This window comes from Lissotriton helveticus, chromosome 1_1 (assembly GCF_964261635.1).
Source record: "Lissotriton helveticus chromosome 1_1, aLisHel1.1, whole genome shotgun sequence".
Classification (NCBI taxonomy): domain Eukaryota; kingdom Metazoa; phylum Chordata; class Amphibia; order Caudata; family Salamandridae; genus Lissotriton; species Lissotriton helveticus.
Window position 1 is genome coordinate 395,135,692 of NC_136057.1, and position 72,089 is coordinate 395,207,780.

General features: G+C 47.1%; 1 long non-coding RNA gene across 1 annotated transcript; it reads left to right on the plus strand.

Annotated features, from left to right (window-relative positions):
* The first annotated feature begins 4,378 nt into the window (after positions 1-4,378).
* Positions 4,379-32,391, plus strand: LOC144769659 (uncharacterized). The gene is made up of 7 exons (XR_013598737.1): positions 4,379-4,538; positions 4,772-4,851; positions 4,941-4,983; positions 5,069-5,169; positions 8,991-9,082; positions 27,038-27,136; positions 32,055-32,391. It is a non-coding gene; the product is annotated as an uncharacterized LOC144769659 (long non-coding RNA).
* Positions 32,392-72,089: the final 39,698 nt, after the last annotated feature.

The window sequence follows — 72,089 nt, forward strand, 5'->3', positions numbered from 1 at the left end:
AGAGAACTGCTTAAACCAAATCTCCAGAACAAGCATCCAATATTAAATAACGAGAGAACTATTAAAAGTAAAGTAAACAACACAAAGGCAGAAGACACTCTATACCATGGGTACTCACAAACTTTCTCTCGGGGGCCACATTTACAGTGTGGTTTGTGGCAGAGGGCCGCACTGGTGGGGGCGGGGTCAGAGGGGGAGGGGGCGGGGCTAAAGCAAACAAACATTGTGACCATGAGGTTAAACACAGGTCCCTGCAGCAGACACCTTCGTCCACTGAGCCACCAGACCCAGCATACACACATCTTTCTCTCTCTCCCTCCTTCTCTCCCTCCTTCTCTCTCCCTTCCTTTCCCTCTGTGTCTCTCTCCCTCTCCCTCCCTCCCTCTCCCTCCCTCTGTGTCTCCCTCCCTCCCTCTGTGTCTCCCTCCCTCTGTGTCTCCCTCCCTCCCTCTTTGTCTCCCTCCCTCCCGGTGTGTCTCCCTCCCTGTCTCCCACTCTCCCTCTGTGTCTCCCTCCCTGTCTCCCACTCTCCCTCTGTGTCTCCCTCCCTGTCTCCCACTCTCCCTCTGTGTCTCCCTCCCAGTCTCCCACTCCCCCTCTGTGTCTCCCACTCTCCCTCTGTGTCTCCCTCCCAGTCTCCCACTCTCCCTCAGTGTCTCCCTGCCTGTCTCCCACTCTCTGTTTCCCTCCCTCTGTGCCTCCCTCCCTCCCTCTGTGTCTCCCTCCCTCCGTGTCTCCCTCCCTCTGTGTCTCCCTCCCTCCCTCTGTGTCTCCCTTCTCCCTCCCTCTGTGTCTACCTCCCTGCCTCCCACTCTCTGTTTCCCCTCCCTCTGTGTCTCCCTCCCTCCCTGTCTCCGTCTCCCTCCCTCCCTCTGTGTCTCCCTCCCTCCCTCTGTCTCCCTCCGTCTCCCACTCTCTGTTTCCCACCCTCCCTCTGTGTCTCCCTCCCTCCTCCCTCTGTGTCTCCCTCCCTCCCTGTCTCCCTCCCTCTCTGTGTCTCCCTCCCTCATGCTGTGTTTCCCTCCCTCCCTGTCTCCCTCCCTCTCTGTGTCTCCCTCCCTCCTTCTGTGTCTCCCTCCCTCCCTCTGTGTCTCCCTCCGTCTCCCACTCTCTGTTTCCCTCCCTCCCTCCCTCTGTGTCTCCCTCCCTCCCTGTCTCCCTCCCTCTCTGTGTCTCCCTTCCTCCTTCTGTGTCTCCCTACCTCCCTCTGTGTCTCCCTCCGTCTCCCAATCTCTGTTTCCCTCTGTGTCTCCCTCCCTCTGTGTCTCCCTCCCTCCCTCTGTGTCTCCCTCCCTCCCTGTCTCCCACTCTCTGTTTCCCTCCCTCCCTCTGTGTCTCCCTTCTCCCTCCCTCTGTGTCTCCCTCCCTCCCTCTGAGTCTCCCTCCCTCCCTGTCTCCCTCTCTGTGTCTCCCTCCCTCCTTCTGTGTCTCCCTCCCTCCCTATGTGTCTCCCTCCGTCTCCCACTCTCTGTTTCCCTCCCTCCCTCTGAGTCTCCCTCCCTCCCTCTGTGTCTCCCTCCCTCCCTGTCTCCCACTCTCTGTTTCCCTCCCTCCCTCTGTGTCTCCCTTCCTCTGTGTCTCCCTCCCTCCCTCTGTTTCCCTCCCTCCCTCTCTGTGTCTCCCTCCCTCCCTCTGGGGCTCCCTCCCTCCCTATGTGTCTCCCTCCATCCCTGTCTCCCACTCTCTGTTTTCCTCCCTCCCTCTGAGTCTCCCTTCTCCCTCCCTCTGTGTCTCCTTCCCTCCCTCTCTGTCCTCTCACCTGTGCGTGTGTGTCAGACCTCAGCCTGGGCTATGACAGCTTCCCCGGCCGCGCGCACACAGCCCCACCAAGTACTTCATGGGTCTTTAAAAGACCATTTACATGTTAATTAGGCTTTGCTGAATTTCACCTCTTAGGCCCCTGCAGCTCCCCTCTGACAATCACTGGAATCCCCCGGGCCCCCACAGAGCAGAGTCTGAGTCCGCGCTGCTGCGGCTGTATTTGCGAACACTATTTAATTTATTTGTTTTTAAACACAGGTGTCTGCAATGTCCGCGGGCCGCCCAGGAAGGCTTGCCGGGCCACCACTGGCCCGAGGGCCGTACTATCAGTACCCCTGCTCTATACATTGTTTGCCCACCAGCAAATGGTAATGAATTTGCAGAGGAACCACCAGTAGGCATACCAATAAAGTAACACAGTAGGCAGGTAGTGCAGCAAAAGGAGTTACATATGCACTACTGAAATGTGTATTGAAATGCTAGCCAGAAGGCGTATTCACGTGTATATTCACCCAAAGTGGATAAATTGAGATTGGGTCTTGAGCGCAGTATCAGGTACCTGAGAAGGCAGACCTGCAGGGCTATACAATTGGTTGACGGGCACCACTTCAATAAACAAGAAGACCTTTTGGTAACAATGGATATAACATCCCTTTATACCAACATTCCCCAGGCGGCTGCCCTTGATACAATCAAGAAAGTGCTGGATGAACGACCAAGACCTTGCCAGGTCTCCACCAGCTTCATAATAGACCTCCTAGAGATCGCAATGAAAAATAACTTTTTTCTATTTTGAGAGGGATTACTAAGTGCAGACAAAGGGTGTGGCCATGGGGTCAAGCTTTGCACCAGATTTGCCCATAATCTTCATGGACACATATGAACATGAATTTGTCTTAAACCAGAATAACCCACACAGAGATTGCATCAAACTATGGCGCCGATATAGTGACGATGTGTTGATAATATGGAATGGGAATGAACAACGTCTCAACAATTTCCATACGCGGTTAAACACCAGATCAGAAGACATTCGATTCTCCCTTGATTTTAGTAGCAATAAAATCAACGTTATTGACATTACTATAAAGTAGAGGAAGGTAGGCTACATACTACACTTTACAGACAGCCTAGTGAAAAGAACCTATTGCGGTATTCCAGCCATCATCCACACTCTCTCAGGGACATCCTCCCCTACGGGCAGTTCCTGAGGTTGCGTAGGAATTGCAGTCGCAAGGTGTACTTTTTTGAGGAATCAGCTTTGTTGAGGGAATGCCTCATTGATAGGGGTACCCCCGGAGCCTCCTTATAAGAAAGCACACAAGAGAGCATGGTTCTACCACAGGAAGTTCCTGCTAGAACCTAAACCTGAGAAAGTTAATGAAAAAGAAAGAATGACATGTGTATCTAACTTTAGTACCAGGAGTAGTAACATTAAAAAGATCATTAACCGCCATTGGCATTTAGTGGCTGATGAGATTGGCATTGCTGAACCACCTATGCATGTGTTCAGAAAAGGAAGGAGTGTCAGGGACTATGTAATCCAATCGTTACTCCTGAGGAGGTCCAGGGATAGCCAGACCACCCTTTGGAATATCCCGCCTGTGCTAGGTCACTTTAAGTGTGGCTCATGTAAGGTATGTCCTATGACCTTAGAACAAAAACAATGTACATACAATAACCATACACATACTATGCAGCAACATAAGAACTGTAACTCGGTGGGCGTCATTTACGCCATTTTGTGCCCATGTGGGTTTATGTACGTGGGTCAAACTGTTCCAAAAATAAAAGCTTGTATCCTACAGCACTGCAGTAGGACATGATGTAAAGTCCAGGGGGCACCCCTAATGGAACATTTTGAGAGATTTGGTCATCCTCCAGAAAGCCTGAGATGGTGGGTAATTGAAAAGGTAACCATGAACCCACGGGGAGGCGATTTCTCGAGCATCCTCAGCGCCAGGGAGTGCAAATGGATGCATATTTTTGATACTGTGAATAAGGGTTTGAACGAGTATGAAGAAATTACCAGACAAATGGCCACATTAAACAATGGTTAGCACAGGATGCTTCTCCATTTCTGTGTTTCCGTGTTTTTTCTGCATGCAATTTTGACCTGTGACCATTTCATAACCTTGTATAGTCTGGTGATACACTGAAAACAATGTATAGATGATGTACAGGTGTATATTAATCACAACTTCACACGTATACTACATGTATTACTTTTGGATTTCACTGGTCTGCCAACTAGATTTGACATGCATTCTAATTCATAATTGCACAATGTAAATATGTTTAATACACTTTATTTACTTATCTCTCTGACACGAATTGCATATTCTGTGATGCAATATTGTCGATGCTTTGGTAAAATAAATGACAGTTCAACCGATGATGGCATGTACTGCGCGCCACGCTTGGAGCTCTATGTAAAATACTATACTCTTTGCTCCATTCACCTTTCTTTATTTTTTTTAATTCTTTGTACTTCGGTAATTTATTGCCGTTTCAGGCTGGTCGGATCGGCTGCCCGTTGAGTCTGTTTTCTTTTTATGAATAGAATTGTAATGGTGACTTGCCACGTCAGCACCATAACCTAGACTGGGAGCTGGGTGCACGCCGCGCTCCGTTTAGCTCTGGGCTATTTAGAGCCAAGTCCTTCCACATGCAGGCTGTCTATACGACGGAGCCCACTGGAGGATTATGCGCTTAGTTCGAAGAAGGAATGTTGATGTGAGGGTGCGTGGTTTAGGAACATTCTTTCAATTTTGGCGGTAAGTGTTCAGTGTCTGACGCCATATTTGGTTATCTTTCCCCCCAGAAAAAAGTGAAATCGTGGAACTTTGTGGTGAACCTTGAACTTGTTATAGTCTCTCGCCGCTACAAGTACAGCTGGTGAGTTAACTCTGGGGTTTTTATGGCTATGTGTGTGCTTTTTGTATGTTTAAATGGTCGTCATGATTGGATCTTTGATCTAATGTTGTGTCACTATGTGTTTCTTTTATAGTTGGCAAGGAATTCATCCCTCCTTATGGACGTTTTCAATACGGCCTGTTTGATTTTGGCGATATGGTACACCATTAACGGGTGAGTGCTATACCTGAGGGACTATAGATGTTTATTTTCCCTAGTCTGACCCATGCAGACTCTAAGCCCTATATATTCTTCCCTTATAGGTTGCCCACCTTTTCGCTGGGGGCGCTACATCCTTCAACTTAGGTCAGTACCCTTACCTCCTTGGTAATTTTTGTTGACACCTTTTGTACATCTAGAATCAGATTATGATTTTATGGTTATTCTCCAGGTTCCCTTCCCCATCCTGAGGAAGACCCGTAGCTGAGGAGTTCACTCTTCTCTTCACACTACTTGACTGTAACCCCCTCTCTCTTCAATTTATGTTCAATTGTATGTTCTGAATTAAATACGAATAATTGCCAAAAAAGATTATTAAATGTGCTTTCGGCGTGATTATATCAGTGGGTACTGATTCATTGCGAATGTATTTGGCTTTTGTTTCTCTTTTCCTATTTCAGGATTTAATCACATAGGAATACGTTTATCATTAATTGTAGCATTCAATAATATTGTCTAGGACCATTTTGTTTTCTGTACCAATTGATACCCAGGTCCTTTGACTTTTTCTGGGTCACCCCATTTATATTAATGGTTCTGTAACCTCTAAGCAGCAAGATATGGAGTACAGCCACTAACAGTGAGATCGAGGGAAGTAAGAATGAGGGAGGAAACCAGAGCTGTATTTAATCTAAATGAACTCATCTTGGTACTGTGAGCTAGCCCCCCTTCTCAGGATTTCTCATGTGGCAAGAGGAATAGGGAAGTAAATTTAAGGAAGAGGAGAACAATAATGGGAAAGTGTGATAGAATCAGAAGACAAGTTAAATATACTTGTGAGTAGGTAAAGAAAGGCTTTCCTGTTCCTATGGTAGATGGTGCAATGATGTGCTTAGACAGACCGGGTACAATGCAAAGAGCCCTGGACACCAGAACAAACAAAAGTAACTGCTGAGAAGGGTATCACAATCAGAGGGACAACAAACATAAGAACCAAGGGCAGAGAGAACTCAAGGCCTAAACCAGATGGACCCTAAAGGAAGGCAAACAGCAACGGTGTGGGAACGAACACGGGTGCAAACTCAATTGAAAGTTGGAGAATCTCAACAAAGCAGCTCATTGCCAGGCATGTACTTTCTATAGAATAGGTCTTGAATACTGGCACTGTGGCTTATACCCTGGAAATGCTCACCATAAACAGGAAGTGGAGAGCTAAACTTAAACAAAGTATGCAGACCAGTTGTGCCTGACATGCAATTTTCAACTCCCTATCCTCTAATCTTTCTAGGCTTTTCCTAACTTAGAGTGCACCCGCTGTCTTCAGATCTTCCTAATGCTGACAAGGAGCGGCAAACTGCTGCCTTCACCACACAATAAACTGCAAAGCAGTAACAAAGAGCCACACAGAGACTGTTGTTCACATATTCCAACAGTAGCTGGACTGCCTCAGCCATTCTTCCTCTCTAAGTCAGACAACCGAATATCTTTGAAAAGAAGAATAGGAGATGGGATCTTCAGTGGGGAAAGCAAGCACAAGAGTTACAAATAACAGCACAGGGAAGTTCAAGAAGCTGTACAGGTCATCCTGTCTCTAGCTCGAGTGAATAAACCTGCCAGCTATCTTTGAGCGGCTTAGGACAATGAAACCACACAAAACAAAGAGCTAGTGTTTGGGAGATTGTCATCAGTGGTACCAGCAAACTAAAGACTTGCTGCTGTGAACAATTCAAGCATCTGTGTGTCACCACATTGCACTAACATGGCGGGAAAGAGAAAACAACTTCTTGCTGAACCTGGGCGGAGTTTGCGTAGCCGTGCTACACGGAACGTCATGAAGCGGCAAAAAAACTCTGCCGTGCTACACCAAGGTCCGCAAGCGGGCGGAGTTGCTTGTCCTTCCCCTTCGCATGACGTTTCTGCTGTACGTCCATGCGGATTGCATGTCTGGGTGGAAATATCCAGCGAACTGCACCTACGGTGGTGCATGGGTGTTACCATCTTCTTTCTTACTCTGTTTATGGTGCTGTGGCCTACTTTTTGATCCTTATGCAATATTTGCAATCCTTGCTTTCTGAAACTTTTTTCCAATCTTTTTTATTTATTATCTTACCCTTTGTCTTTCTAAGTGTGTATTCTTCTTTTTTTCTACTATTTTGTGAGTTTTGTACTTTTTTTATTTTTTTAGCTTTACTTCTTCCTTATTACCCTCCTCCCTTCATTTTTCTCCTTTTCTTTTTATTCTCTCTTTCCCCTCAGCCACATTGTAGATTAGGGCACACCAAGGCATGCAAGTAGCAGCCGCCTTCCGCGCGGAAGGTGGCGCCAGGCAGTGGTGCAGCCCTGTGCCCTGTTTTCCTAGGTGGAGATGACAGTGCTGTTTTTTTTTTATATCCACCGCCACCTCCGCGCCACCCTTACAGCAGGCGGCAGGCCTGGGTCCAGATTCGGGATGTGTGAGTACCAGCAGTGCTGGGCGAGGGTGTGCCGGGCAGTTTATTGCTTCTCTTGGGTCTGGTGCACCCATCAGCAGTCAACATACCACCAGTCCGACATCCTGGACCGAGAGCAAGACCGGCTGGACTTGCTAGGGGTTGAGGTTCAAGGGAGTAGGTGAGCAGCCAAGTAATTATTCAAATTATTAATTTTTATTATTACTTGTGTGTTCTATGCTATAGCTAATATTTTCCCCCAAATAATAGCATGCATGCTATTCACATGCAGGTAACCTAAGTTTTCAAATATTTTTTGATAATCTCTTATTCTAGATAGGTGCTTAGCTGACTTGGCGCTACCTAACCTAGTTATCGTACTTGTATGGCGCTCGCTTGGGCTGATGTGATCAGTGATGATTATGTAAGTTCTGTAATTAGTTATTTGTAATTTCGTAGCCGCATAGTGCATGTCACAAGGATGGTGCAGGGAAGTTTGTGAACAACAACATCCATTTTTCAATGGAAGCTTGTGCTGCCGGTCTTTTCTGCCTGCCACACGAGCTTCCATTGACAAATGGAGGTCTATGACTGCACTATGGCTTACGGGAAATTGCATCAATTCGTAATAGTGTGGTTGTGACTGCAGCCCTAAGGATTTGCCAGTTCCAGAATCTGCAGCGGCATCCGCCCGACATCATTGTAATAATTAATAAGGTCCTTAGGACCAGATCTACGACCCTATCAATTTGCAAGTTGCAAATTACGACGTTTTAAGACTCACAATTTGCGGCTTGCAAATAGGAATTTACAACAGTGTCTCAGACATTGCGATTCTTAATGGGGTAGCAAATTGCCTGCCTTATTAATATTCATGAGGCAGGTGCAATTTGCACCCCCATTAGGAATGGCTAGCACTCCCAGGGATGGTGGCCTGCTGGGGTCAGCAGACCACCATGTTTGTGACTGCTTTTTAAATAAAGCATTTTTTTTAAATGCAGCCCATTTTCCTCAAAGGAAAACAGGCTGCAGTTAAAAAAGAAAAATTAGTAGACAGTGGTTGGAGGGACCAGTGCCTGCTCTTAAAAAATATTTTCGCACTCACTCACCAAGGGAAAGGGTTCCTTTGGGGACCTCTTCCCATTGGCGATTGGCTTACTACCTACTTGTAGTAGGTGGTAAACTGTGAGTGTTTTGCTAATACAATTGGGGTCACAAAGCAATCATACATTTAAATGGGACTCGCTATTAGGAAGGGACACCCTTGGCTTGCCCCTTCCTAATAGCGAGTAGCAAATTCAATTTTGCGAGTCGATAATAGGTTACGGACTCGCAAAATAGGGTTTGTACATGGGGCAGGCCCATTTTGCAGTCGCAAACCTATTTGATTTCCCATTTGTGACCGCAAAATGTTGTTGCACATCTGGCCCTTAGTGATTAGTGAATTGGCCCATCAAAGGGGGTTGAGATTGAGAAGAAGCAAACATCATTTGTTGCAATTTATTATTAATAATTCCAAAATGTAGTTTAGAAAATTTGGAATAGAGCTAGGTAGGTAGGTTTTGGATATTTGGAATATGAAAGGACGGTCCACGATATACTACGACCAGTTGATCTGATTTAGAAAAGTTCAATGTTATTGCGATTGCCTTTTCCTGTCAAAACATATTTTGTGGAGATATTTATTTACCACCAATCTGTTTTTGTCTTTATGTTTAACATCAGCATCCAGGGGCAACAAGAGGGCAGAGGCGGGTGAGGGTCCAGGAGGTGGCGGTGCCTCCCAGAGTACTAGGCAGTTGGCTCTGCTGGCCCCAGTAAGTCCTCCTGATGTTAACATTAATATATTTATTCCTCTAATGTTTCAGCTCCTTTTTGAATAATGTCTACCCCTTCAATATTTTTCTTTCCAAATCCTCTTCCATCTATCTGTTTCTCAATTCTTGTTATCCCTTCATTACCCTATTTACTTATTTTCTATATTTCAAGTTTCTGTACTTTACTTCAAACTGTCTCTAGTCTGTAGTTACTAGTCTGTCTGTAGCTTCCTTTCTTCTGCTTCGTCAGTCAGCTTTCCCTCCCCCCTTACGTTGTGGACTGCCTAGTGGTGGTACGCTAAGACTCAGAGAACCCATTGGTTACATACTACTACTACTACTCCTCTGCCATGCAGATTGCATGCCCATTGCCCAAGTAAGGTATTCTATGCATGTTAGTTGAGATGAGAAGACTCCATCAGTAAAATAAGAAAGTGACTTTGGTCACGTTGGACATCCCACAGTTGTGTCTCCTTAGCTAGGTCTAGTATTATTAGCAGCAGTTGGTGGACTGATGACTGTGCACCATGTCTGGGAGGAAGTATAAGGAGGACAGATCCATTGCATTTGCCAACCAAGGCCATATGCTGTTTTTTTCTCAAAACATCAAATTCATCAATCAGTTGCTCCAGCCACTCCTTAACAGCTTGTCTTGAGGCTTTTCTTTTAAAAAATTGCCATCAACAAAATGCCCAACCTGATATTTTTGAAAGAAGATACTTTCCATAATGCATTCAAATTATAGTGAATGTTGTATGTGGTATATTTTGCTATAAAACAATTAACAGAGGGAGGCATATCTGGCATATAAGAAACATGTAATGCACCGTAAGCGTTTGGTTGAGGGCAGTGATGCAATGTGGGAATCGTAGTACACACGTAGAATAGTGTCAATCAGGTGACCAATTAGCCATATACCAATTAAAGGAGACAATCTAGTTGTTTGACGGTTTGAATTTGAAATGGTCATGGAGGGTGGGAAACATCGTTGAGTGAACTTGAAGAAAGGATGTAACTGGAAATGCAGCGTTGTACAGGTACACGCTTAAGTTAGTTGACCACAATGCAAGAAAGAGAGATTCGAATGTCTTTAGTGCAAGAAGGGATCGGTGAAGTAAAAGGGTGGCTTAGGGAACATTTTCACAATTGTTATTCGGAATTATTGTTTTGGGGGTAGAAGAGCGTTTTTAGGGTGGCCCTTTAGTGATTTTGGTAGTAAAAAATGTTGCTTGTTTGAGTTCATGAACATAGGAAAACAAAGGGGGTTGGTTGCTTTTAACCTGTTGTCATATAATGAAGATGAAATTATTATAAATGCTTTTGTATATACATGAGGTAATGGCGATTCTTTTAATATTGTCAGTGACCCTGAAGAAGGGCTTGTGTCAAGCCCGAAATGCATTGGGTAAAAATAAAGAACTGCTGCTTTGACCGTATCGTGCGTTGGATCGTGTTTTGGATAGAGGCTTGGATGGGCACATCTTTAACATGTGAAGCATTCGAACAGCAGAATTCGAGTACTTGTGGATTCAAAAGACAAACTTTAAAATGGACTAAAGCTGGTTAAACAAATGGAATACATTCAGCTGATTGTGACAAAGATAATTTCTAGGTAGTTGGTATATTAACTTACTGCTGTGCGGCTGGGTGTGGAACGAATCTTCGCTTCCCACAGTATGAATCATATCGGTATGCCGCTAGGGTAAGGCATGACCCAGCAACGCACGCACTTTCACGTTCATTATGATAAATAATTGAGTATAGGCCTGGGCGTAGTTTGCGTAGCGGCACTACACATAGCTTCACGTAGTATACTTTGAACTTCACGTAATCTGCGTAGCGTAGCTAATGACACTGTGTACTTGTCTGCAATGTGAAAAAATTGCAAAATAATTGCAAATAGCATCCTGCACAGTGTCAGTTATGATAAAATAAGTATCTCTATCTTTATATGCTAAAGTGCATATAGTACTTTCAAAAAAGTGAAACTGAAAAATTAGCAAGCAGTGAGAGAGGTGATGATTTTGGGATCCTCCCTAACCTAGGGGGAGTACCAAACAGATGCCTTCAAAACAAAAAAGCACATCTTATTGAACGATTTGGTGGTAGTCCCATCCTCTTAGGACCACCCAAGCACAGCTATTGGCAAAAACACATTCCCAACCAAAGGCCCTGCAAAGCTTTATGGGATGAAATTAGCAGTGGGCAGTGAATATTATATAGTATCCAATATCAAAATAATTCTACAAAGAGCTGCTGTTTAACTGGTGGTTACTAGATGTCCCTCACGAGTCAAATGCAAGTGCTTGATGAAAGGATTTCATTGGTTTTGCATTTCACTCGTGAGGGACATCTAGTAACAACTAGTGGAACTGCAGCTTGATGTAAGAATAATTTCAATGCTTTGCATTTGACTTGCGAGGGACATCTAGCAACGACTAGGTGAACTGCAGCTCGTTGTAGAATTATTTTGATATTGGATACTATAATATTCACTGCCCACTGCTGATCTCGTCCCATAATGCTTTGCAGGGCCTTTGGTTGGGATTGCTTTTTTGCCAATAACTGTGCTTGGGGTGGTCCTAAGAGGATGGGACCACACTGCAGTTCAACAAAATATGCTTTTTGTTTATGCTCTTTGTGTTCAAGGCATCTGCTTGGTCCTCCCCCTAGGTTAGGGGAGACCACAAAATCATCAGCTCACTCATTGCCTAATGTTTTCATTGTAAAAGTTCACTTTTGTGAATTGGTTATAGGCTAATAAGCATGTAAAATTGCTTTTTCAAAGCATCTGAGGATGTTGTTGATTTAGCTGCTACGCTACCGTGATTAAGCACAGTGTTGGTACTGTACTACTTGCAAAGTGCGAATTAGTACAAACTTTGCATGCTCCGTTAGCGTAGCGTAACATTATTGAGAGAGCACAAGTTTGAAAAAAATGTATAAGTACGCCATATTTACAAGCACGTAGTTAGTTTAAACATGTTTTGCACACGAGTGTTTTATATCCAGGAGTGAAATATATAGAGTGTTTTATATTCAGTGGCGAAATGTATAGAATGTTAAGTAGAGTAACTATAATTATAACGGTGTGAGATAATGTAGAAATGTTAGAATATATGTGAAAACCTCATGTTCTCATGTTAAAAGAATCATGTCCGAATTAAATGTAACTTTGAAATCCAGTATAATGTGTAGGCCTTAGGGCAATTCACAGCAAACCTGAACGTGCTGCTAAAATAATGTGAGATAAGGTTGACATGGTTCTTCCAAATGTACTATTGAACTTAGGGTTAAAAGTATATGCTTTATAGATGTGTTATTTTAGAAACGTATGCTAGTTAAGAATGTTTGCTGTTTAAATCAAGTTAACGTTTTAAGAGTGCAGGGACCTGCTGCATGTAAATCAAGTAGGCCAGAGCAGATAATGTCATGTCGTTTAAATTGCCATGTGCTCGTTAGAGAAGAGGTCGTGAGGTGTCCAGCACAGAGCTTTGAGAGTGTTTTACGACTAAAGATATGGTGGAGTCTGGAATTTGAGGCCCACTGCAGGATGAGCTGTATGCAGGTGCGAGGGTCCTAATCAGCTCGAATGAAAGGGACTTTGTTCAGTGGCGCCTTGCGTAGGCCTGTAGGAGTTTCCAGGAATTTAGGGGGTATCGGCGCATTGGAGAAGAAGCCTGGGAACCAAGGTCAACTTTAACGAGGGTCTTCAAGAGTACCATCATGGAGTTTGCCGCGCACAAAGATACCACGTGAGGGGCGTCCCAAGGGGCGTTCCTATCAGAAATGTGATTTGGTATTAGGGAAAGAGACCCGGGAGGAGAGCAGAGCAGATGATTTTGGGAGCCTAAGGAAGCGGATGGGTAGGCAGATAGGCTGATCAGGAGAGACCCATTATCAGAGAAGAGACAAAGAGAAGTGCGTGATCTTCTTAGGAAGTCACCACGGCTGACACCTAGAGGGTTAAGATCTTGCTAAGTAGGGATGTCACTTAGGATAGTGTAGGGACAGACTAACCTTAATTTTCTTTTCTGTAATGACTTTGAGATTGCAACTTATATCTATTTTGACAACCCTAATGGTTTTTGAGCTTGTACTTATTATCTTGTTCTTCAGACTTAGATTATTCAAGAAGTTCATGTTTATAGTGATACCAATTTACCTTTTGAATCTCATTTTGAGAAGTTTGTATCTTCAGTTATCTTTGACTTTATATTAAATCTTTAAAACTTAAATTTGGTCGGTGGTCATTTAGAGTGGTGTAAGTTCTTAAATTGATTGACTTATTGTGAGATTACCTTTTACTCAACGACAGGTACCAACGATTCAGTCGACATAGTTTGGGATTTGGTAAGATAATTAGTAACCAGTAATCCCGCGTTAGCAGTTGGTAGCAGAGTGAGGATGGTTATCTTCTTGAGGAAGGTAATCTAGAGAGGTTAGTTTACCCCAAGGCCCGAGACGTCGAGAGACGAGCAGCGGAAGAATCGTGTGCCGAAAGGTGCAGACGGTGCGAGAAAAGCAGCAGTATCGGAGAGTGAGTATAAAAAGGGTCATGCGTGAACAGATTGCGGTGTTTTGTGTTGTATTTGTATTGTAATGTCTTGCGGAGTTGAATGCCTGTAGTGTGAATGAGAGAAGGTTGTGAGCGCGCGCAACCTGGTAAACTGGTAACCTGGTAAACGGGTGAACTGGTGAAATCTTAAGTTCAGGCCAGAGCTTAAGTGGTTTTGGGTGTATCGAACATCCAGGGTAGTTGTCGACCATAGTACGGAGGTCACGAGGTACCATTGACCGCCGTGGATCCAAGATAGGGGGAGTGTAAGAGTGGGTGTATAAGTAACGGACGCTGGTCGAAAGTTACTGTGTGTGAGTAACCTATCGGAAAAGGCGATTGTCTGGAAGTAAACGGAAAGACATTTCGCCAAGTTAAGGTGACAACTACAGAAAGACTGTGGGCGTACAGTCAAGAAAGGTGATCGCTTGGACGGAAGTAATCATTTTTCAGAGTATGAATGGGACGCGTGCATGACCGAGGAGACGAGCTGAGAAAGGAGGGGAACTGCTGCAAAGGGGGACGGGTGACGTCGGCTAGAGCCGCGCTGTGATTGAGCGGTTGGTGTGACGTTAGTTAGAGCCGCGCTCTGGTTGGGCGGCTAGAGTGACGTCGGAGGAAAGTCGCGTACGGATAGGCCAGTTAGTGAGAACGGCGCTGAGATTGGTGGAGTGTCATCAGGAAGTAAACAAACGCGGAGAAAAGAGAAATCATGAAGTGTTTTAAGTGTTTGAAAGGGATTTTTAAACGTAAACAAAGTGAACATTATTATGGGGAAGAGGCTCCGCCGGAGGGTACGCCAGCTCATTATATGGCAACGAATGTGGGGCTGCATACGATATTATGGATTGGGGCTTGGAATAAGCTTACGGAAGGGAATGAGGAAATGCAGTTCCCGAGGTACGGGACGTTTAAGTTAGAGGTGTTACATCGGCTAAAAGCAACCATGTCCTCATTGAAACCCTCACCCAGACCAACACAGTTTGAGGCCCTTAATGCATGGATTAAGGCTGCACACGACCGAAATTTGAACAGGCGTCAACAAAGGCTGACGCGATCGGTAAGGGCAGTGCGAGATTCCAAATGGGATGAGGAAGCAAAGCGATGGAGGGTACAGGCTATTGAGGTGGAAAAAATGTATCCGATGAGGGAGGTGGCAGGAGGAGGAGGAAACCTCATGGAAGAAGACGAGGAAAGCGAGTCGGAGGACAATCTGATAAACAGATTGTTAATGGATAGACCACCTCCGAGAGTGGGGTTGATAGAAGATAGAGGGCTCGCAAGGGAAGATGGGAATGACATAGAGGGATATACACCACTCCCTATATCGGAATGGACACCTATCAAAGGCGGAGAAACACCTCCAAACAACACTGTACAGAGTGTAGTGGGAAGGTTTGTAGTGCAGAAAACGCCAACCACCGAAAGGGCTGAGTCTGTGGGATTGCCAGACGCTCTTCAGGTGCCTGTTACCATAGGACCCATAGTTTCGGTCTATAACTCGGAGAGAGATAGAGGGGAACAACAAAGGCAATTGTATAAAGAAAGGATCGAGATGGAAAGGAGGAATAACGTGACAAATGCATGGAAGCAATTGCCAGGATCGGTAACATGGAATATCCCATTAGACACAACTGTCGGTCCCAATTCAGAACAGGGAGGTCCGAGAGGACCAATGGATCTAAGGGGACCGCGGCCAAGACCCTATTCAGAATTAAGAGCTGATTTGAGGGAATGGGACGGGTCCATAGTATCTCCGAGTAACAGGACAAGAACGGAACCAGAGTGGGAAAGCAGGGGTAACGGGACTGTATCTCATTGTGGGGCCAGCGAAAGCAGTCAGGGACGGGAAGGCCAAAGTCAAGAGAATAGAGGGGATGCATGTCCTACAAATCAGAGAGAACAGCCGGAACAAAATACTAGGAATGTAGAATGTGAGGAAATGTCCCGTCTCTGGGGGAAAGGAGGAGATGAGGCGGTACGGGCTTTTCAGAATAGGTTTAGGTGCCTTCATCATACACTCGGGGAAGACGTTCAACATTGGAGAAAGGAGAACAGCGATAGGTCCCGCCCCGCCTCGAATAATCAGGAATCACAGGGAAGTAGGGAGGAAAGAGGGAGTAATGGAACATCTTACCCTGCATCCCGTGAAACTAGCCAGGATGGGGAGAGAGGGGCTATGAGGCATGAAGGAGTGTTTCACCACCCACCCCGAGAAGATGGAAAGGCATGGGACCTAGAGAGATGGGAACAGGGGAGGACTCCCTATAACTCACCAATACCTAAACGTAGATCTCGGAGCTGGGATGGGAGAGATGCGGATGGAGGAGCTAAATTGAGTGTCTTGAAAGCTGAAATTAAGGCAAAAAGGCTTGATGTTACTAGTTTAAAATCAGATGTTGATGAGATAATAGATGGAACATTGCCTTTGGAAAGGATAGAATTGTATGAACAGGATGAGTTGTTGTTCATGGCAAAGGATATTACTAGGAAAGCTAGAGCGTTTCATGAGAAACTGACTGATTTGGCAGATAGATATGCCGTGGATTTGTCTAGGACAAGGGCATTGCAGAGTAACCACAGATTACAGTACGCAGACCAGGATCTAGATGAGAAGAGAACTACTGGATTAAAAACACACATAAGAGAGCTGGTATCAGGGATAAGAGTGTGGAGGGAACTGGATAAATGGGAAGAAAGGTGGTCAAAAAAGGGCACAGTTAGACGAAGTGCAAATGTGATGACCCCCGAGGGAAGGGTAATGCATATGGAGGCATTCCCTTTGCGAGAAATATCAAACGGAAATTATGTACATGTACCCTGGAGTAGAGGAGATTTAGCTGCATTTACCAACTCATTTCCGAAGTTGCGGGACAATCCAGTAGAATGGTATAAGCAGGTAGAGAGGTTTGTTAAAATTTCGAAGGTATTGTGGATTGATTTGAACACGTTGTTTGACATCGTGGTCCCATCGGATCTGTGGACCCCTTGTAAGACCAGTGTCGAATGGCCAAATGCTGAACCATTGAGGGATGCTCGAACAAATGGACCATCTGAGATTGTCATGCGAAAGTATGAAAGGGTAATAGCTTGGCTGAAAGATAAGGTACCACCTCAGGATATAGATTGGGTAAAAATAGACCGAACAAGGCAGGAACCCAAGGAGACAGTTCATGAGTTTTATGAGAGATTGCTGAAAACATTCAAGCAATACAGTGGACTTGATGTAATGGATCCCAAAGATATAGGACAGTTTGTGTCAAAGTTTGTCTTGGGGTTGAGACCTGATATTTGTTTGATGATACAGCAACATTTAATCTGTTGGCAGAACAAACCACTAGATGAGATTTTACGTTATGCGAGGTACTGCAGTGACGAGATAGATTCTAAAGCCAAGAATCTAAAGGAGAAATTGATGGTGGTGCAAATGCAGTCCGCTGGGAAGGGTGGCCAGCAGAAGCAGGGGATGGGACGAAAACCAAACGGTCAGAATAAAGACAATGAAGAAGGGCAGAGACCTAGGATAGACTTTGCCACTTTAAAGAAAACGACAAAGTGCCATCAGTGTCACCAGGTGGGGCATTGGCGACGCGAGTGTCCCTTTAACCCTGAAAATGGAGAGCTAGAAGTAGAAGAGCAGGTCCAAGAAGTCCCAGTGCAAAAGGTGACAGTCCCAAGTAGTAAGGTGGCCAAAGGGGGGACTTCGGCTCCACGGGCCCAATTCCCACAGCCACCGAAGATAGCAGCTGGGGGAAAGGTCTTTAAACAAATGCCTCTGTTTGTCGAGGAAGAAAAGTGTTATTACATTGATCCATTGACAGGACAACGGGTGAGCAGTGAAGAGGATTGTACCCTCGGGGCAGTTCTAGAAGTGGATCAGAGAGGGCCATTTGTTGAGGCAGAAGTGGCAGGGTGTCCCACTACGTTCTTAGTGGATACTGGGGCTACTCGTTCGACTCTGAGATCAGCGGTGGTTCCAGACTTGCCAATGTCAGGGGAAACAATTCAGGTGGTAGGAGTCGCAAATAAAAGGATGACTAGTCCCTTGACAGAACCAGTGTCTGTGAAAATTGGAAACCACATGAACGAACATCAGTTCGTGGTTTGTGACTCGAGTCCGGTATGTCTGTTAGGAAGGGATTTGTTGTGCAAATTGAACTGCACCATATACTGCACCCCGCAAGGAGTGGAGGTACAGACTACCGACGAGGATGCTACTTTTAAGGTGGCCAATTCAAAATCTTGTGTAGAACTATATCCTACTCTGACAATAGAAGATCTTCCCCAAGATCTACGAGATGCAGTGGCGTCGGAGGTATGGGATTTCACAGGAGAAGAAATAGGATTGATTAAGGGGGTAGAGCCGGTAAAAATTTTGGTAAAACCAAATGATGAGTTTCCAAGAACGCCTCAATACAAATTGTCCCAGGAAACGATTGCGGGAATAAAACCTGTGATCGAGTCAATGATACAACAGGGAATACTGAAAGAAATCGTGGGCAGTCCTTGTAACTCCCCGATTATGGGTTTGCAGAAACCTAGCGGGAAGTTTAGGATAGTTCAGGATTTACGAAAGATTAACAACATAGTTGTTTCATGTTGTCCCGTGGTACCGAATCCATCAGTGATACTGTTTCAAATACCATGTCAAGCAGAATGGTTTACAGTGATAGATCTTTGCCAGGCTTTCTTTTCAATCCCATTGGATGAAGAGAGCAGGTATCTTTTTGCTTTTAAAATGGAAGATCGCGTTTTAACATGGTGTCGAATCCCACAAGGATTCACAGACAGCCCATCCATCTTTAATCAGTTGTTGAAGAAGAATCTTGAGAATCTAGTACTGCCACAGAACTCGGTTCTGGTACAGTACATAGATGACCTACTTGTTGCGTCAGAGACAGAGGAAGCTTGTAAAGCAGACTCAATTGCCTTACTGAACCATTTAGCTGAAAATGGACATAAGGTATCTCCGAGCAAGTTGCAGTATTGTCTGACAGAAGTACAGTATCTAGGGCACAGGTTAGAAAAAGGGAAACGTAAGGTGTCCCCAGAGAGGATTGAGGCGATAATGAAAATGAATGCGCCTACAACACAGAGAGAAGTTAGAATGTTCCTAGGAATGGTGGGTTACTGCCGACAGTGGATAGTTAACTTCTCACTGAAAGCAAAGCCCTTACAGAAACTGACGCACAAGGAGGTGAGTGATCCGGTACCATGGGATGAAGAATGTCTGGTGGCGTTTTTACAGCTGAGAGACGATTTATGTCGTGCTCCGGCTCTGGGAATGCCAGATTACGAAAAGTCATTTTCACTCTATTGTTGTGAGAGAGAGGGATGTGCTTTGTCAGTCTTGGCACAGACCCACGGAAATGCCCGTAGACCAGTTGCATATTTTTCGGCTACATTAGATCCAGTAGCCGCAGCGTTGCCCGGATGTCTCAAATCCGTTGCTGCAACGGGTGTCAGCATTGAAAGGAGCGAGAGTATTGTGATGGGACATCCAGTAGTGGTGTATGTACCACATTCAGTTGAATTGTTAATGACCAGGACGAAGACGCAGCATCTGACCAATAGTAGGCTCACGCGCTACGAGCAAGTTATACTTGCCGCAGAGAACGTGACCCTCAGGAGATGCTCTGTCTTGAATCCTGCTACTCTGATGCCATTACCCACTGTGATAGAAGGCGAAGGATGTGAAGACCACGATTGCCTTGATGTGACTGAACTATGCACGAAACCCAGACCAGATATTGTGGATGAGCCGTTGTCTGACCCTGATGAAATTTACTTTGTTGATGGCTCATGTTTAAGAGACGATACTGGTCGGTTGAGAGCAGCTTATGCTGTTTGCACCATTACTGGAGTGGTGGAAGCCGCTTGCCTGGAAGGAGTAAATTCCGCACAGGTAGCAGAAATCATTGCCCTAACTCGTGCCTGCATAGCAGGAAACGGAAAGAGAGTCACCATCTACACGGACAGCCAATATGGTTTCGGTGTGGTTCATGATTTCGGGCAGTTGTGGTCTCAGAGGGGTTACATGACCTCCTCTGGTTCGCCCATTCGAAATGGAGAATTTGTGCGGCTGTTGTTAGAAGCATTACAAGGTCCAGTTGATATCGCAATAGTAAAATGTGTAGCTCATACTAAGAATACAGATTTTGTGTCACAAGGCAACAGATACGCTGATGAAGTCGCACGCTATTGTGCGGAACAAAGTTATTCTTTCTCAAAGGTGGAAATAGAAGGTGCAGAAGAAAAGACTGAATTAAGCATGATGTTAGAAACTGTAGACACTTGGGAGGATTTAAGAATAATGCAGGAGAACGCACCTGAAACAGAGAAAAAGGCATGGGAAATAGCAGGTTGTGTGCGAAGTGAAATGGATTTTTGGGTTTCAGCAGATGGGAGAGCTGTGTTACCTGAAGAATTAGCTAATCCCATGGCGAGAGAAATACATGGTCCAGTACATCTAGGAAGGGATGCTATGATGAGAGTGTTTAGGCAAACTTGGTATTGCCCTAAATTTAGAATAGCAGCAGAATCAGTATGTAAGCGATGTGTCACCTGCCAACAACTGAACGTAGGCAAACGAACACCAGTCACACTGAGTCACATTGGGAGGTCGGGGGGGGCTTTCAATAGAATGCAACTAGATTTCATCGAAATGCCAAGAGTCAATCGCCTTCGGTATGTGTTGGTGATTGTATGCGTATTTTCCAGATGGGTTGAAGCGTACCCTACACGTAGGTGCGATACACTCACAGTGGCTAAGTTGTTGCTCAGGGAGTTGATACCGCGCTTCGGGGTGCCTGCCTCTTTGGAATCGGACAGAGGAAAACATTTTAACAGCGAAATAGTGAAGATGTTGTGCTCCACACTGAATATCGATCAAAAGTTGCATTGTAGTTATCGACCAGAAGCTTCAGGAATTGTGGAACAAGTGAATGGCACTTTGAAGAATAGATTGGCTAAAGTAGTGGCATCCACATCTTTGAGTTGGCCAGATGCTCTTCCTTTAGTGCTCATGAGCATGCGCAGCACACCTGACAGGAGGACAGGTCTCTCTCCCCACGAGATCCTGATGGGGAGGGCCATGAGACTTCCCACAGTTCCAACTACTGCCCTATTGAATATTACAGATGATCTGATCTTGGATTATTGTAAAGGACTGTCTGACGCCATCCATTCTGTGTCCCTTCAGGTGCATGCGGCTGAAGTTCCAGCATCGAGGAACCTGTGTCATGATCTGAACCCAGGGGACTGGGTCTTGGTTAAAAAACACGTCCGGAAGAACTGCCTAGATGTTCGCTGGCGTGGGCCCTTTCAGGTAATCCTGATAACGAACACCGCGGTGAAGTGCGGGGGGCTGCCAAATTGGATCCATGCATCCCATACTCGAAGAGTTCCAGCACCTCTAGAAGGAACAGCTCCCATCCCAGACGAAAGCCCGGAAGTGGAAGAAGAGTTGCAAGAAGGGATTGAGGCAGCTGAGGGGGTGTCGGAAGAAGTTGGGAACGCATCGGATTCAGAAGCAGAGCGAAGGCAGGACGGCAGTGAGACGGAAGACGCAACTGAAGGAGAGAGCAGAAGTGAATACGACTCAGACTCAGATCCGTATCAGAGCGACCAAGAACCAAGTGAGAGGACAAGGAATAGGAGAATAAGGCTTGGAGCTGCCACTTGGCCAGCAAGGAGAAGAAGGCTAAGTTTGAGGTCGGCCCAAGAAGAAACGCTTGCTCCTATATCCGAAGACTCAGATCCAGAAGAAGATATCCAGGATCAAGCCGAGGAGGGTCTTAGAAGATCAAGAAGGGTGCGAGTGCCTAGCAGAAGATACTCTACTCCCGACTGGACCTACCTTGTTGCAGATGTCTGGGAGACACAGAACAGGGAGGATCAGGGAAGTGGAACTGATCAGAACTGACCCGATCATCACAGTGCAAATAAGGTTTCTACTGCCAGGAGCGGAGACCGAAAGGTTGCTGACACTCAACATCGTTCATCCTGCTCTCCTGAGTGGAATAAGAAAATTGATTTTAGAGACAGTTGAGTTTCCAGTTTGCTGTTCACGATATCCAATATTGGAGGGAACTCTTCTTCGTTTGGAAATGCTTGAGCGAGTAGTAGAAATGCTAGGAGCGCTTATTGTTGTGGATTAATACCATATTACGAATGTCTTCAAAGGGGCGCAGAACTGGAAAGGTGAAGAAAGTGATCCTGATTAGAACGGACCCCTTTGTAATTGTGGATGTAGAACTGATAGTACCAGGAGTAGAAATTGAAAAAACGTTAACTCTCAATTCCGTCCGTCCACTTGTCTTGAGCGAAATAAGGAGAATAATCTTAGAAAAAGTTGACTTTCCATGTTGTGGTACGAACTGCCCAGAACCTGAGGGAATGATACTTCGGATGGACATTTATGAAGACGTAGTGTCACTCCTTGAACCATACATAACTTTAGATGAAAACAAGAATTTTGAAAAGAAATTGTAAACTTGTTGCAAGATAACCTAGCGCCGAGTGGAAGAAGAAAAGTGATAGGGGTTTCATTTTAGTGGATGGAGAAGGGCTAGGGTTGTCTAATTTTCTACTGGACTTTGAACTGTTTTGCGGAAACAAATTGTCAAGCTTCCAAGTGTTCAAAAGAGAGACATTGCAAGAGAGAAAGACTTTGTTTAAAAACGAGAAAGAAGTTGATGCAGGAAAACGTCCAAAGCGACACTGTTTGAGAACATGGAGGCTGGCAACCCGAACCGCAGGGCAAAATGTATAGCTGTTACACTTTTAGGAGTAGTGGTTTCTCTTATAATTTTAGTGGTAACTGTTTCATTCCTAGTGGGACACGAGAGGGATGAAACTGCAGTCAAGGAGGTCAAGGAAGTGTCAACACCGAAAACTACCATTATTAAAGAAAAGGGAAACATCAATGATAAAGACAAAGCGTTGTTAGATGCAGAAATAAAAAGGCTACATACAGATGCGTCACAGGGAAATTACAAGTCAAATGCTTATGCAAAATTGCTTTATGAATATGTTGATGCCATGGAAGTGAAGGATTGTTACGTTTGTATGCAATTACCAGCTTCAGTGGAGGAGGGTATCAGATACCATCATCTTCCGTTGACATATGGAATAACGTGCAGTTTATTGTTGAGCATGTTTTATGGACGAGACGGATTTGAGTATTACTTCTCGAATTTCGACTCGACATTGCCAGAGGTCCCGAATTTCAAGCATTTGAACAAATGGGACTACTACAAAAGCGAAGACAGATTACACAAATGGTTTATTCCATGGAAAACGTTAGATACTTCACATGCTCGGAGAAACAATCTGACTTGTCAAATATCAGAAGTTGAGAAAAAGTTTATAGCACAGGTAGATACTAGATACAGGAGGCAGAAGATTTTGAAGGCATCAGGACAATGGGAAACAGATTGGACCAAGGAGGAAAGGGCACATCAAAGAAAAGGTAGTATTGGTCCAATTGCTTTGGATAAGGAGAAACGGGGGAAACTGTGTATTCACAGGAGTTACTCCTACTATGAAAACTTTTATGTAGGTCAAGTCAATTGTGAACATGCTTTTCAATTGGAGTATTACTCTAAGGACTTTTTGAAAGGGATGCAAGCAATACCAAATGTATATTTTGTATGTGGAAGAAATGCCTATGTGAAGTTACCAGATAATTGGTACGGATCATGCTATCTGGCTGTTGTCTTCCCTAAAATATATCATGTTGAGAATTTAGACACGCCAAAGAAAGAAATACCAACTAGATGGAAGCGAGGGCTGGGTGCAGCAGAAGTAGTTGGAGATGTACTAGGTGCTGCATTCCCTTTCTTAGGACTGATATTGAATGACATTAAGATCAGGAGGTTAGCTACAGTCATAGATAGACTATCTGCCAGTACTGCAAGATCATTGATGCTGATAGAAGGGGAGATGCAATCGATTAGGGCAATGGTTCTTCAGAACCGACTTGCTTTAGACGTTCTGTTAGCAAAAGAGGGAGGAGTCTGTAAGGCCTTGAAGGTCCAGGAATGCTGTACTTACATTCCAGACAATTCAAAGCCTCTAGAGAAGTATATACAAAACATCACTGCCATACACTACGAAGTTGAGGACCTGGCAAAGGTAAATGTGTGGGAAAAAGTGGGTCATGGAATGGGTAAAGTTGGAAGTTGGTTTGCCAACTTAGGAAAGGGTATCGTTTGGTACATACTGAAACCCATCATCATAATAGTGATTTGTGTAATCACTTTGTGGGGATTGGTGCGTTTGTATCAATGTTATAGAGCAAATAGGTTGCAGAGAGCTATGAAGAAACAGGAAGAAGAGTTGACAGCGATGCAGGACACTCAATATAAGAGTCTGAAAGCATTAGAGAGTATGAAAAGAGGTGGCACTGCCCTGTCTTCACTTTGAAGGGTTCTAAATTTTTGGTGTCCTGGTGATGATGACCCCTGAAGGTCATCAAAGGGGGGACTGAGAGAGCACAAGTTTGAAAAAAATGTATAAGTACGCCATATTTACAAGCACGTAGTTAGTTTAAACATGTTTTGCACACGAGTGTTTTATATCCAGGAGTGAAATATATAGAGTGTTTTATATTCAGTGGCGAAATGTATAGAATGTTAAGTAGAGTAACTATAATTATAACGGTGTGAGATAATGTAGAAATGTTAGAATATATGTGAAAACCTCATGTTCTCATGTTAAAAGAATCATGTCCGAATTAAATGTAACTTTGAAATCCAGTATAATGTGTAGGCCTTAGGGCAATTCACAGCAAACCTGAACGTGCTGCTAAAATAATGTGAGATAAGGTTGACATGGTTCTTCCAAATGTACTATTGAACTTAGGGTTAAAAGTATATGCTTTATAGATGTGTTATTTTAGAAACGTATGCTAGTTAAGAATGTTTGCTGTTTAAATCAAGTTAACGTTTTAAGAGTGCAGGGACCTGCTGTATGTAAATCAAGTAGGCCAGAGCAGATAATGTCATGTCGTTTAAATTGCCATGTGCTCGTTAGAGAAGAGGTCGTGAGGTGTCCAGCACAGAGCTTTGAGAGTGTTTTACGACTAAAGATATGGTGGAGTCTGGAATTTGAGGCCCACTGCAGGATGAGCTGTATGCAGGTGCGAGGGTCCTAATCAGCTCGAATGAAAGGGACTTTGTTCAGTGGCGCCTTGCGCAGGCCTGTAGGAGTTTCCAGGAATTTAGGGGGTATCGGCGCATTGGAGAAGAAGCCTGGGAACCAAGGTCAACTTTAACGAGGGTCTTCAAGAGTACCATCATGGAGTTTGCCGCGCACAGAGATACCACGTGAGGGGCGTCCCAAGGGGCGTTCCTATCAGAAATGTGATTTGGTATTAGGGAAAGAGACCCAGGAGGAGAGCAGAGCAGATGATTTTGGGAGCCTAAGGAAGCGGATGGGTAGGCAGATAGGCTGATCAGGAGAGACCCATTATCAGAGAAGAGACAAAGAGAAGTGCGTGATCTTCTTAGGAAGTCACCACGGCTGACACCTAGAGGGTTAAGATCTTGCTAAGTAGGGATGTCACTTAGGATAGTGTAGGGACAGACTAACCTTAATTTTCTTTTCTGTAATGACTTTGAGATTGCAACTTATATCTATTTTGACAACCCTAATGGTTTTTGAGCTTGTACTTATTATCTTGTTCTTCAGACTTAGATTATTCAAGAAGTTCATGTTTATAGTGATACCAATTTACCTTTTGAATCTCATTTTGAGAAGTTTGTATCTTCAGTTATCTTTGACTTTATATTAAATCTTTAAAACTTAAATTTGGTCGGTGGTCATTTAGAGTGGTGTAAGTTCTTAAATTGATTGACTTATTGTGAGATTACCTTTTACTCAACGACAGGTACCAACGATTCAGTCGACATAGTTTGGGATTTGGTAAGATAATTAGTAACCAGTAATCCCGCGTTAGCATTATGCCCAGGGTTAGTAAATAAGAGGAACTAAATGGTGTGCACACCACCACTTTGATTAATATACAATTTTTGCACTAAGATTGGCGTTGCACCCGGACTGAATATTAAGAGGTAAAGATTTGTGATCACCACAAGTATGACGAAATAATACGTTATAGAAAGCAGACTGATAACATCATGTCACTGAGGATACGAAGGGGGAGATTTTTAAATGGCGAATTTAGGACCGCTAATATTTATATATGAAATTCTGCAGCATGTATTTATATGACACAGACAGTATAATTGTTTTTGCACATGATTGAGGGGCTTGAGTTTCAGGTAAATGATTGAACACAGGGGGTGATATTTTGTTGTTGGAAGGATTGTTTTTATCGTTCTCATGGTAGGGAACGATTATTGAGTGTAATCAGCTTGTACTGAAGAAAAGGAGGCATTGCACTGTGAGCGGTTGGTTGAGGGCAGTGATGCAATGTGGGAATCGCAGTACACACGTAGAATAGTGTCAATCAGGTGACCAATTAGCAATACCAATTAAAGGAGACAATCTAGTTGGTTGACGGTTTAAATTTGAAACTGTCATGGAGGGTGGGAATCATTGTTGAGTGAACTTGAAGAAAGGATGTAACTGGAAATTCAGCGTTGTACAGGTACACGCTTAAGTTAGTTGGACACAATGCAAGAAAGAGAGATTCGAATGTCTTTAGTGCAAGAAGGGATCGGTGAAGTAAAAGGGTGGCTTAGGGAACATTTTCACAATTGTTATTGGGAATAATTGTTTTGGGGGTAGAGGAGCGTTTTTAGGGTGGCACTTTAGGGATTTGGTAGTAAAAAATGTTGGTTGTTTGAGTTCATGAACACAGGAAAGCAAAGGAGGTGGGTTGCTTTTAACCTGTTGTCATATAATGAAGATGATATCATTAGAAATGCTTTTGAATATACATGAGGTAATGGCGATTCTTATAATATTTTCAGTGACCCCTGAAGAAGAGCTTGTGTCAAGCCCGAAATGCATTGGGTAAAAATAAAGAACTGCTGCTTTGAACGTATCGTGCGTTTGGATCGTGTTTTGAATAGAGGCTTTGATGGGCACATCTTTAACATGTGAAGCATTCGAACAGCAGAATTTGAGTACTTGTGGATTCAAAAGACCAACTTTAAAATGGACTAAAGCTGGTTAAACAAATGGAATACATTCGGTTGATTGTGACAAAGATCATTTCTAGGTAGTTGGTATACCCACTAACTGCTGTGCGGCTGGGTGTGGAACGAATCTTCGCTCCCCACAGTATGAATCATATTGGTATGCCGCTGGGGTAATGCATGACCCAGCAACGCACTCACTTTCACTTTGATCATGATAAATAAGTGAGTAAATAAGAGGAACTAAACTGTGTGCACATCACCACTTTGATTATCTTTTTTTCCTAGTCACACCGACCACCAGTCCCTGGGCCAGCAGTGACGTTGCCAGCCAGTCTGCAGATGCGGCAGCGGAAGGGGGTGAGCCAGCGGCAGTGAAGAGCGGTGGTAAGTCATACTGCTTGCTTATTGACAATTAATTATATACTCACTGTAAAGGTGTAGTGTTGTTGACTTATGAACAACAGGTGAACACAGCATGAGTTGAGCTGAGTAACTAATGGCTGCTCCTATCTTCAACTCAGCAGCAGAGAAAGTTTCATGAACAAGACATTTCACTGTGGGTTGATGGAAAAGGGAAATAAGGATGGAAGAAGAAATGACAGGTGAAATGTAACATATATGACTGAAGGGAAGGATGCGTATGTGAAAGCGCTGTATGCATATACTATAGGTGGCTGATAGCTAGGATGTATCGCTGGGTGAAGGATGGATGAAAGGTATACAGGTCAGAAGCCTGCCTGGGTGGGTGAAAGTATATGTGTGAAAGGCAGCCTGCCTGGGTGGGTATTGGAATCCTGTGGTGGTTTCTTTTGGTTGAAAGACACTTAAGGACACATTGGTGGGTAAATGACAAATGTATGTTGCTGAAAGGTTTATTGAGACTAGAGTGAGATAGCGAGCCATGTTTGGATGAATGGTTATATGGATGGGTGGTTTCAATGGTGAAGAATGGATCGAGATCAATCAATCAATCAATCATGCCATTTGTATAGCGCACTACTCACCCGGGAGGGTCTCAAGGCGCTTGGGGGGAGGGGTATGCTACTGCTCGAACAGCCAGGTCTTGAGTTGTTTCCTGAAGGCGAGATGGTCCTGGGTCAGCCGAAGGTGGATGGGGAGGGAGTTCCAAGTCTTGGCAGCCAGGTAAGAGAAGGATCTTCCTCCGGCGGTGGCTCTTTGGATGCGTGGTACGGCTGCGAGGGTGAGGCTGGTGGACCGTAGCTGGCGGGTGGGCGTGTAGAAGGTCAGGCGGTCGTTGAGGTACTTGGGGCCCAGGTCGTGGAGAGACTTGTGTGCGTGGGTGAGGAGCCGGAACGTGATCTTCTTGTCGACGGGGAGCCAGTGCAGGTTCATCAGGTGGCTGGAGATGTGGCTGCGTTGGGGGACATCCAGGATGAGTCGGGCGGAGGCATTCTGGATGCGCTGGAGTCTTTTCTGTAGCTTGGCTGTGGTTCCGGCGTAGAGGGCGTTTCCGTAGTCCAGTCGGCTGGTGACGAGTGCCTGGGTGACAGTCTTCCTGGTCTCAGTCGGGATCCAGCGGAAGATCTTGCGAAGCATACGCAGGGTGTTGAAGCACGATGAGGAGACGGCTTTGACTTGTCTGGTCATCGAGAGGGAGGGGTCCAGGATGAAACCCAGGTTGCGTGCGTGGTCGGTTGGCTTGGGTGCGGTGCCCAGGGCTGGGGGCCACCAGGAGTCGTCCCAGGCGGAGGGCGAAGATCCCAGGATGAGGACTTCCGTCTTGTCCAAGTTCAGTTTCAGGCGGCTGTCCTTCATCCACTCAGCGACGTCTTTCATCCCTTCGTGTAGGCAGGTTCTGTCGGTGTCGGGGTCTCTGGTGAGGGAGAGGATCAGCTGGGTGTCGTCGGCGTAAGAGATGATGTTGAGGTTGTGCTGGCGTGCGATGGCTGCGAGAGGTTTCATGTAGATGTTGAAGAGGGTGGGGCTGAGTGAAGATCCTTGCGGGACGCCGCAGATGACTTTGGTGGCCTCGGAGCGAAACAGGGGGGAGGCGGACTCTTTGTGTTCTTCCGGCGAGGAACGAGATGATCCACTCCAGTGCCTTCTCTTGGATACCGATGTTGCTGAGGCGCTGGACTAGGGTGCGGTGGCAGACCGTGTCGAACGCAGCGGAGAGGTCCCGGAGGATGAGGGCCACTGTTTCCCCCTTGTCGAGCAGGGTCCGGATGTCGTCGGTGGCTGCGATGAGGGCGGTCTCGGTGCTGTGGTTGGCTCTGAAGCCGGACTGCGAGGGGTCGAGGGATCTGTTCGTCTCAGGAAGGCGGTCAGCTGTCTGTTGACGATCTTCTCGATGACTTTAGCAGGAAAAGGGAGGAGCGAGATGGGTCGGACGTTTTTGAGATCGGTGGGGTCCGCTGTAGGTTTCTTCAGGAGGGCGCTGATCTCGGCGTGCTTCCAGCTCTCCGGGAAGGTGGCGGTGTTGAAGGAGGCGTTGATGATGTTCCGGAGTTGGGGTGCGATGGTGGAGTCGGCATTGTTGAAGACGTGGTGTGGGCAGGGGTCGGTCGGTGATCCGGAGTGAATGGTGTTCATCGTGCGGGCTGTGTCTTTGGTGGTCACCGTGGTCCAGGTGCGAAGGGTGGCGGTGGGGGGCATTGGTTCGACGGTTGGGTGCGTGCGTGGGGCGCCGAAGCTGTTGTGGATGTCGGCGATCTTGCGGCGGAAGAACGAGGTGAGGGAGTCGCAGAGGTCTTGTGACGGAGTGATGTCGTTGGTGCCGGTGCTGGGGTTGGAGAACTCCTTGACGATAGTGAAGAGCTCTTTGCTGTCGTGGGCGTTGTTGTCCAGTCGTTCCTTCAGAGATTTCTTCTTGGTGGTGCGGATGAGCTGGTGGTGCTTGCGGGTAGCGTGTTTGAGGGCGGTCATGTTGTCGGTGGTCCGGTTGAGGAGCCAGGCTTTCTCGAGGGTGCGACAGGTGAACCAGGATGCCTTCTTGATTCTGGGTCTGCTGGGAGGGTTCTTTAGTGGCGCGAGGTCGTCGGCGCAGGCGGTCAGCCACTGTGTGAAGTTGCGGGCTGCTTTGTTGGGGTCCGTTGTGTTGGCGGGTGGGCTCTGGCTGAGGGAGGTGGTGAGCTGGTCTGCGGTAATCTTGCTCCAATTCCTGTGAGGTACCTGTTGCGGGTGGTGGTGAGTCGTGGATCTTTTGAAGCTGAAGTGGACGCAGCTGTGGTCGGTCCAGTGGAGTCCGGTGGCGTGGCTGAAGGTGATGTACTTGCTGGAAGAGAAGACGGGATCAAGCGTGTGGCCGGCGTAGTGGGGGGGGTGTTGACCAGTTCCTTGAGTCCGAGGTTGGCGAGGTTTTCCAGCAGGGCGGTGGTGTTGCGGTCCTTGTTGTTCTCCAGGTGGAAGTTGAGGTCCCCGAGGAGGATGTAGTCAGTGGAGGGGAGGGCGTGCGGGCTGATGAAGTCTGTGATGTCTTCGCTGAATTGTGTGCGTGGTCCCGGGGGTCTGTAGACGAGGGTGCCTCTGAGGGTCGTCTTAGGGTCGGTGTGAATCTGGAAGTGGAGATGTTCGGCTGCGGCGAAGGAGTCGTTGGCGTCGGTCGTGATGCGGATGGTGTTCCTGTGGACGATGGCGATGCCACCTCCGGTCTGGTTGATGCGGTCCCTCCTGATGATCTTGTACCCATCCGGGATGGCGATGGCGATGTCGGGTGCAGAGGAGGCGTTCATCCAGGTTTCCGTGAGGAAGGCGACGTCCGGTGATGTAGCGTCGAGGAGGTTCCAGAGTTCCACGGCGTGTCTGTGGATGGAGCGGGTGTTGATCACGATGCACTTGAGGTGGTTGCTGCTGGTGTTTGTCTTGGCGGGTGCGGGGCAGGTTCGGAGGCAGGTGAACTTGCAGGTGCAGCAGGTGAAGGGTCCGTGGATGCGTCTCGGGGTGGCTCGGCAGCAGGCGTGGGTCCGGCCGGCATTGAGTGCGTTGAGAGCGGCGGCGTCATAGGTCAGTCGGGTCGTCTTGCCTCGGCGGGGAGGGCCAGGGGTCCTGGCGCTGGGCGCGGGCCAGGCGCGGACGGGCGCAGACGGGCTTACCTTTGGCGCACCTTTGGCGCTCAATCGCCGCTCCCGCTGCGCGCGTCCGCTGCGCGGTCGCTCTGGGGGCGTCATAAGTAAGGAGCCGGGAGGGAGGAGCAGCTGGGTGGCGGGGCGGCGAATGGAATCACAGGGGGGCGGGGCCGCAGGGAGGCAGCGGCGGGAAATTCCAAGAAGCAGCGGGCAACGGGAAATTCCCAGGAGCAGCGGGAAATTCCCAGGAGCAGCGGGCAGCGAGCGAAGGAATCTGCAGGCAGGAGGCGGCAAAGGCAGGCAGGAGCGGCAGTAGTGAGTGGGGCGACCAAGCCCTGTGGAGGGCTGAGCGGTCACACTCTGTGGTCCCCTACGGTCCCCTTAAGTAAGGAGCCGGGAGGGAGGAGCAGCTGGGTGGCGGGAGCGGGGCGGCGAATGGAATCACAGGGGGGCGGGGCCGCAGGGAGGCAGCGGCGGGAAATTCCAAGAAGCAGCGGGAAATTCCCAGGAGCAGCGGGAAATTCCCAGGAGCAGCGGGCAGCGAGCGAAGGAATCTGCAGGCAGGAGGCGGCAAAGGCAGGCAGGAGCGGCAGCAGTGAGTGGGGCGACCAAGCCCTGTGGAGGGCTGAGCGGTCACACTTTGTGGTCCCCTTAAGTAAGGGGCCGGGAGGGAGGAGCAGCTGGGTGGCGGGAGCGGGGCGGCGAATGGAATCACAGGGGGGCAGGGCCGTAGGGAGGCAGCGGCGGGAAATTCCAAGAAGCAGCGGGAAATTCCCAGGAGCAGTGGGAAATTCCCAGGAGCAGCGGGCAGCGAGCGAAGGAATCTGCAGGCAGGAGGCGGCAAAGGCAGGCAAGAGCGGCAGCAGTGAGTGAGGCGACCAAGCCCTGTGGAGGGCTGAGCGGTCGAGAGAATGTAAAACTTAAAAGGTGGTGAATAGCAAAGTCAAGAGTGAAGAATAAAAATAAAATTCATGAAGAACAATGCAATGATGAATGGAAAAATCCTTGGGTAGGAGAATAAACAAGGGACCACGGCGCTCCTATGTAGTGGTGTTCTTCTTACCTTTACTTGCTTTTGATTCACAGAGTTGAGGAGGTAATATTTCAGACTCCTCTCTGGACTCACATTAGTTTTCAAGTGCAACATATTATGTATCTTTCCTACCCACCCATCATCAATCACCTCCCTCCCTCCCTCCATACCCATGACATAATGTTTTATGTGTTTTGCTAAGAGCATTGTTTACAATTTGTCTTTTTTCTTTCTTGTTATGTAGCTACTCCTGCTGATCCAAAACCACCTAGCAGGCAGGCGATTGCAGCCCGGACATGGCAGTGAAAACTGGAGGCCATCAGTGCCGAATACTGGTGGCCTGGAAGGATGAAGAGGCAGAGGCTGCTGCAGATGCCGCAGACCCCAGCCAGGCCACAACAACAACACCACACCATTACAGCGGTCCAAGGGGTACCTCCGCTATTCCACCATCACTGCTGCACCCCCTTATTTCTGTCGATTTGTGCGCCGCATCATGCTGAGGCTGGTGAATATTGAAGCTAGGCAGGAACAGGTGGACAGGCACCTGAAGAAGCTCCTAACCCGCCGTTAGTACCCACTTCAGCCCCTTTTAAAATCATTTTTTGGGTGGGTGGGTGGGAGTTGGGGTTGTTGGGTTTTTCTTTATTTATGGACAATTACGTTTTTGAACTACTCTTAGACACTACTTGGACTGTGGTTGGGATTAGGGAGAGGGGTGGGCCAGTTGTGGGTATGGTAGTTTTTAGACTTGTTGAGAAAATATAAGGTTTCTTACTTTTACATTATGAAAAATTATGAAGAAATTGTGGCATTGTGATTTACTTCGCACTGCAGCTTTGGCCGCAGCCAGTTAAAAAAATCTGCTGTTTGTGTAAACAATGAAATGGTTATGTGGTACCCTCCCTTGGCCCACTACTCTCTCCTCCTAGTCTCTGCAGTCTACTCTGCTACTATATATGATTATTAACCCCTGATGATTCGGAGAGGGTGGGGAGTGAATTTCCATTGTATAGAATGATTGCCGTTCAACAATGAATCAATCAACAATAGTTTACTTCTCTTACCTGATTAGATGAAGCGAGGGCTGCATGGTTTTCCAAGTTGCCATGGTGGTGGTAGTAGTAGCAGCATGTATTGCTAGCGTTTCTTTTAACATTGAAGGCAAAGTCATTAGAACTGAAGCAAGGTCCACTCCCTCCTAGGCAAACTCAAACTGTAGGCTATGGAGAGTGGAGACTATTCATATCAGGAAAGTTAACAAATTGAAATAAAAACTAGATTAACGTTGTTATTATATGCATGCTTTGGAAAAAAATGAGAGTTACCAGAGTAGACTACTAGAACAGACTCAGATACAAGAAGAGAGTATGATAAACAATGAAAAATTTAATTAATCAGAACAATGTTGAGCTACTACGAATTGTAGGAAGTGGACAAGCTTAACCTTAGATACAAATTAATACAGTGCCTGAATGATGATGCTCGCAATGAGATGTCCCTCTGAAAAAAAAATATCATACACTGTGCGGGGTGGCTAATATAATATAGTGGCAGTGTGGGCTATATGAGCTTAAGAATAAGATTATTCTCACCTTGCACTAAGTTGGTGTTGCTTTCACCACATCTGCTTTACCAAGTGTGTGATCAATTAATGGTGTAAATTGTTAAGTCACACCTCAATAAATCACACAGCCTGAGGGAAGAGGGTTAGGGTTTTTATGAATGGTTGGGAAGGGGGATTTAAGGAAAGCTTAGACAAAGACAAACACTACAGAAGGACAACATTCATTTTGGCAATGAGCAGCCGACCATCATCAATCTGCATTGGAGGAAAAGGAAGCAGAGGAACAAATGAGTACAGCTAAACCAAACGAAATTGTCCATCTGCCCCCAGAGAGACCAAGTTACATTATTATTTATGATATGTCTTACACCTAGGTTTGAAAGATATCGATTATATTACAAAATAAACTTTCTGTAGGATTCAAGTAAACAACACCAACACACACAGTTCAAATGATAACTAAAAGACAAAATGATACTGTATTGCCAAATTAGGACTGGAAGTTGCATCTGCATTGATTCCTCTTGTGCGGTCTGTCAATGTTGTGTGCATGGCAGATGTGGCCCAATAAGGTAAGCGTTGGTTTTCCAGTTTGGTTCCGATAAGAGGGCCTATTGATTGGAAAACAAAAAATTATATTGAAGAATCAAGGACTAGGAGAAAGAAAAAAGTTAAACTAAAGAGTACTATGAGTGCACCATCAAGACTCAGAGGAAGCACAAGAGGGGAAAAGAATAGTGCTTTAGCTTTTACATGAATTCATTTTATACCTGGTGTGTGAACAAATTGGTGAGGCTGCTTTTACAACAACACGCAAAAATCCCACAAAAAATGACAGAATGAATGTAACTTTCGGTATCGGGCTGATCAAACTGTCTTGTTCATCATCATTGCATTATCACATAATATATAACAAAATATGTAGCCTAACAGCATCATATGCATAATGTCATTCATGACTAAATGTCTGTCTCTAGTTACCTTCAACAACACCACCCAACCACCACTTTGCTTCAAATTTGAGCCAGACAGCACTGAGCAGCACAGCCCCCAGCAACATAGCATTGTCCCAAACAAGTAAAATAAATCAAAGCACTGCTGTCAGTCACACCACTCACCACCACCACTGATCAGACTTGTGTATGTCTGGTGTGTTGTTTACCTTTAGGCCTCTGCAAAGTCATCAACAATCATCCAAATCGGTTGGTTTCAGTAATTTTGAAAACAGTCATCTTCTTCTGGTGGCAGTCCTTGAAGTAGACACGCTCTCGCCCATGCCCAGGGTTATTCCATCATCTCTGATCCTCCTGAGTCTGACTCCGAGGATGGTGTCCAACTCCGTACCAACAGTGTCCTGAGTCACAACTCAAAAATGCAATAGATTGGCCCCTAGTAGTACAATTTTGTTAGTTAACAACAACAAGGCCAGTTTTTGTGTAGGCTAGATATGTGTTTGCAAATATTGCATTATCTAAGGGACTTGTCGGACCTGAGTGTTTGAGGAGTATAAAGCTTAAACAAATAATAAACAAAGCAGTGTGGACTGTGTCGAGTGGATCCGGTGAAGGAATCTCGCTATCCTATCTCTCACAGCGGAAGGAAAAAAACAAATTACAGGGTAAATTATTGATCAGCCATTGGTATTTGGGCATACATTTTGTTAACTTCAAATCTGAATAATCACTAACACATTAAGCGTAAAAGAAAAACACACTCATACTGCCTGCCACCACATGAATCATCTCTTCTCACTCTCAAAACACATGATGATGAACATATCATCAAAACAAGTACACATCACAACAAATAACAATCACTCAGCGTGCAATGCATGTCAGCATTTACCTGTTCTTCCGGTGTGCTCACTGTGATCGATTGGTGGCACATTGCAGAATGTGGATCCTCCATTTGTTAACAAAGCAGGGAATTGCCAGTGTAAATCAAAGTATAATAATGTCTTATGTGGGGCAGTCCCTCTAGGGTACGAAAGGAATGGATAGATAGTCACGGTCACGACACTGGGTTGGAGGCAGGAACACATTTGTTTACTCTCTGCCCAATGGCTTGCTTGAGGGAAATGGCTTTGGAGTATGAGTAGGGACTTCTTCACTGCACACAGTTGTGAGTCCGACTCGAAACCAGCAGTAAAATGTGTCTAAGGGTAAGACGGTGGGGATGAATTGGTCAACCAGACACTCACAAATAATAAAGTAAATAATGTTCCATAGCTAAGTGTATATATATATATACACTTACACTTAGCTATTGAACATTATTTACTGTATATATATAATGAAGGACAAATCAAAAACGTATTGAAGCAATTGGAGAAATGCATGCGCGCTGAGATGACCAAATGGTGGGAACACAAGTCGCTAACAAAGTATATTGAGGAAGGGCGAGTACCACGTGGTTTACGCATCCTCCTAGCCCCAAGTTATGAAAGACCTAACCCTGAGATGCTCAAAGAATGGGGGCTCAGCAAATTGGAGGCTTCAACCAATTTGGTAAAAATGTTGGTGAAATACGCGGAAATAGATCGAATGGCATTGATTAAGGAAATTGATGAAATCAACGAGGCACTTTCCAAATCTGAACCTAACGAGCTGATTACAAATACCAGAAAAGATATACAGGAACGTCTCACGAAACAGGAAAACAAAATAAAGGCCCGAAAAGTTTACAAATTTGCTCGCGACAAAGAGGATTATGAGCAGGGGCGTATTTATACGTTTGCGCGCAAATATGAAAATGCAAAGAAATCAAGATTGATTCAAAAATCACACCCTGCAACAATACAAACAGCAGCACCATCAAGCAGTCATATGGACTCTGCTTCCTGTAACAGTGATACAGATTCGATAATCAGCAGCATGTCCTCGGATGATGGAATGTTGAACAGATTAGGGTCTGGGTAGCCAACGATGGTGCTAGGCCTGGGAGAAGAGGTTGATTTTTTAGTCAATGCCCGCCTTCTAACACTGCGACCACGCAATCAAAGGCAAAAAGGACAAGAATCAACAAACGACGGAGGGAACGCCGCAAAAAGCACAAATTCAAACAACAAAAAAACCAAGAGGCAATAGTGGCGAAACAAACAATAAAGGACACACTATTGTCAATCTTTCCTCCGTAACACTGACAGAGGCGGAAAACAACTGTTAAGTCTTGGCCTTACTTTCTGCCTTATCAGTGATTTTGACTATACACAAACTAGAGTTGATGTCTTTTGCTACATTCGCAAGCTGAAATTACGGAAATTCTTCAACATCAAGGATGGGCTAAAAAATACAGAAACATCAGCCATTGATCCTATCAACACAGGCCTAGAAGCAGCTGATGCAAGAGCTATACTTACTTTACATCAGTTGGGAGACATAAATCAAGCCACGGAGAGTATAACGTTTACCCAGGAAGAACTTTATGCAGCAGCCATTTCTCAAATTGGGGCCAATACAAGTCTATTTAAGCCTAAATCCAGTTTTGTGCCAACTATGCCCAAAGATGCGATTGACACATTTCACGATGTGGTTGTAGAAGATCTTAAAAAACTGCACTATCAAACAAAACATCGGAAAAGATATAAAAGTGACCGAGAAAAGCAATACTCCGCATTAATGACAAGACTCAACAATGACCATCAAATTGTCAAAAGTAAATGGAGGCAGCACCAAATTTGAAGTGAATCAATCGAGCCAGAAGTTTATTCCAAAAATAATTTTTCTTTTTATTTTCTTATTTCTCAAGGTGCACAAGACAGCCAACGCGTTTCGCTCCCGAAAGGAGCTTCGTCAGGGCAATTGTAATGAGCGATAAGTCTTTCAATGATATAATGAGGTTGAATGAAGAGGTTCTAGCCAGTATGATAGGCCACGGAACTATTATAGTTAGTCCTAGTTGGAAGTAAGGTTATCACATGGGGCCGTCAAATATTGGGTATAGATGTAATAGGCGGACTGTTCCAAAATTCTATATAGGTATTCTAAGTATAGTACATAAGGCAACGTTTGCGCAGTCCTTGATAAGCTGCCACACCACCAGCTGCAGGAAAATATTACATTACGAACAGTTCAACGCAGAAAAACCTCAAAATTCAGATATTGTCATCTGGCCCCAAAAAGATTACATCGCGGAGGCACGGAGACAATTAACGGATGGGTCATGCTATCAAAGAACAACTTTAAAGGAGTATAACTTGGCAAGAGATAACCTCAAAAAATTCTCTACAAGTTTAAAAGAGAGGGAATGATTTCCATACAAGAATTCAAATTCCTTAACATTGATAATCCGGTCATTGCTAGATTCTATCTAATTCCCAAAGTGCACAAAATGATTTCACCAGTCCCCAGGAGACCAATATTTTCTGCCATAGACAGTGTTGCAGAACATATTACGCAATACGTTGATTATTTTTTTGCAGGACTTAGTGACTAGTTTACCTACCTACATTAAGGACACTGGAGATTTTTTGAGAAAGATCAAGAACATTCCATGAACGGCTGATTCGATGTTCATAACTTTGGACATCGAATCTCTTTACACTAGCATTGAACATGTTGCAAGTTTAAGAGCACTTGAATTTTTTCTGGGCACCAGACCGTTGCAGTGTTATAGCCACAACAAAATGATCATGGAATTGGTAACTTGGTGCCTTAATAACAATTTCTTTCTCTTTGGCAATGACATCTTCCTGCAGAAGAGAGGAGTGGCGATGGGGGTCTGCTTTTCTCCCAGCTATGCTTGCTTGCACGTAGACTGGTGGGAAAAGCAGGTCCTCATGGGGAGACACAATGATGTTTTTTCCAAACATATTGTACAATGGATGCGTTACATTGATGAAGTTTTTCTAATATGGAGGGGTGATGAAAAAAGTGCGATTGAATTTATCAACCAGATCAACATCAATCAGGAAAACCTTAAGTTTACGCATAACATCAGCAAACACAACATTGATTTTTTAGACGTCAAGGTCTTTATTAGGGATGGCCAAATCGCAACTACCCTCCATAGAAAAAGTACAGCGGGAAATTCAATGCTCCACGCCAGTAGCGCACATCCCAAACACATCATTAATAACATCCCATATGGCGAGCTCCTACGGTTAAAACGGATTTGCAGTACTGAACAGGATTTAGTAATCTGCACCACTGAGGCCCTCAACAGGTTCAAACAAAGAGGCTATAGTGACAGGGTGCTTGAACAATCAGTATCCAAAATGAATACTAGATCTAGGGAATCACTTTCGAACACAGAAAAGGTCCCTATCTCAGACACTATAAGCACTGACATTGACCCTATTCCTAGGTTTATTACCATGTTCAATTGCCAGGAGAGAAAGATTAGAGCTGTTCTTACCAAAAGTTGGCCCATCTTGCTCACTGATGGGGTTTTAGCACCACAACTTCCGAGTAGTCCTACCATCACATATCAGAAAGGTCCCTCGATGCGAACCTACATAACTAATACATTTCCAGAACTAAGGAAAGGACATACGTGGTTACAACCCCGGCTGGGGTTTTTAAAGTGTGGCAGCTGCAGGGCCATGCAGATTTGGAATTAACACCACGAAATATGTTACCGCGTTCAGTCCCGATATGGTTCCTATCAAAGGAAACTTCAACTGTAGGACAGAATACGCTGTCTACGTTCTGACATGCACCTGCGGCTTGCGATATGTTGGTAGTACCAAGCTGCAGGTGCCTGTCAGAATTCTCCAGCATCTACGTGCAATTGTTAACAACGACAGCAGATATCCTGTCGCGAGACATTTTAAACTAGTGCATGATAACAGCTTGCAATGTCTCAATTATTATGTATTGACTGCAGTCCCCAAACCCCGTAGAGGGGGAGACAGGGACAAGATGCTGAGACAATTAGAATCCAGGATTATCCTGGAATTGCCTAACGGGTTAAACACAACAGAGGACTTATATCACTTTTTATAGATTTATTTCGGTAGTGTGTGTGTCTCTTGTGCAGCATTAAGTTACAATTGTTTAATTGACATAACTGTCCAGCAGTGGCCACCCTAGCGACATATTTAAATTTTTCCTTGCTATTTTTTTGCTTTTTATTCATATTTTAATAATATGAATTTTTACAATTAATTAAGAACAAGAATCAATTTCAAAATATTTCACGTAATTGTGGTTGTAATTATTATTTTTTGTCACATTCAATACTAGTGTAGCATTAAGGATTGTGGGTTACATCCAGAGGTGCTGTCATCAAGCTTCATGTTCCAGATCTAATTCACGGCAACAGGCATGACCATTAACAGTCCAACCGTAGAAAAATGAATAGAGTTTCATTATAACATGGCTTTATGATATATTATCTTAAAGTCTGCTCCTCATCAGTGATTATAATATAGCTCAACTTGGTAATACAGTTGCATTTGCAATTTGTACCGCTTTATGGATATCTATTTTTATATTGAAATAGTATTAATTTTATCCAGTATTTGCGGAATTTGCACACATTATGGGGCTCATTAGGATGGCGGACGGAAGTGCGACCGCCGTCCTGGAGTATGCGGAAAATGCCTTTTCTATGTCCACCTGCCGCGGACAGTCCGACCGCCATATTAGGATGGGAACCACTGTCAAAACTCCGTACGCGGCGGAAGAGAACGCACCGCCGCGGAATTACACCCCACCCCGCGGCGGACGTAACCAATCCAGAGACACCGCTGTACGGAATGACGTCTCCGACCGTGTCCCAAATCAAGATGGTGGAAAACACACATAAAACCGCTGCGGAAAAACAACCTGCCTGAACACGGCGGATTCCCGACAGCGAACAAACCACACATTGCTAAGATACCCACCACAAGCAGCTCGCCCACATGGACACGCTTTTCCGATACTCTTCGCGATCCTCCACCAGCAAGTCATGGACCATCATCGACGACAACGCAGGTACGCTACACACCATTTACTGTCGGAAGGGGAGTACCTGGCAGGGCTGTGACGTTGGGAGGGGGAGTGTCATGTACGAGAAACCACATCAGATCGCACAAACATATCCACAATCGAAGTAGACATACATGAATGACAACGACAAACCAGTACACATGAATGACTTGCTTTATTAAACATAATCGGGGTACAATCTGAGTATGCAAGAGCATGGGCACTGGGTGCAACAGAGCAGGTACATGATAGGCAGCACATGAGAGGGCAGAATGCAGTATCAGAACAGCAACAGGGCACTGTGGACAACAGAGCAGGTACATCAGAGGCAGCACATGAGAGGGGCTATGTGCATCAACAGTCCATGGCAAGGCACAGGTTCATCCGAGGCAGCACATGAGAGGGCGCAATGCAGTATCAGAACAGCAACACGGCAGTGTCCATAACAGAGCAGGTCCATCAGAGGCAGCACATGAGAGGGGCTAAGTGCATCAACAGTCCATTGCACTGAACAGGTCCATCAGAGGCAGCACATGAGAGGGGCTAAGTGCATCAACAGTCCATTGCACTGAACAGGTACATCAGAGGCAGCACATGAGAGGGGCTAAGTGCATCAACAGTCCATTGCACTGAACAGGTCCATCAGAGGCAGCACATGAGAGGGGCTAAGTGCATCAACAGTCCATTGCACTGAACAGGTCCATCAGAGGCAGCACATGAGAGGGGCTAAGTGCATCAACAGTCCATTGCACTGAACAGGTCCATCAGAGGCAGCACATGAGAGGGCAGAATGCAGTATCAGAACAGCAACAGGGCATTGTGAACAACAGAGCAGGTACATGATAGGGAGCACATGAGAGGGCAGAATGCAGTATCAGAACAGCAACAGGGCATTGTGAACAACAGAGCAGGTACATCAGTGGCAGCATATGAGAGGGCAGAATGCAGAATCAGAACAGCAACAGGGCATTGTGAACAACAGAGCAGGTACATCAGAGGCAGCACATGAGAGGGCAGAATGCAGTATCAGAACAGCAACAGGGCATTGTGGACAACAGAGCAGGTCCATCAGAGGCAGCACATGAGAGGGCAGAATGCAGTATCAGAACAGCAACAGGGCATTGTGAACAACAGAGCAGGTACATCAGAGGCAGCACATGAGAGGGCAGAATGCAGTATCAGAACAGCAACAGAGCATTGTGAACAACAGAGCAGGTACATCAGAGGCAGCACATGAGAGGGCAGAATGCAGTATCAGAACAGCAACAGGGAATTGTGAACAACATAGCAGGTACATGATATGCAGCACATGAGAGGGCAGAATGCAGTATCAGAACAGCAACAGGGCATTGTGAACAACAGAGCAGGTACATGATATGCAGCACATGAGAGGGCAGAATGCAGTATCAGAACAGCAACAGGGCATTGTGAACAACAGAGCAGGTACATGATAGGCAGCACATGAGAGGGCAGAATGCAGTATCAGAACAGCAACAGGGCAGTGTGGACAACAGAGCAGGTACATCAGAGGCAGCACATGAGAGGGGCTAAGTGCATCAACAGTCCATGGCAAGGCACAGGTTCATCAGAGGCAGCACATGAGAGGTCGCAATGCAGTATCAGAACAGCAACAGGGCATTGTGAACAACAGAGCAGGTACATGATAGGCGGCACATGAGAGGGCAGAATGCAGTATCAGAACAGCAACAGGGCATTGTGAACAACAGAGCAGGTACATCAGAGGCAGCACATGAGAGGGCAGAATGCAGTATCAGAACAGCAACAGGGCATTGTGAACAACAGAGCAGGTACATGATATGCAGCACATGAGAGGGCAGAATGCAGTATCAGAACAGCAACAGGGCATTGTGAACAACAGAGCAGGTACATGATATGCAGCACATGAGAGGGCATGATGCAGTATCAGAACAGCAACAGGTCATTGTGAACAACAGAGCAGGTACATGATAGGCAGCACATGAGAGGGCAGAATGCAGTATCAGAACAGCAACAGGGCATTGTGGACAACAGAGCAGGCACATCACTAGCAACACCAGTACGTGGGTCAAGCTACCCGTCCCAACGACAACAACAGTGCAAGGCTGGTTACAATGGACGATGTACACACCAAGTCAAATCACATGGGAGTGAAGTGAACAGCACCTCACATCACAAAATCAGGTGGACTGCTTGAACTACCTGTCTCGGACACACTGCCAGCACCAGAAACAGGAGTGTGAGACACAGCCACAGCTCGAGTGACTGACACATGAGCCACAGACCCAGACACACTGCCAGCACCAGAAACAGGAATGTGAGACACAGCCACAGCTCGAGTGACTGACACATGAGCCACAGACCCAGACACACTGCCAGCACCAGAAACAGGAATGTGAGACACAGCTACAGCTCGAGTGACTGACACATGAGCCACAGACCCTGACACACTGCCAGCACCAGAAACAGGAGTGTGAGACACAGCCACAGCTCGAGTGACTGACACATGAGCCACAGACCCAGACACACTGCCAGCACCAGAAACAGGAATGTGAGAAACAGCCACAGCTCGAGTGACTGACACGTGAGCCACAGACCCTGACACACTGCCAGCACCAGAAACAGGAGTGTGAGACACAGCCACAGATCTACTGACTGACACATGAGCCACAGACCCAGACACACTGCCAGCACCAGAAATAGGAGAGGGCACAACAGAGACAGTGCTACTACATGAAGCATGACAGCAAACAACAGACACAGTGCCACCATCTGACACATGAGACTGCAGCTGCGCCACTGGGACCAGTGAAATGATGAGCCACAGGGCTGTATGGGCCAGGAGGCATGGTGGCCCTGGGAGCTGGGGACAGCTGTACTTGAGCGACATCGGGGTGTTCAGGTGTCAATGGTGTGTGTCTACGTTTCTTATGGATATGTGAGTGCACCCTGGACATGACTGGACTGGTAAGTGGTGTGGCCTCATCTGAAACATCACCCAGCGAAGGTGGATCATCTGCTGGTGGGGGTCTGCTCTCTGGGGACGTGCTGGACCCTGCTTGTCGTTTGCTGTGGGCCTGCCTTCTGCCCTCTAAATCATGTGTAATGGGGGATGCAACTACAGGGTACTCCTTCCTCTGCTTCTGATGGGTGTGGATGGGAGTAGAGGTATGGGGGACTCCACCGCGGACACATCTTTACTACGTTCCTTCAACAACATCAGCCTCAGTGCAGCCAGGGGTGATGTATGCCTGTCCTTGATGGAGCTAGTGTCTATGGGAGAAGCCCTGTCCCTTGGATGTGCCTTGGCCGTAGGAGGTGTCCTGTCCCTGGAAGTTCCCTGATCCCTGGGTGCAGACTTTTCCCTTGTAGTGTACCTGTCTCTAGAAGCAACCTTGTCCCTGGGAGTGTCCCTGCTCTTGGGAGTTGCCCCTTCCTTTGTAGTGTCCTTGTCCTTGGGAGTGTCCCTGCTCTTGCGAGTTGCCCCTTTCTTTGTAGTGTCCTTGTCCTTGGGAGTGTCCCTGCTCTTGGGAGTTGCCCCTTCCTTTGTAGTGTCCTTGTCCCTGGGAGTGTCTCTTCTCCTGGAAGTTGCCCCTACCTTTGTAGTGTCCTTATCCTTGGGAGTGTCCCTGCTCTTTTGAGGTGGCCTTGGCTTTGTAGTGTTCTTGTCCCTGGTAGTGTCCCTGCTCTTAGGAGTTGAACCTTCCTTCGTGGTGTCCTTGGTAGTGTCCCTGGACTTGGGAGTTGCCCTTCCCTTGGGACTACCTTTTGTGGGGGATGCCTGTGTAGAATGTGAAGCCATTTCCACCCACACCCCTTGAGGATCCTGTGTGTCAACTCCAGTGTAGCTCACGTCATCTTTGGTGCCAGATTTACCACTCCTAGGGGATGGGGTCTGTGCTAAGCATGGGCGTAAAATCCGTTCCGCTCGCGGATTTTTCGGATTTTCGGCAAATTCGCAATCCGCGAACTCTCGCGAATTTGTCGAAAATCCGTGAATTCGCTCGCGGCGGATTTTTTGCTTGGTGATACAATCATTAAGCGTTTGCCAAGTTGTTTTTCTCGATCATATTTTGCGAGTGCTGCGCCATTTTGGATCTTGCTGCGGGATCCCGCGGGAGTTTGGCGCCCGCGAATACGTAATCGCGGCTTGCCACCTTGCACAGCACGCCTCGCGAGAGTTCGCAATTGCGAACACGTAGTTGCGGCGGACAGGAACAATCTCGCACTCGCGAAATAGAGATTTTGCAATTCTGCACAAGAAATCCACCAGCAAACAGGATAAACCTTCAGAATATTATGATTTTTATCAGAATCACTCCTCAGGTTGACATTTGCATAGCCTTTTTTTTTGCAAGGAGTCCATTTTTTTTGGGGGGGGAAGGAAGTGCCCCACAGTCTCCAACTTCCTGTTCCTGTCCAGCAGGCTCCTCCCAGTGCTTTCTTCATGTGCTGGTCACTTTCATTTGGACCTTGACCTGGAAGGATTACTTTTTGTGGGTGCTGCTGGATATTTGGATTTGAGGCCTTTTTGACTTTTTTTGGATCACTTTTGGATTAGAAATCAACTTTCACAAGTAAGTTTGTTTGGGGCATTACAGTTGCTGCAACTACAATTTTGGAACTTTTTCAGAACATTAAATAAAATATATTGTGGGTAGCCACAGTATCCAGTAGGACCAGGGTTGGTTATGGGTGCATGATACAACTGTTTTGTTGAATTTAAACACCATTGAGGCCATGGATGGGCTGGCATTGTGCTGATTTTTGTTGTTTTTGTCCGTTTTTTGGGGCTGCTGGTGGGGCCCTTTGCCCAGGGGTGGTGAGTGTTGCATGGGCCTAGTCTTTCTGTGGGGTGTCTTGTTGAATTTAAACACCATTGAGGCCATGGATGGGCTGGGATTGTGCTGTGTTTTGTGTTTTTTGTCGTTTTTTTGGGGCTGCTGGTGTGGCCTTTTGCCCAGGGGTAGTGGTGCATGGACTGAGTGTGCCTGTGGTGTGGTCTCACTCTCTTTAATGTAAACATCCTGGATGGCATTGGATTGTGGTGATTTTTGGGTGTTTTTCTGTTTTTTTGGGGTGTACTGTTGATGTGGACTGGCCATGTGGGTGGTGGTGGTGGTGGCCATCTTGAGTGCTGGCTGGTACAGGCAACATGTGCTTGGGGTGCAAGGGGCCATTTTGAAGAGAGGCAGTGTCTGAGGCCTGCACTTATTTTGCCTACTTTTCATCCATTATGCCCAGGGGTAGTGAGTGTTGCATGGGCCTAGTCTTTCTGTGGGGTGTCTTCTTGAATTTAAACACCATTGAGGCCATGGATGGGCTGGGATTGTGCTGAATTTTGTGGTTTTTGTCGTTTTTTGGGGCTGCTGGTGGGGCCCTTTTCCCAGGGGTGGTGAGTGTTGCATGGGCCTAGTCTTTCTGTGGGGTGTCTTGTTGAATTTAAACACCATTGAGGCCATGGATGGGCTGGGATTGTGCTGTGTTTTGTGTTTTTTGACTTTTTTTGGGGCTGCTGGTGTGGCCTTTTGCCCAGGGGTAGTGGTGCATGGACTGAGTGTGCCTGTGGTGTGGTCTCACTCTCTTTAATGTAAACATCCTGGATGGCATTGGATTGTGGTGATTTTTGGGTGTTTTTCTGTTTTTTTGGGGTGTACTGTTGATGTGGACTGGCCATGTGGGTGGTGGTGGTGGTGGCCATCTTGAGTGCTGGCTGGTACAGGCAACATGTGCTTGGGGTGCAAGGGGCCATTTTGAAGAGAGGCAGTGTCTGAGGCCTGCACTTATTTTGCCTACTTTTCATCCATTATGCCCAGGGGTAGTGAGTGTTGCATGGGCCTAGTCTTTCTGTGGGGTGTCTTCTTGAATTTAAACACCATTGAGGCCATGGATGGGCTGGGATTGTGCTGAATTTTGTGGTTTTTGTCGTTTTTTGGGGCTGCTGGTGGGGCCCTTTTCCCAGGGGTGGTGAGTGTTGCATGGGCCTAGTCTTTCTGTGGGGTGTCTTGTTGAATTTAAACACCATTGAGGCCATGGATGGGCTGGGATTGTGCTGTGTTTTGTGTTTTTTGTCGTTTTTTTGGGGCTGCTGGTGTGGCCTTTTGCCCAGGGGTAGTGGTGTATGGACTGAGTGTGCCTGTGGTGTGGTCTCACTCTCTTTAATGTAAACATCCTGGATGGCATTGGATTGTGGTGATTTTTGGGTGTTTTTCTGTTTTTTTGGGGTGTACTGTTGATGTGGACTGGCCATGTGGGTGGTGGTGGCCATCTCGAGTGCTGGCTGGTACAGGCAACATGTGCTTGGGGTGCAAGGGGCCATTTTGAAGAGAGGCAGTGTCTGAGGCCTGCACTTATTTTGCCTACTTTTCATCCATTATCCCCAGGGGTAGTGAGTGTTGCATGGGCCTAGTCTTTCTGTGGGGTGTCTTCTTGAATTTAAACACCATTGAGGCCATGGATGGGCTGGGATTGTGCTGATTTTTGTGGTTTTTGTCGTTTTTTGGAGCTGCTGGTGGGGCCCTTTGCCCAGGGGTGGTGAGTGTTGCATGGGCCTAGTCTTTCTGTGGGGTGTCCTCCTGAATTTAAACACCATTGAGGCCATGGATGGGCTGGGATTGTGCTGTTTTTTGTGTTTTTTGTCGCTTTTTTGGGGCTGCTGGTGTGGCCTTTTGCCCAGGGGTAGTGGTGCATGGACTGAGTGTGCCTGTGGTGTGGTCTCACTCTCTTTAATGTAAACATCCTGGATGGCATTGGATTGTGGTGATTTTTGGGTGTTTTTCGGGTTTTTTGGGGTGTACTGTTGATGTGGACTGACCATGTGGGTGGTGGTGGTGGCCATCTTGAGTGCTGGCTGGTACAGGCAACATGTGCTTGGGGTGCAAGGGGCCATTTTGAAGAGAGGCAGTGTCTGAGGCCTGCACCTATTTTGCCTACTTTTCATCCATTATGCCCAGGGGTAGTGAGTGTTGCATGGGCCTAGTCTTTCTGTGGGGTGTCTTGAATGTAAACATCATGGATGGCATGGGATTGTGCTGATTTTTCAGTGTTTTTCGATTTTTTGGGGTGTATAACTGAACTGATGTTCCTCTGTCTTCCATTGCTTTTAGGTGCACAAGACTCAAGAGAACCACCAGTGCCAGGAAGAAGTCCTGCAGCGGTGTGTGTGTGCAGCATAACGTCATGTGACGTCACGTCTGGACACAGACAACTCTGCAACTCGTGCAACTGCTGCCTGCTGTTCTGACCTGCTCTGAAGAAGATGGCCCCAAAAAAAGTTACCCGTAGCTCCTCTAGCAAGAAAGTTGCCAGTAAGGAGCAGAAGAAGCAAGTTACCAAGGAGACTGGTGTGCCGGCCGCCCCTTTTTTTGGGAGTTAAAAAAAAAGTATGCCTGCAGCAGCAGCGGGATCTGCTGGGGACCACGCTAGGAGCAGCACCCCCGCTCCATTGGACTCAGTGCCACCACCACCACCACCACGCCAACTTAAGTCCAAGCCCTTCACTGCTGCAGAGGCACTTAGTCTAGTTGTTCAATCACCATCGACCAGTGATGTTGGCTCATTGCAAGAAAGTAGCAGCAATGTCCCTCAATCAACACAGGTTGTTGTAACTCATCTGACGAGTGTTGAACAACCACAGCCGCAACAAAAACCACATGTGCAAGTACAAGCTCAAGTACATGTGGAAGGAGAGGCAGCGCAAGGAGATGCGCAAGCAGAGGTGCATGGAGGGTCACAAGTTCCCGACAATAGTTGTTCCTCCCGAAGTAGGGGCACATCAGGAAATCGACAATCAAGGCGAGGTATCATTTGAGGAAGACACTCCTCCTGATGATCATTCATTGTCTTCCACACCCCTAGCAAGGAAGAGATCAAGGGTGGTGTCTACATCTTCTTCAAGCACACCTCCTTCTGATCAAAGTTGGGAACCAGCACCACTGCCGTCTGAGAGTGAGGCACATGATCTGACAAAGGTAGTTAAGCGTAAAAGGAAGCTCGTCCAAAGTCTCAGAGTTATGGAGTGTGATGATGAGGCTCAACAAGAAGTGGCGGATACTGCTGCTGATGAAGACTCTGACAACAACGACCCAGTCATCATAAAGGTCACTGCAGCCCCAGCGGGCATGCAGCAAACAGACATTTTGACCCTAGCCCGAAAAGCTGCTGAGCGTGATGATGATGATGTTGTCGACGAGGAGGCAGTGGAAACACCACACTCATTGGAGTTAAGTAGTACACCAACTCGTACCGCTTCCATATTTCTTTCTCACAAGAAGGGACCTCCATCCACCTCAACCTTAATTAGAGGCGGTGAAAGTGCACAACGTACAAAAGTTGGGCAATCCAGATCCTCCACTTCATCTGGCATTAGCAGCATGACCACCACCACCAGTATCGCCGCCTCCTCCGGCCCCCACAGACACTTCAAGTCCCCAGTTTGAGACTTCTTTACTGTTTGCCCAAAAAGGGAAAAGTTCGCCATTTGTACCATTTGTAAGGTTGCAGTTAGTCGTGGTAAGTTTGGTACCAACTATGGTACCGGAGGCCAGAGAGGTCATCTTAGGAGACAGCACACTGTCCAATGGTTTGCGCTCCTAAAGGCGATCAAGGAAGCCCGAATTGGAAGTCAAGAAAACGTTGATGTTTCATCTGATGATGACGAGGAGGAAGAAGACGTGTCAAACACTTCACTTACACCCAGTACCCCTGTCAGCAGCACACCCCATGTGAGGCACACTAAGAGTGTTGGAGCGAGTGAGACACCAACGCGAAAAAGTTCACCAGCGAGCATAATTGGGTCAAAGAAGTCATTATCATCCCGTAAATGCTTGGTCCAGGGCAACATTAGAACCATGTTTTGTTCAGACGTGCCATATGAACGCAACCACCCACTGACGCGTCTGTATAACACTAAGCTGGCTAAAATGCTAGCTGTGGACCTTCTCCCTTTTTCTTTTGTAGAAGCGGTAGGTTTTCTAGAATTAGTGGCAGCGCTCTGCCCTAAATGGAAGGTTCCTAGCCAGTTCTATTTTGCCAGAGTTGCGGTTCCAGCACTACATGAAGATGTGCTGGAGGTGATTGGGGCAGCTTTGCAGAAGAGTGCTGTTCACACTATACATCTGACAACAGACATGTGGACCAGTGGCACAGGCGCTGATTACATGTGCATCACTGCACACTGGGTCTCTTTTTCAGGGGTTAAAGCAAAGCTAAACACAGGTGTTGACCCGGACCAAGTTTTTAAAACTGCTCGGAAACATGCAACACTAGCCATGTTTGGCTTGGAGAAAAGTCACACAGCACGAAACATTTTGGACGAGTTTAACAAAAAGGTCTTTCACTGGCTGTCCCCAAAAAAACGCCAGATTGGTTATGTTTCCACGGATAATGGCGCCAATGTAGTTAAGGCCATGGCGCTGGGTGACTATTTCAGAGTGCCGTGTTTGGCGCACTGTATCAACCTGGTAGTTCAAAAATTCTTGAGTGATAAAGACAGTCCAGCGTGCGAGGTAATGGCCACCTGCCGAAAAATGTGCAACCATTTCAGCCATTCTTTTAAGGCCCGGAAGCATCTGAGGAGCCTGCTACATGAACGTCGAATGCCAGTGAAAGCACTCATCCAGGAGGTGGCAACACATTGGAACTCAACCTTCTACATGCTTGAGCGTCTGTATGAGCAGTATACGGTACTCGATCACTATTTCTTAACACTGGGTACAGCTCAGAAGGACCTGAGGATGGATGCGGCGCACTGGGAAATAGTTAAAAGCCTGACAGAAATGCTTCGTCCTTTTGAGGTCTTCACGCGTGCAGTCAGCAAGGAGGACTGTAATTTGGGAAAAGCTATCCCATTGTTGTGCATGCTGGAGCACCAACTGAAGGCGGTGTCTTCTGAGTTAGAAAAAGATGAAAAAAACTAAGACCCTTTTGTTTTGTCGGAGAAATTATTAGAGCGCCTACGTGGTGATGAACATCTTAAAATGATCAACTCAGAAAAGCATTACATTTGTGCTACTATTCTGGATCCACGCTACAAAAAGGCGCTGGCAGGCCAAGCTACCTTTCCTTTTGCTGATGAAGATGTTAAAAAGTACAAACGTTGGCTAGCCTGGTCAGCCAAGAGGTTTGAAAAAGAACGGCAGGATATTGAAGGAGAAGGCAGTACATCAGCATCAGCATCAGCAGGCCATCCCCAGTCAAAAGAATCCACTTCTGCACCTGTGGCTGTGGCACAAGTGACCTCTCAGCCGTTAAAGACACCAGCAACCGGATCATCTGCACCACACACAAGAGTAACATTGGCTGCTGAAGAGGATTGGCTAACTTTGCTTGGGTATGGTTCTCGAAAAAAGGTCACAAGCACAGCAAAAAGTAAGCAAAGTGGAGGAACCGTTGAGGACCTTGAGTCGATGGTGCAGGACTATCTGAATGACTCAACAGAGGTCTTTCTTAATGATGAGCCATTGCAGTATTGGCATGGGAAAAAACAATTGTGGCCACAGCTCTCCAACCTGGCTATAAACTACTTGTCTTGCCCACTCGCAAGTGTGTCTTCTGAACGTGTTTTCAGTGCTGCTGGTGGCATTGTAACTCCCAAACGGAGCCGCCTCTCGCCCAAAAATGTGGAGAGGCTAACAATGATCAAGATGAATCAGCACCTCATACCACCAGATTACAAAGTACGAGAAAGCACGCCGCATGAAGACGAGGAGGACAGCAACGTATATGAGGGAATGTGTTCTCTGTTCGGTGACGCTGACCTCATCCTGCCTGAATTCGCAGAGTATGATGACGAACTCTTATTCTTATTCCCTGACACCGAGCCCTGAAAATGAGACAATGAATCAATAACTTTCTTTTCCGTCCTTATTCACTTTTATTCCTGTGTGTCTGTCTTTCTTTGTTTTGCACAGTTAATTTAATTCAAACTTTAATCACCTAATCACAAAAACAAGCCCATCAGCAGAACTGTCTTCACTTGTTTGCTTATTGATTTGAAGGTGCCGCAGTCTACATTCCTCAGGTTCACAAGTTCAGAAGAACATGCTCCTCTATCCTCCTCCTCCAGACTCCTATTTCCCTCAAAGCAGAGGGCTGGATTACGCCCAATGAAGAAAGACTCAGCACTTGTGGAGGTGTTCTACTTCTTTGCGGGTGAGTTGACTGCTCTGGGCCCATTGCTGTGAAGCTCTAATAACGGATAAAAGTGTTTTGGACCAAATATGAGGCGGAAATTTCTTGCCGTTTTTGCTGACTTTCTTGCCTTTGAGGTGCTCTTTGGTGGGGTTCTGGGTGTTTGTGGGTGACTTTTGGGGTCTGGGAGCACTGCTGCGACAGTCTAATCTTGATTGCATTTGCTTTTCAGGAAATCCGTGGTGGAAAACAGGAGTTATGATGATGACCTAGCTGCACAGCGCGTTTGGACCGAAGGCCGAGAGATATTGTAAGTATGGGATTTTGCTTTTTGGCTGCTTGGGGGTGTTGTCGCGTGCTTTTTTGCGGGTGGGTTGGTGGGTCTTGGGGCATTACTGGGAAGGTCGAATACCGGATAGAAGTGGTTTGGACTAAATCCATGCAGAATTTTTTTTTGCTATTTCTTCTGACATCTTGCTCAATGTAGCGTTTTCGGGGGCCTGTTTGGGGGGCTTCCTGGTGTTTGTGGGTGGGTTTTGGTGTCTCTGTCGGAGCACTGCTGCTACAGTCTAATCTTGATTGCATTTGCTTTTCAGGAAATCCGTGGTGGAAAACAGGAGTTATGATGATGACCTAGCTGCACAGCGCGTTTGGACCGAAGGCCGAGAGATATTGTAAGTATGAGATTTTGCTTTTTGGCTGTTTGGGGGTGTTGTTGCGTGCTTTTTTGCGGGTGGGTTGGCGGGTCTGGGGCATTCCTGGGAAGGTCGAATACCGGATAGAAGTGGTTTGGACAAAATCCATGCAGAATTTTTTTGTGCTATTTCTTCTGACATCTTGCTCAATGTAGCGTTTTCGGGGGCCTGTTTGGGGGGCTTCCTGGTGTTTGTGGGTGGGTTTTGGTGTCTCTGTCGGAGCACTGCTGCGACAGTCTAATCTTGATTGCATTTGCTTTTCAGGAAATCCGTGGTGGAAAACAGGAGTTATGATGATGACCTAGCTGCACAGCGCGTTTGGACCGAAGGCCGAGAGATATTGTAAGTATGAGATTTTGCTTTTTGGCTGTTTGGGGGTGTTGTTGCGTGCTTTTTTGCGGGTGGGTTGGCGGGTCTGGGCATTTCTGGGAAGGTCTAATACCGGATAGAAGTGGTTTGGACAAAATCCATAAGGAAAAGCCTTTTGGCACTTTTTGTAACTTATGGTTCGTTAGGGTTAGCCCTAGCAGCAGGATTGCATGTGTTTCGGGGTGTTCTAGATTTTTGCAACTGGCTATGGATACTTTTGCTTGCTTGCAAGTGGTTTGAATACAATCCACGGTGGGCAAGGGGGTATTTTGGCCTACTTTTACTTTCAAAGTACGTTTTGTCACCATTTTTCTGCTAGGCCTCGTTTTTTGAGATCTGATTGGGGGTCTTCTACATTTTTGCGACTGGCTTTAGTAAGGGTCTTGGTGGGAGCATTGCTGGGAAGGTCTAATTTTGTTCTAAAACACAGTTTACAGTACACCTAGCTTGAGGGGAAAGATCCGCTAAATTAATTTGGCCATACTTATTTATCCTTCAAAAGGTGACTCAGACAGAGTACGCAATTTCAAAAATATTGTACTGTCTATTAGGAAAATCAAAGTGTGACTTTTTGCACCACACAGCGTACATACCTTATATTTATTTATCAGTGGTATTGTAATAGCACTTCCTGTTTTCCGTTCAATAATTACAGGCCGGGTTTCAGTCAACATCCGCCAGGCAGGCAGTGGACAGGGTGTCTTCTGTCAGTGGTCACCAACATTGATGGTCGAAGCGCCAGCTGGAATGGAGGAGTTCCGCTAATAAGAGGAATTGTTTGCTGCATGCAACTTACTTACCAAATTCAACAGGACAACTCCAACAACATACAGATGCAGTATCCATTGTTTTCTTCTATGAGTCTGACTGCATTTCTTGGATCTCTCTCTGCTTCTAAATTGATCCCTACAGCCATTCTATAGGTTTTCATTCGGCTAATTTTTAAACCTAATTTAATGTAAGAAGTGTTTCTCTGAGTGCAGAGATAGGCTAGTCAAAACGCTGCAGCCCTGTACTGTCGCATTCTAGTACTACTTACTTTTCAGTAACAATGCATGCAGTAGGGCATGCTCTTCCTTTATGTCACTTAAAAGATTTGTGGTTAGCTTTAGTTTGTACCCAAAGATTTCTTTATCTTCAATTATTGTTTGTCCATGCTGTGCTTTTTTTTTCTTCTCTCAACAAAACCTACCCAAAAAGAAACCCCCATTCCCATCCATTTTCCAAACCCTAACCCTCTTCCCCCGGGCTGTGTGGTTTTGCTTGATGTGTGACTAAATGACATCAATAATTCCACACACTTGCTGGGGAGGATAAGGTCATAGCAACAGGCTGGTGAAGGAATCCGAGGATATATTCTAGACTTACTCAGCTTCAGTACTATTTCTTGTAGTAGTAGGAGCCAATGTCAAATAAATTCAACGCAAGTACTAGTTATACTTGCAATACTTTACCATTTGTTAGGCTACATTGTGGCACTGTTCTAGTGTACTTCTGTCACCTGCTATATTCTCTATCGTACCGTAACCGTTGTAATGCTACAGTAAGGACAAACCAGGTTTCGTTTTCTTTTTTTCCATAGGCATGCAACTGCCACTGTGTCACACCACTAGTACCACCGCAATGAGGACATTTCATCCGCCCAGGATTGCCAACCTTAATCCCCATTTCCCGTGGAGCCAGCCCTGGGCCTAGCCCTAATTTCAAACACAAATTACAGGTAAGATAAGCGTTTGGTGGGAGGTAGTATAATGGAGTATTAGGACTGAACGAGAGATTGACGGTAGTACTACTAAAGTCCTAGGACTCTTCAGGAAAACAAACTTACTGTTAAACCCCCACCCACCAGACTCAAAAGCAGTAAAAAACAGGTATGGTCAGATAAAGTTTAAAAAAGTATATTTATGTAGCCCTAACAAAATAATCTCCCTCAAGACCCTCCCTAACCCCAACGATTGTCTTTCAAAAGTCCCAAAAAGAACCCAACTCCCAAATCCCACCCCCCAAAAGTCTTTAAAAAAAGGGCAAGGGACACTACACTACTGGAGGGTGCTGGTGAATTTAGCAGCCAGGGCATCATACTCCTTGTGGAGGGTGGCATGGTCGAAGCAGAGGCCCTCCACCAAGTTCTTATAGTTATGGACCTCCTGCTCCAGGTAGGACACTCTGAGTCCTAAGCGGTGCTGGCGTGCCTTGCAACTCCTGTGGGGGGCAGCTGGTGTCTTTGCTGCTTGGCAGTGGCGGTTGGCTTTGGTAGCCCGGCTCCGTACCGCTGGAGCACTGCGCTGGCTGGCAGCCCGTGGGGGCACGGAGGAGGATGCAGCTGTCCCAGTGGAGGATGTTGTGGTTCCACCGGTTGACTGCGTGTCCTCCTCCTCCAGGGCCACCAGCCGCCGATATTCGGCGACAGTGGCATCCAGCCTCCGTTGCCGGGCCATTCGAGCCTGCTCCCTCCGTGATGTCGATGTGGAAGGAGCAACTATATGAAGAAAGAAAGACATAGGATGTAACCAATGCTCCTTAACATTAGTAACACAAAGTGATTGAGCCGAAAGTTGTGTCACAGTACAAGTAGCAAATTGAAAGCACAGTACATAACTATTGAGGACAGTATCTATCTAACCTCCCACTTCTGCATCCTTGCTCTAACATTAGTGGGAGTTTAATGAACAAATTCTACGACCACTATGGACTTCCATTACAGTCGACTATGACAGTACACCAGTCTTATTCTTCTTCTTCTCTCTTGTTTAGGAAAATTGGTACGTTATCTTATGCAAGCCGGCAGAATGCCAGCGCAGTGAACTTGCACCCGAGAAAAACAGACGTACACCATGATGAGTGAGACAGACTTGCGTTACTGTAACGGTCCAGTACATGCAGGTGGTGAAGCTATTACTTTTCTATTACGGGTGGCACTGAGAATACTCTGTTACAAGGGCTACTGCTTAATTAATTTACCTTTCACCCTACAGTGCAAATGAGTACTAGAAAAGGAAAATGAAGAAGCTAAATAATTTGATTATCTATCACTTCACATGGGATGTATTTGATGACATATGGGATGACTTTAGGTGCTTTGCTTAATATTGAGTGAACAGTGATACACCCACACATGAATGACGTACTACTACTAAACTAAAGTTATTAAGAGAGGTACGGAGTGTCCACCGTAATAACCGGATATATGCTGTGCTTGCAGTTGCAATACAAACTACTGCTACTATTCATGGTAGTATTGGACAAATTTACAATTTCTTTTCCTTGCCAGTTGCCTTCCCTACACTGGAACGGACGTGCGGGTGCGGTGTTACATGCTCTTCAAGGTAACACTTAGTTCATCCAGTGACCATCTACTCTCTCTAGATTCACATATGCTATCTAAGAGTCAGATAATACCATGCTCCAGGCATCCATCCATTCAAAGTATATGCACACATACAGTTTCTGTTTCATTCACCCAGGCTGTTCTCCTTCCACCCATCCTTGCTTCATCATTGACCCAGCCATGCACCATACCATATTCTTTCCTTCCCAGCCACCTCGGGGACCAAGCAAACACATATCATTCTTCTTTGCCAGCCGTCATAAAATTTCTCGTCCTTCCACACTTACTTACACCCTTCTTTCGCTTTTCGTTCATCCCATCCATCAAGTTCATCTAAGATCTTATTGGGATTCTTCTCACCAAAAACTTCACAGCTAAGTCGAAGTACATTTAGAGGAGGCTACTACCTGGTTGATTTATTATACACCCGTGCAGAAAGCACACTATGCAGTCTTCAATCTCAATAAGTAAGGAATATATAGCTTACCTCTTCCCGCCACCACCGTGTGAACCCTCACAGGAACGTCCGGCACTGCACCGCATCCTCCCCAGAGTCCTCGTCCAACACCACCACCTCCGCGCTGGCCCCGCCACCAGATGTTACACCTACAAAGTACATTTAAGAATGTTAGAAATACACCACTCACTACTATATAATATTTGGTCTAGGAGGAATAAAGAAATGTTAAAAAAACGAAATACAATGTAATAATTTGTAACTGTATACTCTAAAGTAAAAATGTCCCTTTTTCCAGGGAAGGCTGTTGTCTTGCTGCACTTTTTGGCACAACTGATGAATGCTTGCTTTTTATTTTTAACACACGCCACTTTTTCTCCTAACAGAAGCTTGACTTCTAAGAACACGATCAGGGTCAAGCTCAAGTTCAAACCAGGTGAGAGCTCAGCTCGACCACAAGAAATGTGTCCAATTAATCGTTAGCACTAAGCACTTTTCCATTTTCAGTTAAACTTTTACTTTTATGACAAAGTGTATTTTAATAAATGTGTTTAGTTTTAATAAAGCTTTTAAATTTAAATAGACTCTGGGGTTTTTGGTCCTCCAGACTAGAGTGGATGAGCTAAAGGTTTTGGAATTTTTGCAAGCATGAGTGCCTCTGACACTTCTTGACTGACTCTGTACTCTTGTCCTGCGTTGGATAATCTAATCATCATTGGGGATCAATCATCGGTGACTTTGGGAGCTAAATGACTCTGCCACACTATCTAGTCAGTAAGGAGATTGGGGGTTCTTCAAAGTCTGATATCACTGAGGTATGTGGAAAGAAAGTCTACCTGCGCCTATTATAATTGATAAACAATGCACTATTTAGTGTTCATAGTTCGGTTTGTGCAGATTTGTCCCTGCAACAGTAGTAGAATGGATTGTCCTCCTATCCAAACCAAAAGTAAAGTAGTATCTTATTCTTTCTTGGTGGTCATTCACCTTTTTATTGTTGGCAATTGTCAAAGCATAAACATTTAGAAGACTTGAAAAGACATTATGGACAATCCCAGAGGACTGCACTGTGCATAGAGCTATTGCTGACTAGAATGGGAGTCCAATGGAATTGCCAAATGTGCAATCTTAGTTAGCTACACAGACAGACTAATAAGAATAATCTAGTAATACCACAGGGAGTCATATTCGAGGCAGGATAAGAATTTAGATCCAGTCTACAAGAAGATCAAAGACGATTTAGAAAAAATCGAATGAGGAACGCTAGGAAAAAACAGGTACTCTATATTAAAATTAAAACTTACTGGGGCCAGCAAAGGAGCCCTCGCCTGCCCGATCCTGGCCTGCATCCTCCTGAACAGCACCCTCCTCCTCCTCCTGTGTCCTCTTGCCCTTGGGGGGAGCTGATGTACAACATGAAAGAAAGAAAGACCAGAAAACATGGATGAGATTTGTCAACCAAACCAAACATTTCAAAAGAACAATAACAAAATATTTTGGAGAAATAGCAAATAGATAGACAACTATTCCACAGGATATATTGACCAATCTCATATGGTATACTACGTTATTCGTATTGCCTGATTTGCGGACCGTTGACTTTGAAAGTTCCTATGTAACTCACTAAACAGACTACTAAAAAGGTTTGCCTAGGCCTGGCAGGCAGCAGTCCGCAGCACGCGAAGTGACAGACAAAGTCCATCGTGCTTGCAGATCAGTGAATACTCAAACTATCAATCCACCGACCACCACCACTATTTCTTCTTATAGCCATGTGTCTAAAGGAAGTACTGGACTTCAGTCTGTTGGGGCTGATTTAGAAGTCCCTTGCGGCTCATTTTCCTCCATTGTTGCGTGACTTTTGTGACGCAGCGGCAGAACAAAAGAGGCGCCATGGTGCGGCGTATATAAAAAAAAAATGACGCATATGGGAGATGCATCACGTTGTAAAGCCCTGCGCCATCAGGGGGCGTTCCGGCGCAAGGGAGGGCGTTCCTGCGCAGGAACGAATCCTAAAAGTGGCTGAGGGAAATCTACAAGATGTCAATCAGTCACTTTTAGGACAATGATGCGTGACTGAAACACCGCGCCTGCTTGAAGCCGACGTACGGCTTGATGCAGCATTGGGGAGATAGGGCACCCCAGAGCATTGCTGGAGCTGCGCCATCGTTGGCACGCAACTCCAGCAATGCGCCGCCTTTACGGCACAGATGCGTAAGGCTTCTGTGACGTTTTGGGCCCATGGGTGGTGGTGGTGGCATGGCGCACAATTACTGCCGCATCCCTGCTACTTTGCAGGGATGCGCCGGTAATTGAAAATATGACCCTTAGTGTCTAGCATTACGCAGTTCTTTACACTACACTCATACATAATTTCTCAGGCCAATGAAATGAACACAAAATACAAAACAAATAAGCATAGTAGCAAGCAAGGCTACTGAGAAGGAGAGCAGTGCACCTGAAATGCATAGAAGATTTTGAAATATAATTTACCTACAATGTAATCGGCAGCATTATTGCTCTTGGTAAAGAACAAAGATTTGCAAATAACAGAGAGCTTAAACATGGCCCGGCACACCTTCTCCCACCGCTTCCGGCGCTCCCGGATGCCGTAGCCGGTTGCGATCTTGCCGCCTCCCAGGATGGTCTTGGGGAGGCGGCGCTGGACGTGGAATATTAGTGCGGCCACCTCCTCCGTGCTAAAGATCTCCCGTGGCATCACTAGCTCCCCCCTCAAACGCCCGCACGGGAGCCGGGCACGGGGTGAGGGACCCTTCCCCTTCTCAGGGTGCTTCCCGGCTCCCTTTACCATGGTCTGGGCAGAAATGAATGTAAATAATAAAGAAGAAATAGAATAGGGAAGAAGAAAAGGAAAGAGTTTAAAAAAGTAGTTTAATATTAACAAAAAGTAGCAGAAAACACAAAAATATAGAGCTAGAAAAATAGAGGGATAGATAATAAGTAAAATAGATCAAAAAAACTTCACACAAGCAAAGGATGGCAGAGATTCAGAGAGGATACAGAAAGCATGCCCAGAACCATAGCAATGAATGAGAAACAAGATGGCCGCGCCCGTTCACGACCGCATGGGTAAGTTCGCGCGAGATTTTCCTCGCGATCACGCGCGAAATTGTACTAGCGAGCAGCACACTTTGCGAGATTACACATAGCGGCCGGAAACGGAATTACGTCACGCAAACAAGATGGCCGCGCCCGTGTACGACCGCTAGGGTAACTTCGCAAACGTATCGCTACAAGCGCCTTGCGAACATGCAAAAAATCACGCGAACATACACGCCGCAAAACAAAAATTGTGTATTCGCACGCATTCGCGGTTTCCGAAATCGATCTCGCACGGATTCGCGCCCCGCAAATGGCGCGAAATTGCAGAAAAACGATTTTTGCTAAACTGAAAGCAACCAGCAGGTGCAAAAGTTCAAACTTAACATTAGTAACCATTCACTCTAGTGCTTCCTGAGGGGCCCCTCCAGAGTTCAGTTGCCTATTTGCAACTATTCTATGACCCTGCTATGACCCAAACAGCAGGCTCATAGAATAGCTACAAGTAGACCATAAAGGTCCTGTGAAAAAAAAATTCACTGCAACAGAAAGGAAATTACAGATAAGGATGGAAGCAGGTGCCAGCCAGACTGGAAGTTTCAAAAATTACTTACACATTAATGACCCCCAAATTAATTCATGGCAGTTGAAGAAGGGCAGGTGTGCTTGCTTTCACTGCAACAGAAAGCAAATTACAGATAAGGAAGGAAGCAGGTGCCAGCCAGACTGGAAGTTTCAAAATCACTGACATATTAATCAACCCCAAATTAATTCATGGCAGTTGAAGCAGGGCAGGTGTGCTTGCTTTTTTCACCCCCATAATCTACAGTGATAAACAAACCTAATGGGTGGCAGTGAGGATGTACCAGAGGGTGGCATGGGTGTACCAGAGGGTGGCAGTGATGAAACAGAGGGTGCTGTGAACCTGTGATGATAAACCAGACATAGAAACAACATAGTCGCGGCCGTTGCGAGCCGACAAGTAAGTTCGCAATTGCGAACTGGTCCACAAATCCTCGCGAACGCTCGCGAACACAAAAAACACAAAAATCCGCAAATCCGCGAGAGTTCGCGGATTTTGCGGATTGCGAATCCGTAAATATGCAAATTTGCGTACGCGAGATCCGCTAGATCCGCCCATGCTTAGTCTGTGCTCTCCGTGCCCTGCCCTGCTGCCTGTGGCTGCTCCTAGTGCAATAACCTGTAAAAGAGTCCTGCTCTGAGAAGTCACTCCCCCCTGAGACATCAAGTGGTGTGGATGGGGGAACAGAAGTAGCACCCTGTCTTTGCGACTGTACAATGGCAGAAGACACAGTGTTTGCCAATGACTGAAGTGTTCTGTGTAGACCAGCAACATCGCCATGCATACCCTCCATGAATGCCACCACCTGCCCCAACTTCCTATCGTGGTCTTGGAATGCATTGATCATGTTGGTCTGCCCTACACACAGCTGTCGCAGCAGATCTACAGCCTCTGCACAAAGTACACTTTGTGTCACCGGGGCAGGGGCGGCGGTTCCTGCACCGAAGGCAACTCTGCTCCCCCTCCTCTGGCGAGCACGAGCAGTACATGTTGCAGTGGGTGGCAGTGTGGGCCCTGTGTGCTGTGTCCCGAGCGAAGGTGTTGATTGCCCACTCCCTGTCTGTGCCAACAGTGCGGACTCACCAACACTTTCTGAGGATGAGGGCGATGGTGTCTCCACATGTGAGTCCTCAGGGACGGTCCTGTCCCCCTCTCCGGGGCTGCCCTCTTCAGTGTCAGTCTGCGTGTGTGTGACCTCTGATCCGGAAGCATTGCCACCACTCATCTCCGTCGTCTGTGGGTCAGTGCCCTCTGCCAAAGCTGAAATAGAGAGAAACGAGGTGTGAGTAAGTGCCACACTCACGTACTGAAGGAAAACAGATCTAGAATTCCATTACATACATAGTACATGTCGCACACATCCTGCACACGTCCCACCCCTACCAGTCATCCTCACATCAAAGAACCGGTGTTGGCTGTCAACCATGTACATCATACGAACATGGCAAGTGCCTGTAGATCTGCACACATGTCATGCCATGGGACCACAGACCTCAACGGCATGCCCTGGAACCCTCAACTACTAAGCAAGTGGGCTGTCCACCTGGCGGACATGGATGCCAACGCTCACTCCGCTAATGGCACCAGCATGGTATTTCAGCGAAACATACGCACCACGGAAGTCACTACTGTGTCTGAGCACCAATACATGCATTGCAGGCCCAAGTAACATACACATACATTCTGCTTACCGCTAGTTTGCTGTGGATCCCCACTCAGCCGGGCGGACAGGTCAGTATGCGTCACAGCAATGATACAGTGCATAAGAGGGGTCATGGTGCGGCGGGCCAGACGTGTAGATCTTGGAATCATCCCCAGTGTCATCTCCGCCACATTCTTGCTAAGCCTGGATATGTCATCCCAGCGCTTGTGGCAGTATGTGTGTCGTCTATTGCACACCCTCACTGCCCGTACATCACGTGCTATGGTCCTCCACACGGCCTTGCGAAGGTGCAGCTTTACCTACCATGATGGGAGACAAGAGGGTAACGTAAGTGGACAGTATGACATGCACAAACATCGTAGTAACACGTTTCTACATGCAGCCATGCTCAGCACTACACATGTGAAGGTCCCACAGCACACCGCCAGGCTTGTAGAAGACAGGAGCCACTGAACACCTCATGGCCAACAACATGTACACCACTGAACTTACCACCTGTCCGGGTGCACCGTACAGCCGTTGGTAGTGGCTGAGCACACCGTCCACAAGGACATCCAGCTCCGCTGCGGTGAAGGGGCGAGACCGGGTCTCTGGCACTCTCTGCATTGCAAGGTCCTTGACTGTGGCACAGCAGCAGCAGCCGTTGGTCAGCTCAGCAGCAGCAGGTCGAGGTGATGGTCACAGGCAGCAGCCGTTGGTCAGCTCAGCAGAAGCAGGTCGAGGTGATGGTCACAGGCAGCAGCCGTTGGTCAGCTCAGCAGAAGCAGGTCGAGGTGATGGTCACAGGCAGCACTGGATCAAAGTTGTGAATGTGTGCTTGTGAAAGTCACACATATATAGGACCCTGAGCCCAAGTCAGTGGCACACGTCGCCAGCTATTGGTTCCCCCTGGATGCCTCATTCGAAAAGGGCCAATGACAGGCCCTGGTGTGGCGGTGCACTGTTTCCGCCATTGTCGATGGCGCATACGCGCCCCACGGTACCTCTTCCCATTGGCTGCCTGTGCACGTGCCATCACGAACACACATCGGCAGCCGCAAGTGCGCACTTCCGCGACGGTTGCATCTTTTGCAACAATGTTCAATCAGTGGCGCCACCATGGCGGTGCACGCCTTCCGCGGGGGAGGTGCAGGCCAACACATACTTGTGATTATGGAAATCAACATGGCAGTTCATGACCCCCCTTACAGTCACATTGCATCATCCACCGTAAACCGACCGTCGCAGCCCAGTCACCCACTGCCGTGCCAGCCCGGTCACCCACCGCTGTGCCAGCCCGGTCACCCACCGCCGTCCCAGCCCGGTCACCCACCGCCGGGTGTTGACTGGCCTGGCCCGGCGGTGGGTGACCAGGCTGGCACGGCGGTGGGTGACCGGGCTGGCACAGCAGTGGGTGACCGGGCTGGGATGGCGGTGGGTGACCGGGCTGGCCCGGCGGTGGGTGACCGGGCTGGGACGGTCGGTCTACGGTGGATGATGCAATGTGACTGTAAGGGGGGTCATGAACTGCCATTTTGATTTCCATAATCACAAGTATGTGTTGGCCTGCACCTCCCCCGCGGAAGGCGTGCACCACCATGGTGGCGCCACTGATTGAACATTGTTGCAAAAGATGCAACCGCCGCGGAAGTGCGCACTTGCGGTTGCCGATGTGTGTCCGTGACGGCACGTGCACAGGAAGCCAATGGGAAGGGGTACCGCGGGGCGCGTATGCGCCATCGACAATGGCGGAAGCCGTGCACCGCCATGTCGACGCCACTGATTGTATATTTTCAAATGCAGCACCGTGGTGGCAGTCCGCACATGCGTTATGGGGGTGTGACTGTGATGGCTAAACAGCATATGTCATGCACTATATCATGTGTGTTCACACTATGGCCATTGATGTGCACCCAATTTGCTACACATGTGCATGTCTACGTGTCGACCTCTTGTTTTTTCGATAAACACGTTTCAACTCATACACATCTACACACTACATCAAGGCTGCCTGGCCACATTCATGATCTGTTGTGAGTGTGTGGTTTGTGCGTGCAAGTAACAATGGTGGGGGTACACATGGATTCAGTGTATGCGTATGTGTGTTGCCTCTTGTGTGACCATGCATGTAATGTGAGGATGCTCACCATTGTAGGAGTGGTAACTGGTGCATGAAGACATGGAGTGTGTGTAGCATTTTTGTATTGTGTGTGCACGTGCATGTGTGTCTGTGATGACGCTTGTCCACATTAGGGTCATTAGGCATGTCTTGTTGGCAGTTATTTTGACGTGTGATTATGTTACATTGTATATGTTGGCACACATCATGTTGTTAGTGGCTGCACATTGTTTGCATGCTACTCTGTATTGTAGGTAATTTCAGACATGTCACACATATGATAATTGTCGACGACATTTCTCATTTTGATTGTGTTGACCTACATGTGATAGAGTTGCACAGCTATGCGTTGTTGGTAAATTGACATCTACCACATCTACTCCCACACAGGAGGGCTCCAAATGTGCATCGCCCATACACTGTGCTGGAGGACATGGTTGACGAGGAGGTTATCAGGAAATTCCGGCTTGATCGACGTAGATTGCGGGAGCTTGTAGACCAATTGTCTCCTCATTTGCAGCCACGAAGAACATATCCTGGTTCCATTACACCCACAGCAAAGGTGATGGCGGCACTTCACTTCTTTGCAACTGGCACCTTCCAGTACACAGTTGGACATGCCGGGGGGATGTCACAGTCCATGTTCAGCATGGTACTGCGGGATGTTCTCAAAGCCATGATGATTTACAAGGATGATTACATCCATTTTCCACGGGCGTCAGAGTTGGCAGCAGTCAAAGCAGACTTCTATGCACTGGGCCAGATACCACACATAGTGGTTTCCATTGATGGCACCCATATCGGTCTCATTCCACCCCGGGCACGTAAGCCTGTATATCACATTTGGAAACACTTTCATTTGCTCAACGTGCAGGTGGTGTGCCTGGCCGACAACATCATATCCCATGTGTGTGCCGGATTTCCAGGGTCCGCACATGACTCCCACATCATGCGGAGCAGCATTGTCCCCCAACTGATGGCAAATCTGCGTCCAGAACGTGGGTGGCTTGTTGGTGAGTATGCTGTGGGGACAGTTGTGTATTCTGTGTGGCATGGGGTACCCACCAATCCTGGTAGTGATATCTGTGTCTGTCATCCCCCCACATAGGCGATTCTGCGTACTCCAACCGGCCGTGGCTGCTGAGTCCCATACGTAATCCAACTACAGCTGGTGAAATGCGATACAATGATGCCCATGGAAGGACAAGTAGGGTGGTGGAACATACTTTTGGACTGCTAAAGTCTAGGTTTCGCTGCCTGGATAAAACCAAAGGAGCCCTGCCTTACGCACCAGGCAAAGTATGCAGGATCGTGATTGCCTGCTGCATGCTCCACAACCTGGCCTTGCGCAATGACATTGAACTGATCTTGGACCCTGAAGACCAACAAGTCCCTCGGCCTCCCATCCCACCCATCTCGACTGATGAGGATAGTGGTGAGGAAGAAGGTGTGGACCAGAGGTGTCAGCTCATTGATCGCTATTTTCCTTGAATGTGAACGACTACCTCTTGTGCAGGTTGACAATGCGTGATGTATGTTTGCTGGTGGTGTGTGGATGTGGTGTTTGAAAGCTGGCTGTTCTGTTATGTTATGTTTGCATGTGTGTGTGTTGTATTTATTGTGGACATGCAAGGCTCCATGATGTGTGTCCTCTCATCCACAGATTTGGTGGTGAGTGTGGTTTGTGGTATGTTGCAGTACAGTGTGTTGTGATGGGTGTGAATCAGTTTCCTGACGTGTGTTTGTTGTCTCTCATTTTCCCTAGGTCACTCCCACTGAGGCATAATTCTCACCGACATAGTTCCCTGCGCCTGGTGACGTCTGATTCTGAGACAATCATGTGATTAAAACATGGAGGCAACACATCATTGAGTGTGTAAGTAAAATTTATTTACAGGTTGTGAATTGATGCTGGTGGATATTTACAAGTAAGTGTTGGGTGGGGGAGTGTGAGTTGAAGGTCATGGTAGATGAAAAGACCGTGGTGACACCACATTGGGTGATGTCCAGCTAGTCCAGCAGACCGGTGCCAATACTTGGCGTTGTGGGACAGGATAGTTGGCGGGTGAATGGCAGGGCCAGGCAAGGTTAATGTCATTGGCGGCCCCTCTTTGAGCGGGTGGATGGTGCATCCCCGCTGCTCTCACCTACTTCCAGCCTCGGACGGCCCCTCCGTCTTGTAGCCGGAGCGGAGACAGCTGGGGGTGCAGGTTGGTCAGGGGCCACATCCGTGTCCATGGGCTCAGGTGGCGGTGGTGTTGGCGACCGTGGCGGCTGGGCACTTGGCTGAGGGGGGGGGGGTGCGGGATAACCAGTCCCTCCACAGTGCTGTTACCTGGCCCATGATGTCCACTAGTTGCCCTATGCGCCTGTCAATTGACCGCAACTGATTGGTGTTCTCCACTGAGTCCTGGTGGGCACGATCAGCCTGTGCCTGCCCCTGCTCATAGGAGGCCTGGACTCTGGCTAGGGCTTCCAGTGTTTCTGCAGCAGATGGGGTGGGTGTCCTTCCACACCTCGCTGGTGAGAAGCACTCCTGTTGGTGAGATGTGCCCTCTGGTCTGTCCTTTCCCGTCCACTCTCCCTGCTTGGCTGGGATGTAGATGGCCCTGCGTCGTGCGATGGGTCAGGCAGGGTGGCACAGGCAGGAGTGGTGGTACTGGTGGAGGTGATGGTGGTGGTGGCTGCACAGGTCACTATGGCAGGTGTTGGTGGGGTGACACAGGCCAATGTTGTGGAGGCAGGTATGTCCTGTGAGCCTGATGGCCCTGGGAGTCAGCTTGGGCCCGCTTCATCCTCCGCACCGGAGCTGACAGTGGGATCATCCCCGGAGAGTCCGTGCTGTGAGTGGGGCGACTGTTGCAGGCGGTTACTGGTTTCGCCATTCAGGTTGCTATCACCTGAGGGACAAGATTTTAATGATCAATGCAGTGGACATGACATGTTTTAATCTTTCCAACATTACATATCACTGACCTCTCTACACACCCCACCCACCTCCCAACACACCCCACCCACCTCCCAACACACCCCACCACCCTCCCAACACACCGCACCACCCTCCCAACACACCCCACCCACCTCCCAACACAGACCACCCACCTCCCAACACATCCCACCCACCTCCCAACACACACCACCCACCTCCCAACACACACCACCACCCTCCCTGTGGACATGGGGGCCTGTTGGGAGTTGTAGTGCTGGTCTCTCACACACCCCACCCACCTCCCAACACACCCCACCCACCTCCCAACACACACCACCACCCTCCCAACACACCCCATCCACCTCCCAACACACACCACCCACCTCCCAACACACCCCACCCACCTCCCAACACACACCACCACCCTCCCAACACACCCCACCCACCTCCCAACACACACCACCCACCTCCCAACACACCCCACCACCCTCCCTGTGGACATGGGGGCCTGTTAGGAGTCGTAGTGCTGGTCTCTCACACATCCCACCTACCTCCCAACACACCCCACCCACCTCCCAACACACACCACCACCCTCCCAACACACCCCACCCACCTCCCAACCCACACCACACACCACCCACCTCCCAACACACCCCATCCACCTCCCAACACACACCACCACCCTCCCAACACACCCCACCCACCTCCCAACACACACCACCCACCTCCCAACACACCCCACCACCCTCCCTGTGGACATGGGGGCCTGTTGGGAGTCGTAGTGCTGGTATCTCACACACCCCACCCACCTCCCAACACACCCACCCAGCTCCCAACACACACCACCACCCTCCCAACACACCCCACCCACCTCCAAACACACACCACCCACCTCCCAACACACCCCACCCACCTCCCAACACACACCACCACCCTCCCAACACACCCCACCCATCTCCCAACATACGCCACCCACCTCCCAACACACACCTCCCACCTCCCAACACACCCCACCCACCTCCCAACACACACCACCACCCTCCCAACACACCCCACCCACCTCCCAACACACACCACCCACCTCCCAACACACCCCACCACCCTCCCTGTGGACATGGGGGCCTGTTGGGAGTCGTAGTGCTGGTCTCTCACACACCCCACCCACCTCCCAACACACACCACCACCCTCCCAACACACCCCACCCACCTCCCAACACACCCCACCCACCTCCCAACACACACCACCACCCTCCCAACACACCCCACCCACCTCACAACACACACCACCCACCTCCCAACACACCCCACCACCCTCCCTGTGGACATGGGGGCCTGTTGGGAGTCGTAGTGCTGATCTCTCACACACCCCACCCACCTCCCAACACACACCACTACCCTCCCAACACACCCCACCCACCTCCCAACACACCCCACCCACCTCCCAACACACCCCACCCACCTCCCAACACACACCACCACCACCACCCTCCCTGTGGACTGGACATGGGGGCCTGTTGGGAGTCGTTCACATTTTGGTGAGTATGTGGCCCACATGCATGGTTTTGGGCCTGGGGGACGTGTCCTCTCAGTTGTGTGAGGCAGACCATGTCGGTGTGATAGTGGTGCTTGGTTTGTACTTACCAGCCTCTTCTCCCTCGTCGATTCCTTCAAGGCTCTCTGGGTGCAGTATGCCCAGCACCTTTTCCTCCCATTCTGCATAGGGTATGGGCTCCGGGGGTGTGCCGCCGCCAGTGTGGTGTGCCCGCAGGTGATTTTTTTGCACTGATGCCTTTGACCCTTGTTTTGAGGTCGTGCCACCGTTTCTGGATGTCGTGCTTGGTTCGGGGCACGGTCCCTGACGCATTCACCCGACTGACTATCCTGTCCCACATGTGGTTTTTGGTTGCCACGGTGGTCTGCTGGACTAGTGTGCCGAATAGGTGGGGTTCCACACGGATGATTTCATCCACCAGGACCTTCAACTCTGTGTCAGTGAATTTAGGATTTTTCTTTGGTGCCATGGTGTGTGATGTGCAAGGTGTGGGTGGAGTGGGTTGGGATGTGCAGGTGTGTGGTGTGTAGGAATGGTGTGGTGGGTGTTTGTGTGGTGGGTGTGTTTGTGTGCAGGTTGTATGTGTGGACTTTTGTGTCTGCTGTTAGTCGTATTGAGCCTCTTGCTTGCAGCTATGATGTGGTGCAAAGGATTGTGGTAGTGGGTGGGAATCTTTTTATACTCGGTGTCGTGGTAGTGTCCCAATGGTTGTTGCCAGTCAGGTGCTAGGTGGGTGTGTTGACTTCAGTGGATTTTTAGGTGCTTGGGGGGTGTCGTTGTGGCTTGTGATTGGTGTGGGTGTTTCAGGTGGGTGGGTGTCCTGTGTAGTGTGTTTTGTATTTACTTCCGTCAGCCATTTGGAAATTGGTTTGACGGTAGGGATGGTGTTCGTGTTGTCCTTCCACTGGGATGCTGGGTTTATCGTTGCATTGTTTCCGCAGCGGTCGTGTATGGAGGTGAGTTCCGTGGGACTGGCGGCGTTATCCTAATCGCGGGCACGGAGCCTCCGCAGGTATTGCGGTGGCTGTGCCTGTTCCCGCGGTCATGTTCGTCCGCGGCGGACGGTGTTTCTTTGGTTCCGTCCGCCGCGGACGGGGTTTGATGTACTCCGTCCGCCGCGGACGGAGTTTCATGACATTATTATCCTAATCGCAACGGCGGTTTATCCGCGGAGCGGTCGGGAGTATCTTGGCCGCATCCTTGGCGGACGGAACCCGTTTCCGTCCGCCATCATAATCGGCTCCTATATGTTTACATTAAATTGCAGAAATTTGCACATTGCATTTTGCACATATTGTATGTTTACATCTATTAACGCATTTTTGCACAAGTACCCGTTTGGTAATCATTTTTCACCAAAGAGGTTCCCTAATGCGGTATTCAACATCGAGCCAAGTAGAGAATTAATCACACAAAGTCACATTGTTTTTAGGACGGTTATTATATTATATATACATCGTTGGTTTTAATATTCATGCGTCTAGAGTGGTGAAGAGATATAGTATCCATATGTAGCAATTGTTATGCGCATTTATGCCTGTATATAGTTTGCTGATGTATTATGGTTTTAATCAGCGTATTTTTTACTGATCTGGATCATTTTAATCTATGAATTTATTCGTAGTACATGATTTTTGATGTTCATCAATGACAGAAAGATTGAATTGCCTCTGTTTAATGTATCAATTGCCGATATACATGTAGTATTTCTTTCTTGTTTATTGTCACATGGTGTTCACCTAAGTATATATAAAAAAAAAGGCATAAGAGTGCAGGACTATCTGTGAGCAAGGGCAACTGCCCGAAACGCGTCAGACCGTGAGCTCTGTCAACTTTGTTGAAATAAACATCTTTGCCTGAAATTTGGGATTTGTAGTGGTCTCTGTTCGCCAAGCCGGTTGCTGGAAGTGCAGGGACTATATATACATACACTTAGCTATGGAACATTATTTACTTTATTATTTGTGAGTGTCTGGTTGACCAATTCATCCCCACCGTTGACCGTTGACGCAGTTCCTTTCTCCAAAAGAGGTGGAGATAGAGAAAGGAAATTAAGGCAATTAGAGAGCCACTACATTGTACTGCTTAACACCAAGATCCCAAATGGTCTTAACATGGGGAGGACTTACACAACTTTTTATAAACTACTCTTTTAACCCTTTTAACCTATTTAGGATGTATTTTATTCTAAGGGGTTTTATTAAGTAGTTTTTAAGGTGACAGGCTTGTCCCCTTTTTTAAGTCTTCTCAGTATTTTCCGTCATTTATTGCATATGTCTGAAACTCTTTATTCTTTTAGTCTATTGAGTCTTAATTGTATCTTTTATTGCCCTGTGCTTAAAGCGCGTTTTTTACATTGGTTTTACTGTTATTATGGTTTTACCAGTTTTTACACGTGCTGAGGATTACATTATCTAGAACTATTTGGGCTTCTTATCAACTATTGAACAATTATTGTTTTGAATTCCCTCACATGAAATTAAATCTTGTACATCTTGGGTTCTAGTATTTGACTCTATAAACTTTGTGATCACCTTCCAGTTAACGCATTTAAGGAGATATATATACTGCATCTTTGTATTTCTCTTTTTAATTCAATAATGGATTCATGTATTCATACATTGAAACTTGCACTCGTATGCTGCTAATTGTTTAAATAATAATTTTCCGGTTTGTCACGTTTCACTTTTGCACAAACACGTTGCACTTTATTGCTACTTATACCTTACTAGCAGCCCGCCCCGGCGTTGCCCGGGGGAGAAGGGGGCTTGGGCAGCATTTTAAGGCTCTGTGCACGCCCGCACCGACATTGCCCAGACCGCATCCCTCCCGCCTCCCGCCTCGCCGCCGCCCCCCCGCCGCCCGCCCCGACATATCCCAGCCCGCCTCCAGCCCCGACATTGCCCAGCCCGCCTCCAGCCCCGACATTGCCCAGCCCGCCTCCCGCCTCCCGCGAGTCCAAATAGGAGTGATGTTTGGGGCTCATGGTAGAGACTTTGGAACGAGCAGTAATTTGAAAGTACATCCATCCAGGATATATGGACTACATCTCCCACAAGCACAATGTGTGTTTTCATATAGGGAGATGGTAGACGTCGTGCACTTTACTGCTGGCCCCTAATGAGGAAAATAAATTTCCGAAACGCGTCGGGCCTATTTCAAACACGCAACTGCCCATACCAACTAACGCTTTGGGGAAGGCGCACGCAGGCTCGGGTGCTTCCCGCTACTTGGACAACCCCATGGAGCGTAATACATTAGCGGCGGTCCTGCCGCTGGGTTGCACCACCCCGAAGAAACGGGGGCTATGAGACTCGCTATCCAAGGAGTCTCGTATGTGGAGCTGCGCGATGGATGAGGACAAGAGTGATATTTGGGGCTCATGGTAGAGCCTTTGGAACGAGCAGTAATTTGAAAGTGCATCCATCCAGGATATATGGACTACATCTCCCACAAGCACAATGTGTGTTTTCATATAGGGAGATGGTAGACGTCGTGCACTTTACTGCTGGCCCCTGATGAGGAAAATAAATTTCCGAAACGCGTCGGGCCTATTTCAAACACGCAACTGCCCATACCAACTAACGCTTTGGGGAAGGCGCACGCAGGCTCGGGTGCTACCCGCTACTTGGATAACCCCATGGAGCGTAATACATTAGCGGCGGTCCTGCCGCTGGGTTGCACCACCCCGAAGAAACGGGGGCCACGAGACTCGCTATCCAAGGAGTCTCGTATGTGGAGCTGCGCGATGGATGAGGACAGGAGTGATGTTTGGGGCTCATGGTAGAGCCTTTGGAACAAGCCGTAATTTGAAAGTGCATCCATCCAGGATATATGGACTACATCTCCCACAAGCACAATGTGTGTTTTCATATAGGGAGATGGTAGACGTCGTGCACTTTACTGCTGGCCCCTGATGAGGAAAATAAATTTCCG